Here is a 69,671-nt window from a genome sequence, read left to right on the forward strand (position 1 = left end):
TTATGAGTTATTACAATGTGGATTGAATAAGACATAAATTTATATTCTATCGAAAAGTTGAGACAAAACTTAGGTAAGTTTTGTCCCTATATTATCAACTTTCACCCCATCCTAAACAAAGCCACGAGCAGAATTCTTCAGACTCATTTGAATTCTTTCATCTCGACTGGCGTGTCAGAAAAAGATGAATTAGGTTAAACAATGAAGGTTAAGTCGTTTGAGCAAAGATAATAAATGTTTAGGGGGTAGGAGTTTTAAATTCCATTAGTTTTAAGAGAAAGAAAAAGGAAAAAGCTTTATGGATAAAGACCGAAGAGTAGACTCGATAGGACCATGCTTTTGCAAAACTGACAAAACATAATTGCAATCCAACCACTCACAACCATTACGCATTTGTATTTGGCCGACCACATTTGTCACCTTTTTACTCGACAATGATTTTATTTCCAACAATCCTTTACCAATTGGTCCGTTTACTTTAGACATTTACGTAAATAAATTTCTAAAACAATCGTCCGAAGATATTATCTCTAATAATAATTCTTTTGATCAATCAAGATACAGGTAATTCTTATGTCGACCAAGAAGGAGAATCTCTACTACATATTTCGTGCTCCAACGTTGTTATTTTGGGATCCGTTTGATAACCATTTTTATTTTTTGTTTTTCTGTTTTTAGTTTTTTGATTTTCTGTTTTTAAAAAACAAAAATGTTTGATAAACATTTTTTGTTTTCTATTTTTTTTTAAACATAAAACCAAACATTTTTTTTAACCATTTTTAGTTTTATGTTTTTAAAAAGTTAGAAAATTGAAAATAGATATTAGAGAGAGAAAATTCTATGTAGAGTAGAGGTGACAATCGTGTGGGTGCGAGTGAGAATCTTCTCCTCCATTCTCATGCTCGTGAAACTTTTTAATCCCTGTCTCCACCTCGTGCTTCAGTCCGAGAGATGTTCTCAAGAAAAATTATAAATTTTATAATTGTTTATAATTATTTTTAGAATTTAAAAATTAAAAAAGTGTAGTAAATATATATTAATTATTTAAAAAATGGAATCGGGGACGGGGTCGGGACATGAATTTCCTTATTTTGGGACTCGACCCTGTGGAAAAATTTTTCATACCTAATATAGAGACATAAAAATACAAGTTTTGAGAGATGTAAATAAACTTTTGGAAAATAAATTTTAGATAGATAAATAAAAAGATTTAGAAAAAAAATTAATGAAAGAAAAGTTAAAGACAAAAAGAGAAAAAAGTAAAGTCGAGAGGAAAATATATGTTAAAGAAAAAAAATTAGAAAGAAAGAGAAAAATTATAATGAAAAAAAATTTAGAGATAAACACAAGATTCAAAATATAATTTTTATAGAAAATAAATAAATACAGAGATAAATAAAAGTTATAGTGAAAGAAATTTGAACAAGAAAAAAAGATATAATTTTCAGAGAAAAAAATAGATTAGGAAGAGAAAGAAAAGTTATAAAAGACGAAATTTTAGAGAGAAAAAAATTCGAAAAAATATTAAATTGTTGGGGAGAAATGAAACTGATCTCTTAGGAATAATATATATATATATATATATATATATATATATTTTAAGATGATTTTTCGATTTTAGAATATAAAGGAAAAAAGAAAAAATTATAAAAACGAAATATTGAAAACATAAAATTTATACCCCACAACCCCGATTCTTAAATGAAATTTGTTTTAGAGGAACGAAACATGAAATAAGAAAAAACTTAAATTTATTTTAAAAAGTTTTTAAGGAAAATAATTATAATTATTGAAATAAAAAAAATGAGTAGGGACTAATCGTTTTACACGTGACTTTTTTTTCTTTTTTTGAGTACCGTTTTACACGAGATTTGCATTTCATATGAGGAACTTGGATTTGTAATGATTTGGAAATTAGAAATGATTTTAAAATCATTTTCTGTGTTTATTTGGAGGATAAAAAACTGAAATTTGAAACTACAATAGATTTGAAATCACTTTTTAAATTCCGAAATTTTTCATTGTAAATAGTTTGAATTTGTCCGGATTTGAAATTAAAAAGTATCTAATTTCAAATTTACCCTCGTGTAATGTTCAAACATGGTTTCATAAGCAAATAGTCATTAAAGTAAACTACTTTTTTTTAATTCATTTTTGTATTTCTATTCCTTCTTGTGTTTTTCTCCCTGAGGTTTTTTTTTTTTTTTGTGTTAAGTTAAGCAAATAAGAGGTTGCATTAGAAGAAAAAAAATAAACACAAAAGATTTCAAATAATTCAATTTTAAGTTTTTTTTTCTTTAAAAAAATCTTTGTTTACAAGTTTTTTGATTATTATTGACCAGATTTAAATTAGTATCTTGATTTGATTAAATGATTTCATTTTTAGATGCGGTTGACATGCACTACTATTTCGTTGTTAAAATATTATATTTATTATTAATATAATATCTTGCTAATTATAAGGGCATATTAGTAAAATGTTATACTTTCTTTTTATTTTTCGTGAACATCCAAACAAGAAATTTTATGATTTGAATTCCATTTGGTTCCAAATATAATTAGGAATTTGAAATCATTTCCATTATTTAAAATCCTCAAATTTGAAATCATTTCTCACCAATTCCAGATGGCAAACAGAGCATAAAGGTGAAAATCTTAAAATCGTTTCACACATCTTTACAAAGCTTTTTGATTTTCTTTTCAAAAAAAGGGAAACATTTTGATCTTATATGAATCTTTTTTGGTTTTGTTTTTTTTCAAAATTTGGCATCTAATCCCGCCATTGATGCCAAAATCTGCCTAAGTCCCAAGATGCGACCTGTTAGGTCAGTGCAAGCTGTTCGGAACGAGCTTCTTTGGTGGTACGTACCTACAAGGACAGGTAGGACACTCTGCCGCCTAAGTTAGTTTGGATCCAAACTTAAACAGATCAGCTTCAGACAGATTTTTCATACCTGGACTTGTTAGCTAGTGGTGTATTTATAGCTATGAGAGAGGGTAGCTATCTGTCCTGTCGAGGTATTTTTCTGCTCGGACGAGTGATACTCTAAAAGGACCATCGATCTATGCAAGTGCCTCTGGATCCTTCCCTGCTCCTCTGGTCTATGCATTTGGGTGTTTTCGCTAGCGTCTAAACACTAGATCCTGATCTGCTAGGTCGACACTTAGCCTTCTCCCAATAGGTCGGCCTCGAGGAGTTTGTCCTCCAACGCCCACAATATCCCCCTCAACCCAACCTCCTTTATTAGCGAAAAAAAGAAAAAAGAAAAAAGAAAAGAGAGCTCAGGTTCTTGAGAGGAAAAAAACCAAAAGAGAGTAACTAATTACATAGTTGTATGAGTTTATTTTATTATTATTTGAAAAATGTTGAAAAAAATTTTTAATTCCCAAACGTTTAAAATTTTATCAAGCTATCTAAACCTACAATCTAAACACAGTTTTTCTAAATTCAAGGTACCTAAATTGTTCCATTAAACCATTAATTAGGCTACTTTAAACTCACCCTTGGGAATTTTAATCTGTGCTTCAATCACTCTCTCAATATTGTTCTACACCATGTTTGAAATATTGATGTCGATGAAAATGACAATATCTCGATTTTATGAAAATACCGATTTTGATGAGATATTTCTTAAGAAATCATAAAACTATTTAAATTAATATATAAACATTTCAACATTCCTAAATAAATTAAAAATTCTTATTATTAAAATTATATCAACATTAGTAATATTTTATTGATATATATATATATATATTTTGAAAATTTATCGTTTTTTAGTTTATAATGAAAATTTCGATTTTTGATATTAAACAGAAAGGTTTGTTGGTAAAAATTTAAAACCCCGTTCTACTTACAACAATCCTAAAAAATTTATGAAAGTTGGAAAATTATGATTAGATTCTCAGAAAAAGTAAGAAAGAAAAGGCGCAAAAAACTAAAGTAATATGCGAAAAGACAGAAATGGGGTTGTGTTTTGTCCATCCTCAATTGTCCTTTTCTTTTTAGTAAAAAAAAATGAAGATTTGATTCTTTTGTCTTTTTTTTTCCTTTTTTTTAAAAAAAAAAATACTTTACTCCTTGCCTCTTGCCTCCAAGGAACAATCTTGCAGAGATGCAGAAATATGAACCTTTTTTTAAAAAAAAAAAATCACCTTGAAAAACAATATTGATAGTATGTTTATGATGACTTTTGAAAAAGGTGACTTTTTAAATAAATTTATTTTTTCTATCAATAAATACTATTTTAGAGCGTGTTTAGTGTTTAGTATAATTTCTAAAGTGATATTAAATCGGTAAAAGTGCTTTAAAAAATCTATACAACTTTAGGCAATAAATAAAAGCATTAAGAAATATCAGATTAGTTTCAAAACACCATATTTAAAGAAACACTTTGAGAGATAAATGGTTATCAAAAATTATTTAAAATAAATTGATACCCTTGTAGTCAAGCATGCAGTAGATGCTTACCACAAAAAAAAAATGATTATATTAAAAACAAGATTTTAGATGTCGATGTCTATAGAAATTTGATAAATTTCTCATGTCAATATATATTTTTGTAGAAATTAAAAAGTCGTAAAAAATATTTAAATTAACAAATGAATATTTTTATATTTCTAAATAAATTAAAAATGATTAATATTAATATTAGTTATATATTAGTGATATTTTATTGATATTTTTTATATTTTGTCTATTTTTTTTACAATACAACGAAAATGTCAATTTATTCATCATGTCAATGTTGAAGTCATAAATACATACAAATGTTGAATATTTGATATCATAATTGAAAGATATACGAAACTCACCTTGGTAAATACACTCTAAATTAGCACTTCTTTCAAGAGTACTCGTTGTAGGATCTACGAAACTCACCTTGGTAAATACACTCTAAATTAGCACTTCTTTCAAGAGTACTCGTTGTAGGATCTACTCCCAATCCCAATAGTAATTACATTTTAACAACCTTGAACATATATAAATTATGGGAGTCAGCTGAGAAGTTTTGTCCATTTGATCATTGTTCGAAAACTTAGAAGATTAAGAACATCAGTTTCCATGGATGGCAATGGCATTCGATGTTTGAAGATTATTGAAGTGTGTAAGATATCTCCTTCACCGGAGGAGGACTTAGCTGCACCAAACTCTCTTCCTCTCACTTTCTTCGACCTCCTTCGTTTGAAACACCAACCAATTCAACAGCTTTTCTTCTACCAATTACCATCTTCTGATACTCACGTCTCATTTCTTGACGCCATTCTCCCAAACCTCAAAACCTCCCTCTCTCTCGCTCTCCGCCGCTATCTCCCCCTCGTCGGAAACCTCCTTTGGCCCCAGCACTCCGCCGTCCCCACCGTCGAGTTCGTCGAAGGCGACGGTGTTCTCCTGACGGTGGCCGAGTCCGACGCCGACTTTCACCATCTCTCTGGCAGTGGGTTTCGCGAAGTTACAGAATATCATCCTCTCGTTTCCGAGTTGTCTATGTCTCATGATCGTGTCGCAGTGATGGCTCTCCAAGCCACCGCGTTTCGAAATAGAGGATTTTGCATTGGAATAACCATCCACCATGCTGTTACGGATGGAAGAACTTCAGCTTCGTTTGTCAAGTCATGGACTCGTATTTGCAATGATATTCTTCATGCCGTTAGAGAATCCTCTATTCCAACGGCCACAGAGCTCATCCCATTCTATGACAGGTACTTAAAATTATCATTAAACTCAAAAGACTATATCAATATTAATCGGAAAGGAAACGATTGTGCCCAGTTTGAACGTAACCTCTTACAAAGTCTCTATTTTTACATTTATCTCAGTTGTCAAATATTTCAGTTCAGTTATCAAGGATCCGACGGGTCTTACAGAAATTTACGCAAACGAATGGCTGAACAACGAAGGACCCAACAATCGGAGCCTGAGCATTAAGTTACCCAAAACATCACCTACCTTGATCCGATGCACCCTCGAGCTCACTCCCCAAAACATTCACAAGCTAAAGCAATGGCTTCTGAAGCAGCAGCGAGAGATGAATCAGCACATCTCTTCGTTTGTGGCGGCAACTGCATACCTCTGCGTATGCACAGCCAAGACCGAAGGCTTGAAAGATGGAAAGTTGATACTCGTGTTCCCGGCCGACGTTAGAACTCGTCTGAAGCCACCAATTCCTTCAAATTACTTTGGTAATTGTTTGGTTCCTCGCTACCCTTTAATGGAAAGAAGTGAGGTTTTGAGTGAAAATGGAGTGGCTGTCGCTGGTGAGGCAATCTCTGAGGCCATTAAAAGTTTGGAAGGAGGAGGTTTAGAAGAGGCACAGTACTGGGCCTCAGCCTTAGCTTCTTCAAGCAATGGTGATTCTGCTTGGCCAAAAGGCCTAATTGTAATTGGTGGGTCGCCCAAACATGGAGTTTACAGTGCAGATTTTGGGTGGGGAAAGCCGACAAAGGTGGAGATGGTGTCGGCTGATCAATTGGCAGCAATGATTTCTCTAACTGAGAGTGGAAATGGCGATGGTGGGATAGAGATTGGATTGGTTAAGGAGAAAGACGAGATGGAAAGTTTCATTGCTTTGTTTGCTCAAGGTCTTGAATCTCTTTGAAATGATCAGAAGATTGGCAAAGGTATGTGATCAAATTTTGGCCCTGAATTTAGATTCTTAATTGGATAGAATGGAATGATTAGTTTATGTTACGATTTAGTTAGGATTTTGCCTCGCTTTTGTCATCTTTTGCAGCGTTCTATAGGTTGGGGGAGGGTCCGGTGTATTATCTTTCCAGAGCTATAGTCGAAGATCTTGATAAACTACAATCACAATTTTCTTTCTAACCCTTTTTAGAGGGGAAAAATTATTTTTATCCTCATTTTTTAAACTCTTGCTTATGTTATTTTGTGTTATTTCTCTTTCTTCCTCATTTTCCTTCCATTATTTTTTCATCTTTCCCCTCTCTATCTCGTCCTCTCCCAGCTCTTTTTTCCGGAAAATATGTTTTTCTTTTATCTCTATTTTTCCATTAACCCATTCTTTCTTTATTTTTTATTTTTTGTTCCTTCTTTTTTCTCTTTTTCATTCTTCTCTCTTTTCTTTTCTCTTCCGCAGCCATGGTTCTTCCTCTCCTATTCTCTCCCAAAATTTTTTCTTCTTTAATGATGTAGGTGTCTCCTTCTTCGGGGGGCCTACATCGCGTAATTTTTTACAATAAACCCCTCCGACCGAAAATCAGTGGTAGGTGGTCCTGTAAAGCTTCAGAGATGGGTTACTTTTTCTTAACATTGGAGCACATCACATTATAACAAATGTGCAGATCGTCTTACTGCTGCCAAATTTCGCAATAGGCTGGGCTTAGAGAGAGAAAAAGAAGCAAGAAAGAGAGGGAGAGAGAAGGGAGAGAGAGAATGAGAGAGCAGTATATTTTTAAAAATATTTTTATTTAAAAAAATTATTAATTGAGAAAGAAACAAATATGTAGATTAGAGAGCGAAACAAAAAGTGTGTTACCTCAATAGGTGATAGCTACTTGATGCAATGTCTATGTGAACTGTAGGTGTAGTGGCGCCTTGTCTCCTCTCAAAATTGGGAGAAATTGGTTTACTAGTGCCCTCCCAGATTTTTGTGTTTTGAATCAAGTTTTCACATAAAAACCCAACTGCAGTATATTGTGTTTTAATTTAGCTACCCTACATTTGCAAATAGTTTCAAACCTACCTTATTTTTGTTTTTTATTTACGTTACTAAGAAGAAGTTCTAAAAAACAAAACTTACTTTCTCTCTCTTCTTCATTCACAATAAAAAAAAAAACTCAAAAAACTCACTTTTTCTCTCTTCTTTATTCACGAAAAAACACCTAAATTTGCTATCCCTTTCTAGGGTATTCAAAAAACCCGACGAACCCAATCCAAACCATAAAAAAAATTGGATCAACCCAACCCAACCCAAATTTATGCATATATATGTATTTTTTTAATTATATATATATGCATATATATATCCCTCTATCTTCAATGCGTCAACCGTACATTTATTTTTAATCATAGTCCTTCGTTTAAGGTCTTCATATTATCTTCTTCTATTTTGTATAATAATCTCATTCATCCATTTAATTTTAATCCTAACTCCCCGTCGCCACGGTAGATTAAAAAAAGAACACACACACAATCCGACTATCCAAACCGACCCACCCGAAAATATTGGGTTGGGTCAACCATTCAATTCTAAGCTGACGGTTCCTAGATTGGTCCCAAAACTCCTCCTAACCCGGACCCAACCCAACCCTTGAACACCTATCCCTTTCTCTCCTCATCTTCTTCCGTCAGTGTCCCTTCTTGTTCTTTTCTTTTCTTTTTTTTTCTTTTTAAACTGCCATTCACGATCTTCCTCCGATGGGAGCGAGCACCCAAGAGCGATTTTGAACGAGGGTTTAAAACTATTTTCACTCCAATTTTACTTAAATTTCTACTTTTTTTCTTTGTGCAGAACAATTTTCTTGGGAAGAATTTGAAAATCTCTTATTGGAAGGGAGGAGATCTCAAATCGTTCAAGTTTTTGAAGTAGTAATATATTTGAGATGGAGAGAGAAGAGATATAAGATTAGAAGGAAAAGAACACTAGTAGTGAAGAGAGAAAAAATTGGAGGAGAGAGAGGGGTCTTAGAGGGAAGAGAGAGAAGAAGAGAAAGAAGAAAAGAAAAGTTTTGGGAGAGAGGGAAGTCTGAGAAGAACAAGAAAAGAGGGAGAAATTCATTAAAACAAAAGTAGTAATCAAGGCGAATACATAATTTTGCACCAATTTAATGTAACCAAAGATTACAAAACTTAGATTTTCAAAAAAAATGTCGAAATAGGTCTCGTATGCCAAAAAAAAAATTTAATATTTTTCAAGGTTACCGTTCACCTTCAAAAATTAATATTTTTCAAAGCTTAAATTAACTTTCAAAAATTAATATTTTTCAAGGGTTACAGGTCTTCGATAATTGTCAAATTAGTTGTGAATAATTAATTATTGTCAAATATTTTTTTTTAAGGTTTTTATATTTTCCAAATATCATAATGCTATTCTCAACAATACAATTAGTTGTGAATAATTAATTATTGTCAAATATTTTTTTAAGGTTTTTATATTTTCCAAATATCATAATGCTATTCTCAACAATTTTTATACCAATCGATATTTGTAAATCCTTGAAAAAAAATCGAGTAGAAATTAATATTAAACTAATATTATTTTTTTATTAGAAAAATTAAATTACGTTTTGTAACTTCTGGACCATATCCAATCCAAGTAAAATATTATTTACTACAAATCAATAGTACCGCAAAAGCATATTCAACAATCAACAAGTAGAGAGTCATGATCTTTCTAAAATTAATTCAACTAATATAAATACCTCAAACCCCTGAAAAAAAAATCATAATTTTAAGAGTAGTTTGAATCAACTCAATCTAACTTTGAAGCTTTTGTTTTTACAAGCGTCGTGACCTTCAAAATTCAACGACTGATCATAAGCAAAATGATGTATCTTCAATTAGAGAACAAAATAATGTTGTTGATCCAATCCAACGAATTCAAATATTTACCTCTTTTTTCAAAAATATCGTTATAATAGTATGATATTGTCCGCTCTAAGTTTCATCTAAAATGTAACGTACTAATAGAGATAATTGTCCTCATTTATATACTATGGATGTTTGCACACCTTACAACTCCAACATTATTGGTACATGTTTTTCCAACTTTAAACGTTTGTCTCATTAATATTTTCCAAACATATGAAAATTGAGAGTTATATCGAAATTTTCATTTTCATTTTTGCTTCATATGTTAAGAATTCATAACAAGTGTAAATTAGATGGTTCTTTTGTCTTTTAACAATGAAATATAATGGATTTTAACAAGCTACTAAATTTTTGACATGTTTGAAAAAAATTTTGGTATCTCGTTCTCTTTCTTCCCCTCATGTTTAATTTCTTTTTATTGGTCAGACATTACATAAAAGATAAGATAGGGTAGAAATTTTTGGTGCCAATTTTACCCTTCAATTTTAAATATTCAATTCAATAAAATGAAGCGTATTAAATTTAATGTCAACATGAACTATGTTTATTGGTTAAAGCATCTTACTCCTTCGAGAGGTCAGATGATGTTCAATTTCTCAACTCCACATTTTTGTTGCAAGATAAAAAATAATTAAAAAAAAATCAATTCCACGCCTTGATAGAGAACCGTCGCTTTAGCTCAAGTTTTGGAAGGGATAGATTTAAAGCTTAAAAATGGTAGGGGTGATATATCTCAATATTGACTTTTTATTTCCACTAAATTAATTAGAAAAATTATAATCAAATAATATAGTTTAGTCACATAAGAAAATATCATATATAGTTCAACATTTATATTTGTGTGTTAATTTCCACCATTCATTTTAAATATTAAATTATATAAAATGAGTTGTGTTCATTTCAATTTCACCAGTTGCATTTATACTACTTTAGCCCATAAGTTTCGAGAAAAATGTTTATAAAGTTCTTAGCATCACTATTTCTGTTAGTTATGTCATTGCATTGCTTGTGTTACGGAATGGTCAATTTTCTTTTTGAGAGGAGGAAAATAGAGCTACCAATACTGTCTCATCCAACCTAGGCTTCAATATATGTCTACATCAGTATGTTTATACACATATTAAAACTACGTTATTTATGAGGTTGAGATCCAAAATGATTCTTTTTTTATAAAAATTCATGGAATAAAATAGACATTCGAACTCAAATATAGCAAACTTAAAAATTAACTTTAAATTTCAGAAATTAAAATACAACCATGCTAAAAAAAATATTTATTTAAATCATAAATATATTAAGTACTAAATTTTTAGAACTTAATTAGAATTTTAAAAAAAAAATAGATATTTAAGTTAGTGTATAGATAAATTAAAATACAACCATGATAAAAAAATAATTTATTTAAATCATAAATTTATTAAGTACTAAATTTTTAGAACTTAATTAGAATTTTAAAAAAATAGATATTTAAGTTAGTGTATAGATATATGTATTACCCACAAAGTTTAATTTTGATCTCTAATTTTTGTAAATATTAATTTTAGGTATTCGACTTTAACAGAACTCTCGTTTATTTTGAACTCAAAAAATAATAATAATAATAATAATAAAATCATGAAATGAGTTTATTTATTTCTTTTGTTTTTGCTTATTATATCCGAGAGTCCTTAATTTTTTAGATAATTTACAATATTTGATCGTTTATCTATAAAAATTCTCAATTTTAACCTTAATGTTTAAAAGTTTTCAATCAAGTCTATGGATAAAAAATTTGTTCACAAAAAATTTTTTAGGGTTAAATTATTATTTTATAAACATATGAACATGTGCCGGTATAATATTACTTAACACATCAATCTAAATTTGTCCACTAACATAATTAAATTTTATCCACCGTCATAAAAATCTATCTATTTTTTTCTAAATGGTAATCCTACGTACCTAAATATGTTAACAAAATAATAATTTAATGACACATTAATTTTTTTTTCAAAATGTTTTAATTGAAAATTTTTAATATATTAAAAATAAAATTTAAGGATTTTTAAAGATTGAGAACAAAATTGAGAATTACCCACCTATCACTTTAATTTTTAAAATTAGGCTTGCTTAACTTTAATTTCTTTCTTATTATGTTTACTTTAAAACTAATTTTTTTATTTAGTAATCAAAAAAATTATTTTTTAGTTTTAAGGCAAATTTTAGGAGTAAAGATAGTAAAATTAACTTATCCACGACAATTTCCTTTAATAAACTAAGTTTATTTTTAAAAAAAAAAAGGAAATTGAAAACTAAAGGATGAATTAATCTGGGTTCTGCTTTTAGGAAATTATCTTGCCTTATAATAAACATTAGAAAACCAAAAATAGTTTTACTTTTTTTAAAAATGTTACAAATTTGGACCTTTTTTCCTTTTCATGTGATAGTTTTTCCTTTTTTTTTATTCCAGTTAAATTATTCTATTCATGTAAAATTTTAAACTATATTTAGAAATACATATTTTATTTTATTTTACTATTTACGTGACTGCCCTGCCCCTGAAAATTTTGGAGTTAAACGGCAATTTAGACAGAATATTCGTAATTTCGCATTGATAAAGAAAGTAGTGGGACCCATAATTTATGTGCATATTGACTTTTACATCCAAGGAGAGACGCGTGGTTGGAATATAGTGGATCCATATCAATTAAAGAATTTGAATAAGTTGGGTTACTATGTGGAAGTGGGCGGAGCAACACATGACAGTGAGACCCACGACCAGTGGAGGGAGCAACGCCATGAATTGGCGGTGACGTATAGAAGCTACGCAACACACCCTATTGTGCAGCACAAGCAGTGGGTAGGGATAGCAAGTAATGAAGGTAATACCATACATCAAAAATGTCTTCTAACGATTCATATACAAGTGGAGCTCATTAGGAGTATTTAAAAGACTCGATAATCCAATGAATCCAACCTAAATCGTAAGGGTTGGGTTGGGTCTTGGGTTCAACATTTAAAAAATTCATCTATACCATAAATGAATTAATTCATCTCAAACTATTTAGGATTTTTATGTATTAATAGAAATTTCATTTAATGAAAATTATTCCGAATTAATCAATTGTCATTCTCAACCAGCTGTCCAACAACCAATATCCTAGTCAAGTCTACTATTCCGTACTCTCAATTCCCTATTTATGAAGTTACAATAACATTGATAACTTTTTTATTTTTTATTTTTTATTTTAAAAAATTAAGTTTATAACACTATTTATACTTTTAAGATATTTTTATAATCTAATCAAATTTTTGAAAATTAAGAAAAGTAGTTTTAAAAAAATTGTTTTTCTTTTTTGAAAAAAACTAACGAAAGATATGTGTGTGGAATTAGTGTTTATAAGCTTAATTTTCAAAAATAATATAATTATTAAACGAGACCTTACTAATTTTAGGTTAATAAAAATGGCAAACAACCATTTATATCCCTAAATTTAAATATGGGTGAGTCAATTTTAATCTTAAACTTTCAATTTCATCCATTAAATTCTAATTTTTTATAAAAAAAATATATAGTATGATTAATGCCTCCAACCAATAAATCATACAAAACTCAATTAACAAAATACTTAAAATCAAAGAAATGCCCGAAGCCAAAATCCTTCCAAAAAGAATAAAAAATATTCAAAGTTCAACCACTTTTTTGGAGTTCAATGGAATAAAATTCAAACTTCTACTAATATGACAAAATAGACGGATGGAATTGAAAGAGCCAATAATCGTCTTAATATTCCATATTTTCTTGATAACAATCTCATCATTCCATATCAAAAAGACACATAAAAAGTTTTTTTTCTCCGACAAGTATATGTCAATTACCATTGAGTTATGCTCGTGTCGGCAAAGACAAAGAAAATTTATTTCACAGTAGTTTTGGATTTTGTAATAGATACCAACTTAATTTCCATAAGAAATTAAATTAAGGGCATGGGGAGTCCTAGCAGCTGGGGAAGGCAACACCACAGGCAGAAGCAACCTTTTTGGCGTTGGGAGATTGCACGTAAGGCTTCAAGTTTGGATTCCTTAGGTACCCACAAAGGCATGGCTTTTGCTCCCTCAACTTACTGCAGCAAGCGGACGAGGGTGGCATCCCCGATAGGATTGCAGTGACACACGGGCTCAGCTCCGTAGGGCTGCAAGTCACCGCCTCCGTCACACGAGCTCCGATGAGAAGCGCCGCGATCGCCACCACCAAAAGCCAAAGCCGAAGGCCTGTGATAGAAAGTTTCTTCATTCTTGCTGGGTTTGCTAGCTAGGAGAGTAAATATTGTGGGTGTGTATTTGCAAGCCTCCCTAGCTCTACTTATAGCCTCATAAAGTGGAACAGCAGTGCAGAATTTGGCCACACCTTTCATTAATTTCTCACTTCCCAACCCCACCTACTTTTTATAAGGCAGTTTTATTTCAAAATTAATTATAGATAGTCTATGTCTATTGTAAATCTTTGTAGTATTATTTTATCGCTATTCCCTTTCAATTTTAGGTTTTAATTCCGATGACAATATATATAGTTTGCAATTGCAATAATTAAATTCAATTTTTCGGTGCTTCCTCCCTAGGCGGATCCACAACTTTGTGTTAGAAAAGTATAAGTTCTTTAAAAAGAAAAATTGAAACTTCAAATATATTTATGTGAAATATATTTAATTTTTAGGATAAAAACCATTTTTGGCCCTTATCATTAAATAATCATTTAGTGATTTCTAGACTTTAGTCTGTGACGATTTTGTTCATGTACTTCTCAAATTGGTAACAATTTAGTCCTTGACTTTAGTAGATTAATAATTTAAATTTGTACTATGAAAAATAGTATTTGTAATTTTTATAAACACATTTAGTCCTTGTCAGTTCTATATGTATAAGAAATTCTATCACATCTTAACACTATTTTATAAACCATTTTGATTTTAGCTAAATCTTCTTTTATTTTTCTTTTCTTATTCAGATAGACAATCACTTAATTGCCCATCTTATTCAACAATGAACAATCATCCCCCAACCAAATCTCCTTGGGATAAAATAAAGCTTGAAAAAAGAAAAGAGCCCGAGTTATTAATTTCAATATCCATTATGCATCCGTATCTAAATACAAAATTGATAATAATATAGAGTTTACTTTTTAAAATTAATATTATATTATATAGTAACATTTGAAATAATCATATGGTGTTTATTTTGTTCGTCGAGATACAAGTTTAGTTCATGAAATTGCATAGTTGTTTCAAATATGTAGTCTAAACTTTCAAAAATGTCTACAATACGTCATTGAATTTTCAATTTTATATCTAATAGATTTATGAACTTTACAGAAGTGTCTTGATTTTTAAACTTTCAATTTTGTAGGTAAGACATCCGTGATTTAGATATTTTTAAAAATTCATGGATCTAGACATAAAACTGGAAGATGAGAGTTCTATATTAGACACAAAACTCAAACCCATGAAATTTTTAAAATGTCAAATAAGTCGGAGAATTATTAGCCACAAAATTGAAAATTAAATAATCACTATTGGACATGTTAAAGTTCAAAGATATATTAGACACAAGATTAAAAGTTTGGGATCTATTAAACACTTTTAAACTCCAAGGACCTATGAAACACAATCCTTAAAGTCTATGGACGAAACTTGTAATTTAACCTATTTTATTTAAACACGTGATATCTCTATTTTATTTTATCATATATTAATTTTATTAAAAATGAGTATTTATTAAATTTAATTATAAACATTTATATTTACAAGAAAATAAATTATCAATAAAGTAATAAGTGATTTTTTTGTTACAATTTGATAGTTATTATTCTTAAATGTTAGTATGAATAATTAAATTAAATAGCTTACCATTTTAATTTATATAATTTGATTTATCGTTTTTTATTTGAAGAGAATAAATACTTATACTTAATTTGTAAAAATATAAGTTAAGAAATTATTTGTACTTGAATAACACAATTCATTTTAATAATATATATTATTATATATTACAATAATATTTAATGTTTATATCTTAAATATATTAGAAAAAATAAATCACTTTAGATTTAACATTTTTAAAAATAAAAAATTATTTATATCAAGATAAATATATATTTACATGGGTGTCCCAGTGTGATTATTAATAGTTTACATGGGTGTGTAAATATGAAGAAGTTTATATTTATGTAGGATGTGTGTAAAGGTGTCTTCATTACTCATTACAATATTGTACTGAAAAAAAAATTACAATATAAATTATTTATTTTCATTACAATATAAATTATTTAATTACTCATGGGTAGAATGTGAAAAAGGCTCGCCAACACGAGTCAGCTCAGCGATAATTGGTAATTACCTTTAATTAAGAGGTCAAGAGTTTGAATTCTCCACATCCATTTGTTGTACTCTAATTCAGTAGTAATGAGTTCAAATCTCTCGACCCACTTGTTGTACTATAAATAAATAAAAAATAAAAAACAATGCCATGGGATATGAAAAAAAATTATATACGTCCATATCTTCTTGATTAAATGGTTCAATTTCCATGTTAGAGTTTATAAAATAATAATAATAATAATAATAATATCCAGGATGGCAATTGATGTTTTCAATATATTGTGAAAATATTAATGAAATGTATATATTTATCAAATAGATATGTTACATTTACAAATTTGATTAACAAACTTTACTATTTAACATTTAAAAGTTTTCGAAAAGAAATATTTTTGAGTATATGAGTTAGCTTATATGGTTCCGAGTTTCTATATCTTACAATATTTTTTAAAATCATTTTCTAAGAAAAGGAAAATAAGTGGAAATTTAGTGGATTAATCCCTAATATTTAAATATTTTTTAAAATTTAGTCCCGCCATGTTGATTAATGTTAAAATTGACTTTACCATAAACTTACCTAATTGAATGGATAGAAATTTAGAGGAGGAAAAAATTAGTGACAAATTGGTAAAAGTTTCAAGTATTATGCTCTTGAATGACAATGTTTTCTCTTCTAAATTTTTGCCATTTTTGGTAATGAATGACTCAGCTTTTAATTTCTGAAAATATTTCCCTATTTCTAGATTTTCTAAGAATTACGTATTATCATCGGCCAATTTTGATATTCATCTATAATGAGAGATCGTTTTTATTTCTTAAAAACATAAGCGTCTAATAACTATTTTTTTTCTCATTTTTCATTTTTAGAAGCGTCCAAAATTATAGAAACAAAATTAAGTTTCTTATTTTCATTTCCAATTTCTAGTGTTTTCTAAAATATAATTAAAAAATATTATTTTATCATTATTGACCTGTAAAATGTATAATAAATATTAAAAATAAATATATCATACATAATTTGAATATTTAATTTAAAAAAAAAAAGTAATTTTCATCCATAAAATTTTAGAAGCGGTGAAACAAAGCATTATTATTAAAATATGTTTTTTCCTTTTTTAATCAAAGAAAAAAGAACAGGAGTAAGAAAAGCTTACCCAACTCAATTCTATTTTTATTTAGGAAAATACTTACTAAGTATTAAGAGTAGTACTTAGAAAGTATTAAAAGTTGGCAACTCATTAAAAAAAACAAAAAAACAAAAAAAAAAACAACTTTTGTATTTCTCTTTCTTAACTATCAAAAATTAAGTCCAGACTTAATATTTTCCTTTTATTTATTAAAAATTAAAAAACGAGAAACAAAAATATTACTAAGTAAATTAGAGAGTTCGAAAAATTGCATTACAAAACATCCCCAAGTACAATGGAAGCTATCTAAACACAAAGTTACGACCTTTTTAATATTTTATTGAATGTAATATCTTGAAATTGTGATAAAAAAAAATAAAAGAATCAATTTATTACTTTGTAAGAACGTATTTAAGAAGCTTTGAGATTTAAGTGGAAGGTTTAAGTCTGAGTTTAGCAAACTTGTGCATTGGTAAAATCTTGCTCAACAATTCCTCACTTCATATACAAAGAATATTACATTAAAAGAATCCTCATCCAAAAATCATCAATTAGAAGCTTTAATATACACCACAAAACTACTCCCAGTTAAAGGTTCCAAATACCTCAAAAGAGCAAAGAACCCATGAAAAATATCTTGATGAATCCAACTCCAGATCTTCGGCCTTCATTTCACGAATGGCACTCCAGAGGGTACTCGATTCGCATACTCCTTGTACTCGTCCCCAAAAAACTGTCTCAAGAAGTACTCTTCATACGGAATTCGTTTGGCAAAGAAGTGCCAAACCACAACTGCAAATGCAATGGTGGAGATGGGATTACAGAGCATGATTTGGGTGCCAATCGCCCACACGAGGAAACCGCTGTATCCAGGATGACGAACAAATCTATAGACTCCATGAGTAACTAGCTTGTGATGATCCTCATGATAGATCTTGATCAGATGTGTAAATGATCGACCCGCAGTTATAATTGCCAGTTTACGTACAGTTTCTCCGATTACGACCATTGCAAGGCCTGCCTGACTAATCCACCAGTATTCCTTAAGACTGGGACACAACAAAGTTTCAAGAAAGTACTCTAAGAAAGACAAGACCATTGCCAAGAGATAGTTTTTGCTTATCAGAAGGGAATTTAGAGTAACATTTGACCTCCCATGAATTCCAACTGCCAAGATATATTCAGAGATGTGAAACAAGATGATTGCAAATATCATCTGAGACAATTGTCTGCATGCTGTGTAACTGAATATTTCTATCATTTTTTGTCAGCTCAAAGGATCAGCTCAGTCTCTCACTCACCAAAAAATAATTCGAAATGTATTCGGCTACTGCACTAAAGTTTGCAGGTAATCTGAGATTTTAGTTCAGACCTGGAAATGATGCAGAGCTATATAACACCAATACGAGAAATTATTATGAACAAAATCCTGGAGATCCTTCAAGCGCAACATCTGCAAAGAAAAAATAATAATAGAAGAGAGTTTCTATCACAAACCATGTTTGTTAAATAAAATTATCAGCGATGAATGTGATAAATGAATAGAAATCTAGATTATCCTCAAAGGATTTAGTATACCCTGTGCAATCAATTGTACTAATGGAAGGTTTGCGGGAAAAAAAGAAGTTTTTGTAAGCTTCAATGTGATCTACGCAGGTACATAATTCCATTAACAAGTTCTCCTGTAAACGTTTCTGGGTGCACATACCGGGATTGGGAAGACGTTTAAATGTTATTAGGGATAATAAGACTAAGAAAATATGGGTTTCACAGCTTCAGGAAGATCGCAGTTTCAAAATTAACACAGCAATTACACTAAAAAGTAGATGCCAAATAATCGAATGAGCACAATTGAAGTAATATCTTTCAGCTACAAGGTATCTATAATTACATTATAGGAATCTAAAGAGTCAACAACAATTCCAAAGAATGGCATATCTGTGAAACGAACAAAAAGTTCATGAATTTTATAAAGCTGCTGATGGAATAAACATTATGAGACGGTTAAGTAGAGAAAATCTGGCAAAAGCAAATTCTCAAGTATGATTTAGTGACAACAAAACCTTTAGCCTTCCTGAAACCTATACTCCATGTGTAAGATCAAAATCCTAAAACATTCTATGAAGCTTAAAAAAAACTGCTCAATTTAGATTAATAGAAAAAGATGTGAAATTATAGATTTCTTTTTCTACAGAGCACCAATTTGCCACATTGAATCTTGCTCTCTACCACCTCCTCAAAATTCTCAACTTTTCACAAGAGAGAAAGGAAACAAAAAAAGAAAAAGAAAAAAAGGTTTCACTTTCTTTCCAGCTATAACTCCGTCTCCGACAAAACCTCTCCTGTCAAACTAAACCATAAAATCTACAATTTTCTGTGAAACCATGTCTCCAAAAGATAATAACTGTTATGTCCAAACGATTCTTAGTGTAACTTTTTGAACTTCGAAGGAAGGATTTCTTCAACGTTTTATTTTTAGTCTCTTGTAATAATTGCATATTTGTTGTTTATTCGAAAGTTTTTTTTTCTTTTCACACCCTCGGTAGTTTGTACCTTTGAACATTTTTCTATCTTTTGTTCAAAAAAATCAATCCAGTATCTTCTGCTAAATTGGTAAGAACAGCAGATGTTGTTTATTGTCCCATTTTCTTTGCAAAGCACGCCAATTTGGAAATAACATCCAATTTGGACACCTCTATTGCGATCCTGTCAGGATTACTTATAATCTCCTAAGGAATCTTACTTCTCCATATCACTTTTATCAAATCCTTCTCAAAAGTTGATTCACCTCAAGTAATTTCCTTAACATTGATTAAGGACACAATAACCATACCCCCCGATCTTCTCCATCACTTAGTTTTTCTTAGAACAAATAACCTCTTAGAAATTTAATCTTCTTGCAAACTGCTTCTCAAGATAATCTTGACTGTCCAAAGACATGCATCTCACTCCCGACCATCCAAAATTCAAAGGCATCTCATTACTAAGCTTCCTATTCTAGTTCAAATTTTACTAAGGGTGTAAATAGGACAGTTCAGATCAATTTTCCAAACAAACTGAACCAAGAAAAAAAGTTAATATAACAAACTGAACTGACCATTGGTGATGGGCAAAGTCGAACATGACCAAGCTTCGACCGAACCTCAGCTCAATCAGGTTGGTCGTCGATTTGGCAGTGCTATACGGTCATAGGTCGGTTCGCAGTTTTGCAGACCATAGTGAAGCAGAGAATTGTCCTTAATTTTCACAGAGCTAAATCATTGTCATTTATGCAGCCCACAGACAAAGAACTTGTATTCAAACAAAATATTAAGAAGGCAAGAAAATTTATCAATTTTTCTCATCAATGAATAATACTCAATAAGGAAGGAGGAAAAACCTCAATTTCTCGAAGCAAAATTCCGATAGCCGTACGAAATTCCTTGGACAGATTTCATTCTCCATCTCCTAAGTAGTTCAACTTACAATCTAAAGTCATACACTAACGAATCCCGAATGCAAATAAAATTAACAAAAACATTATATTATCCATGGAATCACTGCAAAATCAAAATATATACATATCAGTGGAGTACCTTATGCGAAAGCTTCGTTCTGATCGCTTAAGCAGAGAGGGAAGATTAAGTTGAATCAAATCAATGTCCACACACTGCGATCGGGAGAGCGGCGAAAGAGAGTGATTTTGATTTTTTGGTTGCTCGTAAACTTAGTTTCAAAAACTCGCCAAACAACCCGACCGGGTTTAGTCGGTTTTATATTATGTTGAAAACCGATTCGGATCATTTTTCAAAAAAAAAAAAAATTATTTTTGTTTCATGAGTGGTAACCTTGGAGTAATTGCAAGAGAGTTCTGCCAAAAAATAAAAATAAAAATAAAAATAAAGAGATGATGCTTCGATGTTCAACTCAATCCAGAGCGAACTATTTTATCTATAGTCGAGTAATTAGATTCGTGTATCTGTAGCCAAAGCGAACATAGCTCAGCGGTAATTGGCTACCTTACCTTTTGGTCTCTCAACTTTTAAAAAATAAGTCTAATATGATTTTTCAACTTTAAAAAGTATCTAATATGGTATAAATTTTTTAAATTATGTTTAATAAATCTATAAATTTTAAAAAGAGTGTCCCAACAAACTTTATCTGTAAACCAGTTAAAATAAATAACTTTGGAATGGAGTAAAGTTGGATAATATTGTTATGTGCAAAGGTTAGTAGGAGATCTTTTAGAATTTTTAGAATTTTTTGATGTGTTATATTTTTGGTGGTCTAAATATGAAGGTTGTTTTGTTATACTTGCATGTATAGCAAAATAAAATAAATTAATTGCAAATTTAGCAATAATATTTTGGATTTACAGAGGCAGTGGAAAAAACAACCCAAATTCACTGAAGAAAAAATTAAAATAGTTTTAAAACATATATCATTGATAGACTATATCTCTATTTAGTGATAGATATCTTAATATTATATATACATATGGTAGATATCTTTAGATATCAGTGATAGGTTATATTATTGATAATATCAAAATTTATGAAATATATTAATGATAGATGTCTGAGTGATATAAAATGATAAAGGTAGAATTATGTAAAAATTTCTAACTTAAATTTCATAGATCAAAAGGTACAATTTTACCTCAAGATAACACTTAATTTGTTTAAAACTGAAATAATTACTTAATTTATATAAGATAAAATATATGGAAAATGATAAAAGAATATTATGTGAAGTTGCAAGTTTAATCATAAACTTTTATAACTGTGTTTGATAACTTTAAAAAATGATGTGTCTAATACATTTGTATACAACATTCATGTCTAAATCATGTCTAAATCATACTGACCGATAAAAGTTGTATAAATTTTTGTTACAAGAAAAAATATTAGTAGTAGAAATGAAAAAGAAATAAATTAAAAAGTTGTGGGTCTCATTGATAAAGAGAGAGAAAGGGTAAAAGTGGTAAAGTAACTCTAATAGATACGTGGGATCCACGGAATAAAAAATGTGATTTGGATGAATTAGAGTGCAAGAGAGGAATGGGATTGTCCCGAGATTCTCAAATTTGAGGTGGGTCCACAATTTGATTTCTTTCCTATAACCCGATAAATTTGATTCTCATCCCCTGTAAGTAAACATGACTGAATCGAATATTTGGATGGATCACGACCGTCCATCCAGTTGGAATATTGTGGATGGATATGTAGAAGCTTTTGCAAAGGATAATTCCTCTTTTACAAGTTGAGAGGAATGTGACAATATGATATAACTTTTTATTAACTTTTTCCCACTTAAAGATATTTTTGGATTTTTATAGAACGTGATTTGTTAATTTTTATTTTATTTTTTATGCTTTTCCATGAAAAATAAATAAATTTCTGACTAAGTTTCACAACCATACACTCCTTTTAGAAGTGGATTCTGATGAGATAAAACTTAACAAGTCTGATTAAAATGTGCATCACTATCATTTACGAGAAAGTCTAAGAATAATGTAATTTAAAAAATCAATTAAATGTAGATTTAAAAGTAATAAAAAATTACTTAATTATATTTAAATTATTGACAAAAATAGGTTAGGTACTAGTCAAAGTCAAAAATCAGTGTCAACATGAGATGGACCTTGAAGGATGAGAAAGCAAGGAAATCGTGTACGTTGTACGCGACTTTCCATTTATACAAGTCGTGTTACGCAATTTTTATTTATGGAAAGTCGCATACAATGTACGCGATTTTCATTTAAAATATTTATATATTTACTTATGTAATTTTTTTATTTATTTTACGTATAAAATATTATTTATTTTATTAGTATTTATTTTATTTTTTACTTTCTATATAGTTTTTATTTATTTTTACCTATAAAATATAATTTATTTTATTATAAGTAAAAGTATACATTCGTCTGGAACATATTTTTTTAATAAAGCTTAGATCATGTTAAACATTACAACAATTTATATAAAAGAATCACATATACCTAACGTACAAATAAAAAGAAGTTAAAAGAAAAAATTAAATTAAATTAAAAGCAAAAATTAAAAAATTAAAAGAGAAAATTAAATTAAAAAAAGGTTAAAAGAGAAATGGAAGAAAAAAAAAGTTAAAAAAGGTCGGGGGAGTAAAAATTGAAAATAAAAAGAAGTTAAATAGCGAAAATGAAATTAAAAAAAGGTTAAAAAGAGAAATTGGTTATTTTAGACTTTTGTTCTTTTAATATACTTTCAAATTATTTATTTTGATTCTTCTGCTATCTATTTTTATTCATTTCAGTGTACTTTCAAAACTCCCGCTTTGATTTATGTAAATGGATCCTTTTAGTTTTTTATACACAATAAAAACACTTTAATACAAATTTATTTATGGACACGTAAATAAATTTAGTGAGTAAATTGTCATATTAAATTATTTATGGAAAGAAATAAGATATAAAAATGAAAATAAATGGATCAAAATAGTCTCACTTTAAAAGTATACGAAACAAAACAACATATTTCAAAAGTACACGAACTAAAATAAACAAAAAAAAATGAAAGTATACGACCAAAATGAACGTTCTACAGAAACAAAAATGAACTTTGAAGGTACGGAACCAAAATATTATTTAAACCATAAATATTTTAGGTAAATTCCTTTTAGTACAACAAATGTGGAGTATGGAAATTTAAACTTTGATCTCAAGGTTAAATTATAGGTTTGGTCCATGCACTTTACTTTTAAATTTTATGTGTAATAGTTTTATAACCTTCACAATATGAGATCTATTTAAACACAAAATTGAAATTTTAGGGAGTCGTTATAACCTTAATTTTTAAAGTACGTGTCGAAATAAACACAACTTGAAAGTTTTAGGATTTATTAAAATAATTTTAAAATATAATGACTAATTAAGTAGAGCCATAAAAATTCAAGGATCAAACTTATACGATCATTGGTCGGTCGGTGTGTCGAGACCAACCATTTTTTTCTTGGTTACGCTGACCGATCAGGGTCGTTTGGTCGGTGGAATTTCCGTTTAAATGAAGGATGAACAATAGAATATATTAAGGCAGATGGAGTCAGAGATGTGGTGCAAATGCGAGAAGAACCGAAGAAGATGAAGGCGAACTCGAGGTGGGGGACGCGCAGGAGGAATCCAAAAGGGATGAAAGAAGAAGCGAAGAAATGAAAGTCCTAGTTATGATATATATATCTTGACTAATTGAATTATATAGTTTTCCAAAAAAAATTAATTGTATTATATATGTTCAGATTGGCGGTATCAACCACTTTACTATACTATTAAAATTTAAAGACCTACCATCAACTTAATTATATCTAAATAGAGCAGTTGCAGTAGGAGATTGAACTCTCACAGAAGAGTTCAAGATAGATTTGATCAAGTAGATCTACTCAAACATGCCAAACAAACTAGAAAAAGATGTACCTTGAGACATCCTTCAAATTCCTAGCGTTACTCGGATCAATGATTGTTAAATTACAAATGAATGATGAGTTACGGTAAATTTAATTTTGGCTAAATAACAAAATATACTCATGTACTAAAAATATCTCTATTCTTTCAAAAGTTCCAATACTATCCTTAACCTTTCATAAAAGTTTCAAAAATATTTTTTGAGCAAACATATATCTTCATATTTTAAACGAAAAGTTGATGTGACATAATCTGGAATGATGTTGCAATTAATATAGAAGTTGACATATCATATAGAACTCAATTTTGTCCAAAAAGACTTCTTCGACATTGTCAATTGAGTTTTGCGCGCTTCTCTATTGTTTACTTAATTTTACTCTAATCTCCTCTTGAAAGCAATATAGTTTCTTCCACGTTTCCTCTTTTTTCAGACTTAATCTAGACAAGTTTCCACATTAATTGTCATTCATTCCATATTCTTCAACGATAACTCTTTTTGTTAAAAATACGAACGGATGTTTTATGAAAGGTCAAGAATAGTATTGAAACTTTTCAAATGATGTGGGTATTTTTAAAACAAACGAAAAAATAAATTTAGAAATAGTTTTTGTAGTTTAGCCTTTAACTTTAGATACTCTTAACACGCACCTTAATTTTGTCCAAAGTCCAATGAATGATAATTAATATCAAATCGATAAGGAATGCGGTAGATTGTTAAATCAATTAACCAAAAATTAAGATTTTTTTTCCCTCCAAAATTTGTACACAATATAATCAGTAACATTATTTAAAATGAAAAATAAATAATAGTAGTAGACGCATATTTCTAAAAAAAATTGAAAGCAAGAAGTGTAAACATCGCCAAACCCACCATCAAACAGAATTAGCTTTATTACTTATTCCACAATCCTTTTTATTTGCGTCAAAACTTCATTCAGATAATTTTAGAAAATAATTTTTGGTTCAGAAATCAGATATCAAATATATATGATCAATTTAAGAATGATATGGTTACATATTTTAGTATTTTGACTTTGGTTAAATTACAATTTGGTACTTAAACTTTCAAAATTAGGTTTAATGGAACCCTAACTTTTGAAAAGAAGTATCTTATACGTCCCTAAACTTTCAGTGTTGTGTATGATAGGTCCATAAACTTTAAAAAATATATAATAGGTCCCTCGACTTTCAATTTTGTTTTCAATAGGTCCTGACTTATTAGACATTTTTTTAAATTTTGAGACATATAAGATACAAAATTATATTATACTTTGTGTTCAATTGGTCCCGACCTTCTAATTTTACCTCCAATAGAGTCAGTCTTATAAGTCAGAAATCTATTAGACACAAAATTGATAGTTTAAGAATCTATCGGATTCATCGTAAAGTTTAAAAACCTATTAAACACAATATTAAAAGCTTAAGAAATCACAATATTGAAAGCTTCATTCATATCAATATTGAAAGCTATTATGAAAGATCAATCACTATTTTGTCTCTCTTTTATCAACCTGAGTCTAGCTAAACTAGTTAAGGCATGTATTTCTAACCAATCGGAAGTTCGAATCTCACCTCCACATATTGTTGTATTAAAAAAATACTATTATATCTCTTCTAAAAGAAAAAGACCACACCAAAAAAAAATATGGAACAAATAAGATACAGCGAGTGAATTTAACATGGAGAATGAATAACACTCTAACAACAGATGAGAGAGTATAAAAAATTGTAAAATAATTCCCATAAAAACGTAGGGTCCACATAATTATAAAAAATTAAAATGAAATTGATAAGATGGCAGGAGATAAATAAAAATTTAAATGGGACTAATGAAATCGTAGGAAATTAACGTGAATTTTATAGATTTAATGAAATAAATGGGCTACATGGAATAAAGTAATATATATGAAGAAAAAAATCACAACATTTTTTTTTATTAAAAGAAAAACATTTGGACCAGAAAAGTTGTGTGCTTTGGGCCTCTATAAAACAAGTGTTGAGTGCCTCTTGGGTTGCTCCAAATATCAAAATCTAAACTTTTCTTCTTCTGCCATTTTTCCTTCTTCAAGAAGGTCTCTGTTTTTGCAGGTTTTGAGAGAATTACTTGAAGATGGTGATGATGATGGGGCTGGAGAGATTGGTGGTGAGTTTGAAAGCAAAACTCATAAAGTCATTGAAGATGAAGAAGCCAAATTATGATAAGATGGAGAAAAGTGAGAGCATGAGAGTAGAAATCAGAAGCAGAAAGGCCCAAAAGCTCATCCAAGACACCATGAAAATTGCTGATTCTCCCACCACCAAAACTTATGCTTTTTGATTCCTCTCTCTCTAATTTATTCTCAGCTACCAAATTTGGAGCCTAATCTGTAATGGGTTTTCTTTGTTTCAATGAATTTCAGGCTTTTGGCTCATACCCACCTTGTGTTTATGTAGTACATGGGAAAGGGAAAAAAAATGAAGATTTTCTCTCTCATTTTCTTGCTCATTTTCTGGGCTGCCAAACAGGGTTTAAGCAGATATGGTATGGGTGTGGCGTATGATGATTTGTGATTTTTGTCCATGATTTTTCTGAAGCCTCTACAAAGGATGGAAAATGGCATGAAACAGAGGAAATAATATTGTGGAAGAAAAGTTATCTCAGAGAATTAAATGTGATGAAAATGACTACTTTATTATTTTTCCCCATCTTTTGCATGCAGCCAAATGAAATCCCTTCTGGATTTTCCTTTTGTAATTTTGTTTTACAATAAAATACGTAACTAAAAAGAGAGAGCATTCAATACGTAACTATTTATGAAAAGTAATCGGTAATTTTTTATTTATCTAATAATGTATGATTATCTTTCATAAAGTTAATATTTAATTTTCGTTGTTTTTATCTAGCCAAGAATTAAAGTAAGCTAAAAAAAATTAATAGAGTCATGTAATTTATTTGAGAATTAGTCCATCCATAATGTTTTTTTTTTTTTTTACAACAAAGGTAGGGTTGAAAGATTTAAATTCCAAGATTATTCTAATTTGGCACCTAATGTTCGTTTTGATCGCTAAACTTTAATGATTTTTTCTAAAAAAATAACTATTTTGGTCCAAATTGTTGGCATAGAGCTTGAAGTATGTGCACCAGCATATTAATTAGAGCATAATTTCAAAGCATCGAGCAAGTAAATGTTGTATGAGAAAATAATATAGTAAAGACCAAAATAGTTATTTTTAAACGTCGAGAGATAGACAATTTCAAAGTTGAGGAATCAAAAAAGATATTTTAAAAATTTAATAAATCAATAAATGTTCTAATGACTCTTTTTATTTAGGGTCACCAACTCCATATCCTCGAGAAAGATGAAGCTGTACCCGTCTTATTCTCGAACTCAAAATTTAAAATTAAAATAAGGAAAAACAACACTTTATTTTAATACGAATTAATTATAGAGACAAATATATTTAATAATTTTGTTAGGTTTGTTTGATCATCTTTAAGCAGTTAGGCTATAAAATAATGATATAATAAAATGAGAGAAATTAAGGCAATAAAGATGCTGATGTGGAAATTGTGTGGACATGAGAGTGAGATTGTGATTATGGACGTCATCTTCAAAACTTTAGAGCCTTTCATTAATATTTCCCCTAAAAGCAAACCCACCTTTTTTTGCTTTCAATATAATATTTCTCCACCCCTATAATTTTCTTTATTTATGTGCAATTTCATCCTAGGTCGTCGTAGATTTTTATTGCATTTTTTTACTTTTAATAGTAATTTATTTTAGTCAATATATACTTATACTTTTTAGTGGTCGTTTTAATCTCTTTATTTTTATTTTTATCTCATTTCTTTTAATTAAAATTTTAACATGATATTTAGCTCATTAAATTTCTTCAAATATAGTCATAAATTTATATTAAAGAATTTCTGTAGTATATAAAATTTACGTTAAAATTTTGTAAATATGAACCAAAATGATCACTTTTAACCAGTAAAAACCATAATCAATATTTTAAATGTAGTTGAAAATATTAAGATAAAGATAGAAATTTTAAATATAAAGAAACAAGATCGAATAAAGTCCAAAGGAAGAAATCAAAATAGTTGTTTGAACTCTCCTTTTTATTGCTTTGTATTAGATATTGTATTTTTATGAATGGCAGGACCATTTGTACTCGACCTTTGTTTGGACCTGAAAGTAGTGATAAAGACTATTTAGACCCTTTTTTTTCCGAATTTTTAAGTGTATCCATTTGATAAGATTGTAGGCTTCTTCTCACTTCCTAAAAACATTCTTAAAATTATAAATCAATTTTTGTTTATTTTTTGTTAATTTGTTGTTTCCTTTTAAATAAAAAAAAAAAAAAAAAAAAAAAACTTAGAAGATTGTTGTTCAACTTATGAGTTATATCTAAGAAGTCAATAAACTTTAAATAGCATAGAATAAGTTCTTAAACTTTCAATACAATATCTTACAAGTTTAAACTATTAAATACAAATTTAAAATTCAAAAACCTATTAAATACTTTATAAACACGACCTTCAAAATTTAATGACCAAACTTAAATTTTAAACTTGATCTTTTAATGTAAGGAAGTATTATCCATCATTTTTTTTGCTGATAACATATATAAAAAAGGTCCACATGTTTCAAATGCCATAATAAAATATTCAAAATTACTTGCTCAAAACAATTACAAGAGTCATAATGGAATATATCCATCAATTTTTTTGGGGAAAAAAATCCCATATGAATAGTTGAAAGGGAGAAGTTTCAATGAGTTTTCAATATAACAATAATACTTGTGCACAATAAGAATTTTAAGATGTAGGGGTAGATTTTTCCCTATTCTCCTCTTTCCGTAAAAGTCATTGATGTAAAACATTACATTCAAAACCACATCATAATCATTTGCCAAACAAATTGAAACTTTTCAAAGTAATATCAATAATAAGTGTTGGGCACAACCTTAGCAGTGGAGATTTGTGGGAGGCAGCCTGGCTTTTCTTTGCTTCAAAATCTTGAGCTAACCCTCAATTGTCTCCCCATTTGATGTTCTTGACACCTAAACAAAATCAGTTCCAAATCTTTCTAATGGAGTATTATAAGCAGATATTTTAGAGCAAATCCGAGCATAACTAAGTAGATAAAGCATTTGTTATTATCCTAAAGATTGACGGTTCCATTCCCATCCCGAACAATGTTGAACTCGAGGGATAAAAATAAAAAAAAAATAGTAATGCTTTTGGTAAATGCCATGTGCTTGGCTTCTCATACAGAATGGTAGTAGTATTTGTGCACATGCAACTGAGGTCAATAATCCTGTGAATGAAGTTCTAATAACATTAATAGATCTAACCATGATTCTGTCTTCTAAACTTCTATATGCTTTTTAAAATCTCAATTTTATCCCTTCATTCTGATAGTCTATTTTCTATTTTATTCTTTCAACTTTTAAAACTTCAATTTAATTGTTTCAATTTCACATGTGATCCCAGTATAAAAGTGATAATCTTGGTATACTCGCTTATAAAAAATCAACTTTCAAAAGTTAATAATCAAAATTTTAATAAAAAATATGTATCAAATTCCAAGATCAAAACTAAACACTTACCCAAATAATATAAACGAAGTGCCCTACCTCCCAAAGCTCCCAACTACTGATAAACAAAAATAAAAAGGCAAACAGTGGGGCATTAAACTCCAGCGACAACTTTTAATAATCAGATGCACAAATTGGATCTTCTGACATAAGCAATCTATCCTAAGGCAAGTTACTCGCTATTTGTTAGTGCTCACGACAACCCGTACGCTTCCCCTTTAATCCACTTTGCCAACGGCAAAATCCACCAATACCGGATACCTAACTTAGATGATTGACTAAAAGTAAACAGAATAATACAAACAGAAGCAGAAAGTGGAGGAAAGTTACCTGATTTCAGGATAACAAATTAATGGCTGCGATGGTAGAGTGTCTGCAGATCCTTGCAGTGAATGCAAGTCCATGGTAACAAGGGAGGGTCCAGACAGTACGAATGAATATGTCGAATCTGGCAAAGATGGCAACTCATGAGGAGGTCTTCTGGTTCCCGGCATCGGCATGCACTACAAACACCTCCTACAGAGGCCTGCTTTTAACCATCAAGAATCAGCAGTTGGTCCAGATGGGCCGTTTAACCATAATAGATGATTATGCCATCATAAAGATGCAATGAGTATTGTGAAGATGCGATCATGAAAATAGAAGTGAAACTCAAAGGTCAAGTATACAGTTCGGTGTGCTTGGGAGTTTCCAAAATCACCATCTAAGTAATACCTTAAAAATCAATCAATTTAGAGTGATTTTATGCATTCCTAAAATCAATTTTTTAATTTGTCAAACATGATCAACGGAAAGAAAAGTTATTTTGACAATGGCAAAAGTGATTTCGGCCATGCCAAAATCACTCCCAAACACACCCTTAACATGGCCGGGTCCTATTGATGCAACATAGTTAAAATCCTTAAAGCAATCAACAAAAAGAATTCTTCAAAAATGAAATGCTTATGTTTCATTGGCTTGCTTTACTTCTTGACCAATAAAGCATTTCACAACTAATCCATATTACAGTACACAATTTTCTTCAATATGCACAGAGAGAGAGAGAGAGATGATCAAGAAAATCTGGAACCCCATAAAAGACGAGATCTTAAATATCCTTGACAGCAGAAAAGAGATGTAACCTGAACACCGCTGTTAAGAGTTCTTTCATCGGGAAGAATGAAAATATCCAATAGTGACGGGCCACATGGAATTGTTTGAGAATATATCTTCTGATCTGAAGTGGCAGCTTCCTCAACCTTTGTGATGCTCAGAAAACTGGCTTTGCACAAAGGGCAAGTTGAGATCTTTCTGCTCGAAGCCTACAGGATCAAGAACAGTAGATTAGGACCTTGACACTGATTCCGAAATTCAAAGTACATGATAAAACGTTAACAGCATCTGGAAAACAGTTAAATCAATTGACAGAACGCATTCTACAAGATCAAAGGTATAAAAAATAAGAATGATAATTAATTAATAACTAGTAATAACCTCTGCATTTCAAACCATGTAGAAGTTGGCACCAGAGGAAAATAAATAAACTTGAAGCTTGCATAGTTCAACTTAGTTATAACGTCAGGTTTAAAGAATTTTCCATCCAGTTGAGAGTCGTTCACTATTGTACAACTATGAAGCCACAATTTTCAGGTTAATTCTTCACTATCAAATCAGTGATGTTGCTTAATAGTTCGAGAATCTCAATTCCCAATACAACTATACAAGACAAGTAGTGAAAGTATCCTGTGTTTAAAACCGACTGATAAGCTCAGTTTAATAAACTAGGATTTCAGATTTAAATTATGGAGGCACCAGCGTCCTTTAGATTATTTGTCTGGAAGTGCTTACTTTTGCATATATCAAAGAAAGGACTACCACGCATAACCCTAATTTACATGTTCGAAACATAATCATGAGTCCTACTGCAAAATATATGGCATTAATCATTATCATTCAGAAGATTATGACTACGATAACAAATTGAATTGAGTTGTTCTCTAGTCCCAATCATGGAGGCCGAGAATGCAACCTAGTTAGTGAAGTCAAAATAGCTGACTCTCATATGTTGAATAAATTAAAATTTTCGTTGTCCAAGGTCCTAGCTTTTATATTTGTGTCAACTTTAAGGCAAAAATAATGTCACAAGATTCACAACATAATTTAATTGGATCCTTCAAACATGTATAGAAATTGAATAAATCTTTTACCATGTGATCTGCCCAATTCTGAATGCATGAATAGCAAAACCGGTGCCCACAAGGCAAAACTCCCCTCATCGAACTAAAATCTGTCCAACAGATAACACATGATAACTCTGCTGAAGTGGGTAGGCTCGCATTGTGTTCTACAGCTGGGTCCTCAATTTCCTTTTGTAAAGTATCAATATTAGACAATTCATCTTCTGAAGATATCATGAGGACTCCTGGTGCATTCTCAACTGGTAAGTTCGCATCTTTGGAAGTAAATTGATTCTCGCGAGCTTCAACACCTTCAAAACTGTCACTTACAATTCCCCCTTCGTCACACAACAGACCATGATCAGATGATCCTCCAATGCCTACCACTTCAATATCTCTTTCATTATTCAAATGGCAAGACAAAACTGTAAAATTATTGCCATGGTTACGAGTTCCCAAATGATAGCACTCTGGGTCAAAATCCCAAACGTCAGGCTTACAATGATCTTCGCTAGTATTTCTGTTCAGAAGCCGCCGCCTCCGTGAAGATTTAACAGTAGGGGACAGATTACTATTTTCACCTTTTCTTTCATCTCTGGCCAAGCTTGAAGAGCTACCACGCTATTCAAATGAAATAAAGGCAAAATTTCTAAGAGAAATGGAAAATGGTTCAAAAGTACAGAAATTGAGGTTCACAGTACAATGCTTTTTTTTTCTCAAGTAGTGATGATTTACCAAAAAAGACAAAGAAATAGGATTTCATCAGGACAATAAAGGATTGGATACTTGAAAAAATTGAAAGACAAGGTGTTGCATACAAACCAAAAAAATGAACTCAAAAGAAAGTAAAAGTTACATATTAAAAGGAACAGACAATTTGAAAACTATCTCCTGGTCCAATTAAAAACTGCAAAGGTGTAATTGTTAAAAATGGTATTGTCTACATTTAAGTTGTGGCATTTGACATTCTGTGGTCATCAAAGTAAAACAAGCAGAAGTTCAGAAATTCAAAAGACACGGTTGATGAGCTTCCAAATCTTCCTAGATGAGGCAAAACGTCTGAAAGCTAATAACCACAGGCAGTTGAATAGATTGACAAGTTTATGGAGTATAGAACTTGAAATTATTGGATGATTAATCAGAACATATCAAGTCATCAACCCACAGTGAGAATGTAGAAGTAAAACACACTAATAAATTGAAGAAAACTACTAACAAGTCACATGTGTTGATAACTAGAACAGACTCTTTTCTAGATTTAATTTAGTTAGAATTTAGAAACAATACAAATGTTATACTTTAAATTTGACTCCATAGAGAAAGACTCAAAGCATGATTATGTTAGCATACGTCTGTGGCAAATTTGATTAATACAAAACATTATAAATGCTATACCACTCACATGTACACAGTCATTTTATCATCAGGCTTCACAGTTTATTTCCCGCATATCAACCCCTCTTAATCATCTTGCATTGTTTATTCATGGCCTAGACGAATCTTGCCAAACTCCTTTTCCTATTGAAAGTTCTACAACTATCTCTCCTGAGCCGTGTAGTTATAAGGATGCTAAATGCACAGAAGTACGGGAAGTGCATTCCAATACTCAACTCACGTACAAATATTACTGTTGCAGTCAATAATCATAGTCAATACATGCATTCTCCTACTCTTACTCATAGGGCTTCCGTGGAGAGATTCTTCATTATCTGGGAGGTTCTTAATCCTATGGTTGCATTTTCATGCAGGTAACATTTAATCTTCATGCCTATTTGGACTCTAGTTAGGCTAGAAACAATACTGATAGGCTCTCAACCACTGGGTGTGTGACACTTTTGTACCATGATCTTATATCACTGTCTGGAAAGAAGCTTCCACAACTTCCAAAAGCTCTGACAGAAGCTAAACCAAGCGGCTAAACCAGCTTGGATCAAACAATTATTTGAAGATCTCTGTGTTCCTTAATTCTCCCGTTGTTTGATGTCATGTTGTTTCCTCTACTTCCTAGATCCAGTCTTTTATGGCCACAGTAAGCATGTAGAAATTGATTTTCACTTTAGGTAAAAGTAGTGCTCAAGGATAGTTTATTGAAGATTGTTACTGCTGCTCATCAACCGATAATTTTACTAAACCAATGACTTTAAAACATTTGTCATATCTTAGAAGCAAGCCCATGCCCTTTCTTACTCATTGCCATTTGTTTGAGGGGGTATATCTAGGTATACCGCTAAATAAGTTGAATTAGTTTAGTTTTTTTTAGTTCAGCTGTTTAGTTGTGGGTTGGTTAGCTTAACACATTAGTGTATATGTCCTGTACTATTTAATAACTTTATTTGTTGTGTCGAATAAAATAACAATAACAGTGAAAGTTTTCAAAGTTTTTTCAAGCAGAAAATTCAGTAGGTCCCTACTTCGGAATAAAACCAGGACATATCAATTTATTGGAAGTTTGTGAGAATAGAATTTTAAATCATTGGAAGTTTAATCAGAACATACCATGTCATGAACCAGCAATTAAAACATTGGAACCAGATCATATTTAAAGAAAACTACTACACATTAGTAATTAGAATAGAAATTTCTTAGATTTAAACCTCACGCTAGTACAAGAGTACCACACATTCTAGACATGAAGCACAAAAGAAGCGGACCTAACCATATGAAGTATAGCCACATGGACAAAAATGCTTGGGAAAAGGTAAGATGGAAAGAATAGTGATATATCTTACCTCAATTTCGAGAAACTCGGAGGGAGTTGGTTCCTGAAAATTATTTCTGCTACTTGAGTTTGATGGGTCTTCTTGCTTAGAAATCTTCTTCCGCAATTTGTGCTTTGATTTATGAGAGGTGTCGTCACTTTTTCCAAAATCAGAGAACAGATCCTAGATGGGATTAACATTAAAAAGGTTAATAATGAGCATTACCTTTAAGTAAATACCGAACTCCTACCATTATCTCTTAAGATAATAGCATGCACAAAGACAAGATCTTACTTATGGGCACCAAGACTCTAAGAATCAATGTATTCATGAACGTGAAGAAAATAATGAATTCCTCAACTGAAATTACTAACTAAACACCATGAAAGGAAATCTAAATCAATTTTAAAAATCCATATTCTTTCATTCCTTCCCTAAAAAGTTTAAATCTTCTTGAGATATGAGTTACAACAAAATAATTAATCAATTAATTTCTCCCCACTTAAAGCTGAAAAATATTTAGGATAGTTTGTGCAAATATCTTTAGAGGTAAAAATGTCTTAAATCACCTTATCCAGCAAACAAGAACGTGGCCAGATTGCACCAAAAGAGTATATGCTTTTAATGCTCTGCTCTTCAACATTTCCACAATTCTGTGACTTTTCAGAAAGCACGTTATACTTTGTGGTTGAGACAGAATCCTTGGCAGCAAGAGGGAGTTCAATTGACAAGGGACCTGCTGATTGGCCACTGCAGGAATAAAATCCACAATGCAAATCGTTAAAAATAAACACGAGTGCAGGATAGATGCTGAAAAGCAATGGTGGGAAATCATCTGATATGTAGTCGAACCTTAAAGAAAGCTCAAGACCCTAACAAAGAAAAGGCAAAGGAGAACAAAAGGAAGAACAGATAATCAGAAACAATAAGTCATTCAATTGATAAATTAAGTTCTCGTTTACTATTATATGTTTCCGCAGGAATATTTCAAAACAAGAAATCAAGAAATGCACATTGCACTTTCTTTTAAAAAGAAAAACAGTTCCTGATTTTTGGACAAAACCCATATGACAGAAATATAATGTTATTGCCTGCTATACTATTTGCAAAAAAAAATATAATGTGATGCAGAATGAATAACATTCCGGATAGAATTGATTATACCTTTGAAGAATGTAAGGACCTTCTGGGACACGCTTTCCTTGCCTGATGCAATCTTCAAGCCAACGATGGTTGACTATTATTGTTTTGAACTTCTTAGCAAGACTAAATTTCCTCCCTTCCAATTTCCAACAAATCTAATCACCAAAGAATATAACAATAAGTAACATCATTTTTTAGCCAAAGATTGCAGATGGATGAGTGATAGATACTGCATAATTATACTCCAAAAAGCTTTTCGTTAAATCCTCATTCAATACTTTACACTCATTCTTTCTTCATAAACATCTTTAAAAAACTTATCTTATTGAAAACCTTTTGGTGCTTTTCAAACTGAAATATAGACTACAATTAAAACCCACCAAATGAGTAATAGACCTTGACATTGCACCCACATAGCTGGCACCAGTATAAGATATCATCTTGATAAGGTTGAATCTTTCTGTGCCATGGTAGCCACTGACAGTCGCAACAACAGATTCCATACCTTCAATTGGACAACCTACAGGCATGGCAAAATCAAAGCACTAAATCCCAGATCGAAAGGAATCTAGAGTACATATTGCCGCGAAACAACAGCGAATTGAACCTGATAACTAGCAATAGAGAATGCTAATACTTCTAGGGTAAAAGTAAACAAAAAGCCGCAGCTGAACCAAGAAGCACAAACAGTTCCATATTGCAACTAGAAACTCAAGCGTGCATTATAAAGAAAATGATGATGAGTACAACTTTGATCAATGACGATTGAGAGCTTGCAGTCGAAACTTCATTTCCATAATCCACAAAAAAAAAATTAAAAAAAATACGACGGAGGAAACAATACACTGACGAAATCAGAATTCTTCAAACAACTATAATTGACTGAAACAGGATACTATCAAGATCGAGCGGAGAAAATCTGCCACAACCCCAAGAACATCATTAGCAATTTGTTGCAGAAGCAAGGGTTTGGAAACAGGTACGAAGAGAGAGAGAGAGTCACCATAATGTCGATTAGGGCAGGAGAGAGCTCCATAAGCGAGATTCTGGTGTTGCTCCTCCATAGCATTCTCAAGGAATTGCCGGGAAATTTTGGAAAATAATTTTGAATTTGGTCAGGGAGAAGAAAGCGAGCTACTTCTTGAGGGGTTTTTTTTTTCCTATAAATATATATCTCTCATTTGTTTCGTAATTTTCAATGCTACACAACACAGGTAGAATTTGCAAAAATAATAATTAGGGTGCGTTTGGTTCTACAACATAAATCTGAAAATAAAATGTTTCTGGCAGATTTGAAAATTAAATCTATCCCAATTAAAAAGTTGTTCAATATGCATTTAATAATATATTTGTAAGTAAGTAATAGTTATAAATTAAATATTTTCATTATCGAAATAGTAGAAAAATCCTGGAGAAAAACCTTTTCCAATCTCATCCCAAGTAACCCATAAGAAGTATAAAATAATGAAGGAAAGACAAACACGTTGTAGAAAATTAATATACGAAATTAATATGTATAACGTTAAAATAAATTAAGAACCTTATCAATAATAACATGTTTTATAACGTTAAACAAAAATTAATTTTTTAAATACTTCCCCCCTCTAAATCTATGGTTACATTGCTTTACTTGAAATGGTTTGTAAAATACATTTTCCTTTTGATATTTCTAATAAATTTTACTGTCCAACTATTCATATATATATATATATATATATATATATATATAAATGAAATGGTTCCTAAGAAATCTAACATTTCATTTAATTATATTATAATTTAACGTAGATGATATGTGTTTTATATTTCTTTTACTATATAAAAATATATATTTTCTAAAAAAATGAACTCAACTAACAAATATGAAGTGGTAAAAATTTTCATTATAAACAAAAATCAGTCAAAATTACTCCAGCTCTTGGATTCGAACCCCACTTTTCATTATCTTTTTATTTTTATAAATTAATATGATTATTGTACTTTTTTTATGAGCTCGATTATTGTATTTATTTAAACATTAGTAAAGATGCACGAGCTTAACAAACATTTACTTAGTTTTAAAAATTATGAATTAGTATTGACGTACGCATAACTTATTTAAACACCTATTTCTAATAAGTTTGTGAGTTTGAATCCCCATTTCATATATTATATTAAAAAATTTATGAATTAGTCGAAATAAAAAAAATTTGACCCACGCACGATTACGATTTGTAGTTTGTATCATTTTGATTAATCCATAAGAATCGAATACCCATATTCCTGAACCAAAACATCTTGTTATATAAAATGCACCACGACCCTTCTTTTAATCTAAAAATACAATTATAACGACAAATGAATATACGATAGTGTCTCTTTCAAATTGGATATCGTGAAAAAAGTTTGGACACCAATGTATCTACTCAAACAAATAGATACATAAGACATGCAATTGGATAGTGAAAATTATAAAACAGTAAAAAATCATTATTTCATTTTGCTTTATTATTTTTGTTACGTGCTTTTTATTTCAAGCATAGTTCTAAGTTGATGACATTCATCCAATGGGAAGCTGTGTGAAATTAATGAAAAATGTGAGGGTCACCAACCACATGACAAAACTTTTGTTTACTTATTAATTAGTAATAAAGGAACAACAAAATAGATAAATTTGGTAGGTGGGGGGTGGGGACTGAATTATTTAATTTAAGATAATATATTTTCAATATTATTTAATAGATGGGGTACGACTAACATATGTGATTTTGAAAATGAAATATATATACCTATATTATATACTTGCTTATGTATTTAAAATGAAATATACCGTGGTTGATTTTATATTAGGTGGAGATTTGAACTCATATAATTTTTATTGGGTGGAGATTTGAACTCATATATTTTTTTATTACCTTAACTGTCAATATAAATTAAGTTTAAGATAGGAGTGATTGGTACCTATTTCTAATTAAGAGATTACGAGTTCGAATTCCTATTAAATATTAATATTGAAAGTGATTTTTTTTTTTTAAATCTGATAATATTTATATGGAATCGAAGAGAAAAGTTCGAAATTGAATTGGGTAAAGAAAAGGAACGTGTTGTTCAAATATGACCACCGCTACCATAAGAATGAGGTCCGTTCAAGAATCGAGAGGCTCGGAAGAAAGCAGGTCGTGTTTGGATTAGAAATAATGGAGTTCTTGACCGGAATACGACGACAAACACGGACACTGTGGACCCCCAACCAATCACTCCTCAATCATCTTCACGTTTTCAACTTTATTTCTTCTGCTTTCTATTTAAGTCAACACCAAAACGCTGACGTTTTGACTCTCTCTTTCATTTTTCCAAATTTCTTTCCCAAAACCTTATATTGTTATAAAATGTATGATTTGTAGTTAAATTTTAATAGTCATACAAGGAAGAGTTTTTTTAAAAAATTTCACTTCTCGAGATTATTCTACTTTGACATCCAAAGTTTAAAATCTTTATTTTAATTCATAAACTTTAACTAGTGATTTTTGTTAGTCCAATATATAAGGATAAGGATTCGAACGCACGATATATTGGCCGCAGATAAGTATCTTACCCCATGAATTATGCTCATATTGGCACCAAAGTGATTTTTTTATTTGTTAAAGTTCAATAATTAAAATATACACTTATATATTTTGTTAGTAACAAGATGATATTTTTTTTTCTCAATAATTTTACCATTCATATGATGAATAAGAGTTAAATATTCAAAATAATAACCGGTAGAAAATGTAACTAATATTTTGACTAGTCGAGCTATACTCGACTCAATAATAAGTTAAAATTTACTATTAAAACAAAAATTAATAAAAATTAATCAATCAAATAACAAAGTCACATTGAAAACGACCTGGAAAATGGCTCAACAAGTCATGGATGGTAAAATATGAATATTTCATATATATCCAAAGGTAAATCCGGTAGAAATGTGGTAAAGTTAATAATCAAATATTTGACCAATATAAACTTAATAGAACTATACAAATTCCAAAATTAAGATTTTTAAAATAGTTAAAACATGAGAAAAGGTATAATAAAAAATATTAGTTAAATTAACTTTAAAAGTTGCATTAAATATGTTTTTGAACTTTTAATTATAAAATTGAAAGACATATCAGACAAGTGGATATAGACTCGAGAGGAGTAGATGGTTAATTTACGATGAAGTCCCTACTATTTAGTAAGATATGGGGAATGAGAATTAGGGTTAAATTCGTCGTTGAAAAAGAATAATAAAAATAAAATTAACGGCTGAAAATTGCCAGTTGTCAGTGTTTGGAAGGTGCTGATTGGTTGGTTCGTGGACGAGACGGCGATGACAGAGGAAAAGCGGCCCACCAGACTTGCCTCCGACCTGTCTCCACATCAGGCAATTCTGACTGCACACGTGGATCACATGAATTAATATTCTTCATTTAATACAATCAAAATTAAAAACAGAGCTTTTAAATTTATTTTGATTTATAAAGATTAAAATACATTTTTCATCCGCTTATTTTTGTCTCTCTATTTCAAAGCGTTATTTTTATTCAGTACTACTGGTTTTGGTTTATTTTAGTCTCATGCTCTTGGATATATTATTTTAGTCCTGTACTTTTTAAATAGAGTCTATTTATTTTATTTTTTTATCTCGTTTTATTATATCACAATTTAATATGATACTATACATAATAAATATTTGAGATGTGGTCATAGTTTCGTATTAAAGGATTTCATCGAGTATAGAAATTGTGTTAAAATTTTATAAATATGGACTAAAATGATCCCTTCTAAAATAATATAGACGTTTTGAAAATATATGGACTAATTGGAAAGAAAAAAATTTAACACCTTATAACTTTTTACTCTTGATTGTCATTTTGGAAAATATTTGTTTAAAATAGAAATTTGCAAAATTGTTTGTTTCCAGAAAAACTTGTTTTCTAAAATAAAACAATCACATGAGACCTTATTCTTAACAATATTTCTCCCAATATTGTAAATAAGAGCAATGCAAAAGGTTTAAAACAATTTATTACTAATTTTCTGGAGAATGTGTTTAAATAAGAGGTCATCGATCTGTCAACCCCTCAACAATAATTGATGTGTATCTGATTCGAATCCTCACTTGATGTATTGAAAAAAAAAGTCATTTATCTGCATTATAATTATCATATACTTGGGAAAAACATATGATTTATGAGAAAGAATTATTCGTTCATGTACCTTAATTCTTAGGTTTCAATAATACCACTTAATTATTAATGTTAAATATAGGTTAAATTACATATAATGTTTTTGCATTTTAAGTACCACCCGATTCCAACGACATTTTATATTTTGAATAAAGGTACCGTTGGATAACAATTTTGTTTTTAGTTTTCATAATGATTTCTTTTTGTACAACTTTATTAGTAAGTTTTTCACTTCTCTCGAAGACATATTTGAATTTTTAGTCAAATCTCAACAATAAAAATAAGTTTTTTAAAACTATTTTTTTTTTTCAAAATATGGCGTAGATTTTGAGAATGTTTATAAAGACTATATAGTATGGTGAAAATACTATTTGTAAGCTTAATTTTTAAAAACACAAAACAATAAATGAAATTGTAATCAAACGGGACCTTAATTTTTTGAAGTTTTTTTTCGTGAGAGGTGATATCAAACCTTTTAACTTTGGAGAAAATAAAGGTGCTAATTTTAACCAATAAATTAATTTGAATTGACAAATATTTTTAGTTTTGTTACAATTAATATTGTTCGAAAATGCATAGTAGGACGGATTTTTTCGAAAATTAGATGTCATTTGGGTGATTTTTGAAAGCTAGTTTGTCGACTTATTCGAAGGCTAAAACCTAATAATTCATTAACTAGAAATGTAATTTACCTTTGAGACGTGATATGTATATGATCTCACCGTGTAAGATCAAGACACAAAATGAAAATAAAAATAAACTTGTAAAATGCTACGTGAATTTGAACAAGGACAACAACAAAAGAAACACAGACATAAACATCATGACTAAAAAAAAACACGCAATTTATTTAGAAAAACAAATCCAACGTAAATCTTATTAGAGTTCAGCATCTATAATGAACACTATTATGCTAAATAATAACACGAGCACAAACATCACTCTGAACAAGTTCTTATAATCGAAGTAGCACATATTAAATAAACAAAATAAAGTATGGACAAAATATATAGTTTCTTTATAAAGAGAAAAGATACAATAGGAAATAGATAAACTTAATTTGATGGGTGAATGAATGTTCTTTATTTTGACATAAAGTAAAGTTAATAAATCCGGAATTAAAAATATTTAAAAGTCTAAAAAAGGAATAAAGGGAGAAAAGGGCAAGAAGGAAAAAATAGATGAATAAAGAAATAAATGCATGGGTAGTCCCGTCCCGTTACTTCGTCTCCAATCCATTTCAATGTGTAATGTCCAAAATGACCCCAATTAGATAACTCTTCGCTATGGCACGTGTTTGACTCCCACTTTATAATAAAAACGAACGCAAGAGACTTGGAATCACGAGATAATAATTCATTCCAAAAGATGAGTCGGCTTTGACATAGAGCCAGTCACCTACATTTTCCCAATCCCAACAAATAAAATTTTAAACCATTCAACTATATATATTTTTATTTAAATACTATTTTAATCGATATATTTTTTCCTTTATTTCGTCATAGTTATCGTGATTCCAAATCTGATTCATTTTCAATTTTGTACTACAAAATTTTTTTAAATATAAATTTAGTTTTATGTTTCAAAAAATACATTAAGTAGAATATTATGGTAAAATAATAGTTGAAATAAATAAGATAAAAATGAAAATAAATGAATTAAAATAGTCACTTTCTTTCAATATTGGAATTAAAATTAACAAAAATAAAAAAGACAAGGACTAAAATTAGTATTTTGGAGTTAAAATAACTAAAATCGAAAATATAGGAACAAAAAAACTAAATCAATCAACACTTAATTATTTTATTAGAAAAAAATTCATTATCCTTTTTTAACATATAGGAGTATCGAACCTATAATTACTTAATAGATGAAATATGTTTTAACCACTTTGAATTATATTTATTAAAAAAAAAGAAAAAAAACAAAGACAAAAGACACCTTATTGGTTCAGTCGATTTCATGGAGATAGTGTTTTCAACCTACCGTTTGTTGTTTTGTTTTTTGTTTTTTTGTTTTTTTGGGAAACCAACTTACCATAAAGTTTATTACGTTGCATTTTTTTAATTTTGTATATATCTACAAAATCCAGGCTGTATTCCCTCTCCCGTCTTCCAGAATAATCCCCCTATATGATTGTATTATATTTTTCAGATTAATTGGATAAAATAAGTCCGGTGAAAATTTATTTGGTTAATTTATTTTTCTAAGTTATTTTCGAAATTTATAATTCAAATAGTACAAATTCGGAAAACAACATTTTGAAATTACATCTTCTATATTTTTTCATTCAATCCCTTGTTTTCAAAATTCTATTTATTGATCGGCTGTCTAAGGGGATAATTTATTGGTTCGTGGTATAGATGTGTCAAACATTTGTGCCTTTTGCGGAGTGAAAGGCGAGTCTGCTCTTCATATTTTATGGCATTGCAAGAAAGTCCGCCCTCTCTTGAATTATTTTCGTGGCTCCGCGGTGGAGTCGTTGGGGTAGTGACGAGTGTGTTTCTTCTTCTTCGTGATTGGTTAGAATTGGTCAATTGGCCTGGTATTGAAGAAATTTCAGTTTTCCTCTGGGAATTGTGGAATACTCGGAATCAACAATTGTTCTCTTCTGACAGTAGTGCTCCGCTTGATGATCTTCCTGATGAGGCTAGAGCCTACTTACAATCGTATAAGGAGGTGTAGGGGGTTTCCCTTTCCCTCTCGGCTCTGTCGTAAGAGGCGCACCGCATCAAATTGTGGTCTCCGTCGGTTGAGGGGTTTGTTAAACTTAATGTGGATGCTGCGTATAGGGCGACTTTTTCGTTGGCTGGACTGGGGTTTATAGTTCGAGATTCTCTTGGACGGGTCCTGTTGTTGGGAGTGCGACCTTGGCAGTGTGTTTTTTAGGTGGATATAGCTGAGGCGCTTGCGGTTCGGGAAGGAGTCCTCGTGGCTAGAGAGGTTGGGTTTTTTCGGTTGCAGATTGAAATGGATTATTTCTGGGTGTATCAGCTCCTCACGTCTGATAGGGAGGATGAATCAGATGTGGGTGTTCTTTTTTCTTCTTTCAAGGCGATGCTGTCCGATTGGGGTGCTCAAATTTTCTTCAGTTTTGTGAATCGTGAAGGTGTTACGGCTGCTCATCGGCTGGCGCGTCTGGCTTTGGATTCGTCTGATCTGCATGTCTTATCTCTTTACGTGGAGGAAGATTATTTTCATGTTTCATCTTCTAGTGTAATGGTTTTTTGCATTTTCATTTGCTTAAAAAAAATCTATTTTCAAAATCATTGCTATATCTCCTGTTTCCACTAAATTGATTTCAATAAATTAAAGTTTATTTTCTAAAATATGAATGATTTAATTTCTTTTAAAACCATATTAAAAAGTAAATTATAGTTTTTAGGCATAAGTCACTTTTCTTTAATTTATTAACAATAGCATTTCATTAAATATATTTAACACTATATATCTATATATTATTTTGACAACCTAGACATAACCTAACAAGTTAATACGTCAAAGTGAGCATCGTAATTGACATATATCTTCAATCAATAAGTTGTGAGTTCGATCTTTACTCATCACATATTATATTAAAAAAAAACTCAACTAGTTAATACGAGTTTCGAATGTTCAAGTATCTCATTTCACATGTTTTTCTAATACAACATGAACCATCTTCAAGTTGGCTCTTTCATATGTTCTTGAACTTAAAAAAAAATTATAATATTGAAAACAATAGTACCAAAGTTGTAGTCTAAACCACCAACTAAATTAAAAAATGATAAGAAAATTGTTTTAACATGTTTCAGTCATTCATATTGACCATACAATTTAACAGTGAAAATACAAGTGTGAGACGTTTTAAATACTTGTTTAAATTTGTTTTTAAAAAAATACTCGTTTAAATTATAAGACATCAGTTGTAACGATTTTATCATTAATTTTGAAAAATGATTTTGAAATCTTAGTCAAAGAAACAAGTACAACTTCTCAATTTAACACGATTTATTTCAATCATAGAACATTAAATTTTGTTTTCAAAATAATTAAAAAAAATTAAAGCATAAACCATGCTCATTAGAGCCACATGTTTAAAATTTTTAAATTAGTTAGAGAATAAATGAATTAAAGTAATGTTTCTTAACTATTCAAATAATGTAGTAAATATAAAAATAGAAAAAATAGATAGATAGCTTAACCAATTATCTACGCTATTTATTAATATTACATAAGGAGAAAATAACATTTATACGAGTTTGAACATAGATCTCCTATTCTAATAGAATACCTTGCTAAATCATCAAATCATCAATTTTAAATTAATGGATTGTTGGATTTTTAAATTGTGAAAAAAAGTGAAATTTGAAATATTGATAAACAATTGAATATTACAAATTTAATATATGGAAATTAAATTTGTAACTTTTAATTCACATGTACGTTGAATTTTGTTTCATTGTGTTTATTAATTGTTATTTATCTCTTTAGTTGTTATGTTTCTTCATTTGATTAAAATTGAAGTTATATGTTTAAATAAATAGTTAGTTTCTTAATTGAAGTTATATGTTTCATTTTGAGATATACCACAATTGGGTATTATCCTCCTCCCACAAGAGTTATTATCTTCTTTTAAGTTGTTCTTCTTGTTTATGTTGAGAGCAAATATTTAAGAGTTATGCTAGATCTGAGTAGTTCGAGGTTGTAGTTCTACCAGAGTTAATTGTTGTGTCCTATTGAGACGATCGCGGTAGACTGCTAGCAACTTGTGCAGAGCAAATAATTGTCTTTAGGTTAGTGCTTTATTTATCAAGTTTAGTATTCATCAAATTGTCAGAACTATATTTTGTAGTCAGTAATCTGTTTGTCAGTATTACACAGTTTATACATACAACGTATATTTACGAACATGAATCACAATAAATTTAATATTTATAGATACCTTTAGACAATATTTTTTTGAAAGTAAGTATAAATAAAAAATGATCCATGTGGTTGTTTTCTTAATTATTTAAATACTTTTTAAATAATAATTTTATTTTTTATTTTACATTTTTAGAATCATTTTTTTTTGAAAATTTTTTAAATAAAGCTTATAAACATAAGTTTGACCCATATATTTATTTGTTTTGTTATATACTTGTTTTTAGAGTGTTTTTAAAATATAGATTTAAAAACTGAGGTCTCACTCTCTAACCATTTTTTTGTTTTATATTTTTGGTGATTAATTTCATAAATACTACTTTTATAAGCCTAATTTTAATAAAATACTAGTTTGTTTTGTTTCTTTTTTTTTTTTAATTTTAAACATATTAAGAAAAAGATGAAAAACATATCAATAGGATTTGAAAAAGCAAGAATAATTAAGGGAAAAAAAAAGAAAAACGAAATCGTTAACGATGTCAAAACAACATGGAAATTTCTCTACTCAGAAGAATCGATATGATTTAAAATTAATTAGTTTCCTTGGTTGAAAATGATGCTCTATTTTAGAAAACCAAATATGAATACCAAACGGAATCGGAATATTTCTTAAAGCAGAGATTATTATTTAAAATTTTAAACCGAGTAAAAACCAAAAAGGTAACTATTAAAAAATATTTTAATATCTTAGCACCCCGCGTTAGAAAACGAACAAGGGCAGAGGCGTCATTTCACAGATCTAGAATATGGTAGCGTGAAGACGAGAGAGAAAGTAGGGCAGAGGCGTAATTAAATCGAAAACTTGTGGTTTTTCCGCTGAAGTTTCGCTATATAAGTTCCCCCTTCTCCATTAGAAACCTCACAAAAACGCAAACGATCTGCTGCCTCTTGAATTCTCTGATTTCTCTCAACAATTTGTTTGATCTGTTCTCTTCCGCTTTGTCGTTATCCTCAGCCCTTCTCGCAAGTTTTAGGGGTTTTCCGGGTTTCTTTCGCCGCCGCTCATCTCTCTGGTCTGTAAGTTTTTGTGTTTTATGATCTCTTTACGTTGTGGATTTCTTATTTTCTTTGTTCTTCGTTCGATTCTGATTCTGGGTTGCGTTTCTGATCTTGATTTGGTTTTAATATTAGGTTTTTATTGGAGGAGGTTCGAAGGAAAGGGTCTCTCGGTGTTTGACTGTTGCACCGATTTTATACATTTTGTATTTATTGGTACGTCTTCTTTTCTTTTGTGGATGTTGAGGAAGATTGATTCACTGATTGGAGTCTTTTATTTGTGCGAATACGATTGATTTTTCGTTGCGTTTTGTATTTAGGGTTTTATTGATTCATATGTGTCGATATGATGATCTTGATCCGAATGGACAATCGATTTCTGAAAATCTCAATAGATTGAAGTTTACGTTTTATCTGCACAATTTATTTGGGTTATAGGGCTATGTTTTCTCTCTCTTTTTGTTCTACGTTTTTTCTGTCGGTCTTTGATGGTGCTTGCATGACGACAATTTCGAGGACTACCGTAAAAAAGAAGGGGTTTCTCTTTCGGAATGCAAAAAGAGGGTTGTAGTTAACTTTTATATAATATATCAATAGATTAATAGGAGGAATATCATTTGGTTTTTCTTTCACGGATTATGTCTTGCAAATGTTGCTTTGATTTGTGCGCTTTTTCATAAAGTACTGTTTCATGATTGCAGCTGTATGCTTATACAGCTTTTATTTGTTGGGATTATGTTTTCTATGAAAACAATGTTTGCCTTTTACTCATGACTTCTTGATTTTCTCTTTCATTCTATTTTTGTATTTTTATATTGTTCTTCATTTGAATCATCTATTGATTGAGGTCGAGCGAGTTACTTTTTTTCCATCGATAAATTTCCTTGCGCTCTGATGTAAATGAATCGGTTTTCCCGTCTATGAATTTTGGTCGTGTGTTCTATTACGTGTATTTTTTTCTCTTCAAGGTGAGGCTTTTCTGATCTCATTTTTGGTTTCATCATTTTTGCAGGAGCGAATGATTTAATGGAGTCTAAAGGTGGCAAGAAGAAGTCTAGTAGTAGTAGTAGTAAATCCCTTTTCTACGAAGCTCCCCTCGGTTACAGCATTGAAGACGTCCGACCACACGGTGGAATCAAGAAGTTCAGATCTGCTGCTTACTCCAACGTATGTTCCTACTTTTTACACAATCCTGTTTGTTATTGTAGCTTACTATCTGTGGGTTGGCTGATGACTAATCTCTTTTCTTCTTCTTCTGCAGTGCGTGCGAAAGCCATCCTGAGTTCTGCTGAATTCCGTTCACCTAGCCCCGAGATCCTTAGTTTTGCAATAATTTTTAGTTTGTCCTTTTTATTTTCTACTCTCTACTTCCCAAGTTCTCTCGTTCAATCTCAACATCATTTACTTCCCTTTAAGAAAAGATGACGTTTCCAACCTCTGCGATCGGATTTGAAGGCTATGAAAAGAGGCTCGAAGTTTCATTCTTTGAGCCGGGTGTTTTTTCTGACCCAAGAGGCATGGGTCTTCGTGCTTTGTCAAAGGCACAATTGGATGAAATTCTGACTTTAGCCGAGTGCACCATTGTCGATTCTCTGTCGAACGACTATCTTGATTCATATGTCCTTTCAGAATCGAGCCTCTTTGTGTACCCCTACAAATTCATCATCAAAACTTGCGGCACTACTAAGCTGCTCCTGTCCATTCCAGCTCTGCTGAAGTTAGCTGATTCTCTATCTCTTACTGTGAGATCTGTGAGGTACACTCGTGGCAGCTTCATATTTCCTGGTGCCCAGTCCTTCCCCCATCGTAGCTTCTCTGAGGAAGTTGCTGTCCTTGATGGCTATTTGGGCAAGCTCGGCCTTGACAGCACTGCATATGTGATGGGAAGTCCTGATGAAACGAAGAAGTGGCACGTTTACTCTGCTTGTGCCAACATGGGGAGCAAAAGCAACAACCCTGTATACACTTTGGAAATGTGCATGACCGGCTTGGACAAGGAGAAGACATCTGTCTTCTTCAAAACAGACGCGAGTTCTGCTGCTGCCATGACCAAAAATTCCGGTATCAGGAAGATCCTCCCAAAATCTGAAATATGCGACTTTGAGTTTGACCCTTGTGGCTATTCCATGAATGCCATTGAAGGAGATGCAGAGTCTACCATCCATATCACTCCTGAAGATGGGTTTAGCTATGCAAGCTTTGAAGCATCTGGCTACGACTTCAACGAAGTAAATCTGTCCCAGCTGATTGGGAGGGTGCTGGCATGCTTCCAGCCATCTGATTTCTCTGTTGCCCTCCACTCCGATGACTGTGGTGAGAATCTGGAAGACTTGCTTTGCGTTGAACTGAAGGGGTACGAAGGTGGAGAGAAGAGCTGTGAAATGCTGGGGGAAAATGGAACCGTCATCTACCAGAGCTTTATGAAGACTGGAGATTATGCCTCATCTCCGAGATCAATCCTGCTGAAATGCTGTTGGAGCGACGATGAGAAGGACTAGGGAGTTGGGAAGTAGTAGTATGAACTTTCTTCAACTTTTTGCTCGCGATTTATCTACTATAGTAATGAATAATGAAAAAAAAAAGTATCTTGGGGTTATGTTTCTGAAAAAAAAAAACTAAGCTAGCTGCCTTTGGTGTGGTTTGTGCAGCATATTAGAAAGTCCTGTCTGTCTGTTTGTCATTAGTGTCTTGTTCTTTGTTCTTTTTGAATAATTCCCGGTTTGGGAAGGCTGATCGTGAGAGTCTGCCTTAATTGTGTACGTTTTCATTCTATCATGTTATAATGGAAACTTATTGTATTTTCTTGTTTTTAAATCGTGGGTTATACTTTTGATTGCTTTTTAATGGAAGTGATGTTCCAAGTATTAGCAAAAAGGGAACAATAATGAGGGGACAAAAGAGTTGAAAAAGGGCGATTTTGGGTGTCATGATGAAGAAAATCACAGGTGAGGTTGATGATTTCCAACACTCATCTTGAAAAGTGCAGTGGGTTGGATTAGTGTGGACCTGATCTGATCTTGAGTGCATAGAAATTTGCCATGGGAACTTGCCAACCTTGAAAAAGGGAGAAAGAAGTGGGTTGCTTTGGTACAAAAAATGGTACATAAAGTGCGGCGTTGCTTGATGGTGTTATTGGGTGACCATTACAGCAATAGAGTTTCATATTGGGGGGGGGGGGGGGGGGGGGGGGTGCCAAAAACACTTTAGTCATCAGGATGAAAGTGCTTTTTGCAAAAAGTACATAAAAGTGCTCTATGAAAATCTCAAAATCTCACTTGTAATACAATGTTGTGGAAATAGGTTGTTTTACCACATTGATGGTGTTATTGAGTGACCACTACAGCAAAATACATTTACATATTGCGGTGTTCATCGAATTATGTGACATGAATATGGAAATCAAGATTGTTATCAAATAGTCTTCGTGCAATGTAATTAAAAAGATGAACACCAAGATCTTGATGTTATATGAGAAAAGATCTTGATGTAACTTGATCTAATTGAAAAATGTAGCAAAAATTGCTAACAGACAAGTGTATGAGTATAGTTTTAATATATATGGTAAGTGAATATTGATATTGTATTGGGTTTATAGCTCACTTGAGTACCACAAGTAAAATATGCAATAATAAAGAGAAAAATAAGGGAGTAATTGATTTACCTATTAAAACTACGAACAAATTACTTAATTATTCAATATTAAATGAACCATACATTAATTAGGTAGGTCGAGAACTCAAATGACTCTCTCAAGCACAAGTTAATTCTCTCTACTAATTAAGAATCTAATATCCATATCTAGTTCCAACAACAATTAAGAGCTTTAATAAATAAGTCTTTATTTATGAATCTCCGGTTTTAAAATCCCTTTAGTTATGCACATAGTTCTAACTCTAAACCACATCATAATCCTAACTCTAAACCATCTCAAGAACGTGAAGAGTGAATTAAAAGCATTAAGCATAGATAAACATAAATAGAACCTTCGTAATCATTCAATCCATAAAAATCAATGGCTCTACATCAATCTCCAAGACAAAATATTTAGCTAATCATATTCATAATGTAAAACAACAAACATTCAAATGAAGTTCCATAACAAAACTAGAAAAATCAAGGAAAAATAGGAAGCTAAATCCGTTGTGTTGATTGATCGTCTCCGAGCCAATCTCCATGATCTTGAACCTTGAAAATCCCTTCGCTAAACTCCTTAAGCTCTTTTTCTTTCTATTTTTAAGTTATCTCATGTTCCGTTCTCTAGATAGGTAAGAAGACTCCAAAACAGTGGATAGAAAATCTAAAAATTATATATATATATAAAAAAACACCGCGACAGCGCCATGGTGCCTCAAGGTGGGCGAAAATAGTTCGAAGCACCATGGCACCTAAGCACTATCCTCTTAGGTCTTGGCTGCCCTTTTTTCCTTCGTTCGGCAGGTTGCTGTTCTCTCAATTCTTGGCTTTTTTTATGTATTGTGTTGGGTTCTTTATTTGTTCAGGCGATGATTTTCCTCTCAATTTGATTCATTTATGTCTCGTTTCTTCTTGATCATTCATTATTACAAAATATGTCTAATGTTAGATTTACAATATTTTGATTGAAATAGGTACTTTAATAAGTTATGTGTAGGTGGGCTGGAGAGTTATTAATTAACAAGGAATAAAAAAATAAGGAATGTGGATATGGAGAAATTAGTTGGGACAAATTTGCTTAAGAAGGGACATCGTTTTACCTTCTAACTCTTTTATAAACATTTTTGTTAAATTAAAAAATTTCGGAGGTAAATTAGGGAGGAAATTACAAACTTTTTACTTTTTAATATAATTTCTGACCTAAAATGAGTGTAAAGAGGAAGTATGTCTAAAAGGAAATTTTACAAAAAAAAAAGTGTCAGGAGAAGAATTATTATTATTTTATCTAATCTTCTTGATTAGAGAGACATACACTCAATTATTGTTGAGCTATGCTAGGGTGGGCGGTTGGAGAGAAATTATTAAAAAAAAGGTTTGTGTATTAAAAAAGTTAGTGAGAGAAAGCAGAGTTTAAATTTGGGCTCTGCTACGCCTTAGGCAAGGTCTTGGGCCTGGGCCGGGCCGTAAAATCTCTCTTAAATGGGTTTGGACTCATACCCGACCCGACCCGACCCGACTTATCTTCCAGCTCCTCCGATTAAGAAGAAATACAGATAGCAGCTTCTTCTTGCTCTTCTTCTTCTTGAATTTCTCCTTTTATCTCAGAAACAGAGTCACCATGATGTTATCCATGGCAGTTCAGCTTCAGCCCAACATCAATTTCTGTCTCAATACCTCCAATTTCCCTGCTCAGAACGCCACTTCAAAACCCTTTCAAGTTCTTTTTCCTGTGAAGCAAAGAACCACCGCCTCCTACTCCTTGTCTCCCTCTTCTTCGACCTCTTCCTGCATTGCCCACTCGCATTATTTTTCTGGATTTAAATTCAGGCGCCAAAACTTTAGAAATCTCGAAGTCTCTGCTCCAGCTGCGGCCACCGAAGCTGTAGAAGCTGCTTCAGAATCGCCCGTCGTTGATGATTCCGACTCCGTGTCTTCTCCTGTTAAGGAGGTATCTCTCTTCTCACCCATATGCTTGTTCTGTTTAGTGAGCTGAAATTAATTCTTGTTTTGTTTACTTGATTGGGGTTGTTCAAAACTTGGGGGAGAGCAAGGGGAAGTTTAGTAAAGAAACAGCATCATTGTTGTTAAGTTAATGGAGAGAGGGACGGATTAAATTGGTGAACTTGGTTTGTCTTCCTCCATCTCTGGTATAGAACTCGGTTAGTTGAAACCTTGTCGTATTTATTGAAACTGTACCACGAAAACACTTGAATTCTTTGAAACCCAATTGCCCACTATAATTTGGTTCGTGGAGTAGACTTATTATTTCTATACAATGATGAAAGGTGTGATGTAAACGAATGCTCTGTGAGTTACATTTGAGGAAAATACTAATGAGAATGCTGGTGTTGATTTTGATGAAAACCTAAATGATAACTAAATTTCGAATGAACATATGGAAGAAGATCAATTCTAACCCTCTAGTTAGATGATTGAGGCAACTTTAACCTTAAAATGTTAAATCTCATTAACTGAGCCTTATGTTTGAATAAACAATGAATTAATACCATCGTTGGTTGAGTTGCTATTTCCTTTAGGTTTGTGGTTAGATGTGTGCGTTGTTGTGATGGGAATTGGGATGTGTTATTTTTGTGAATGGTCATTTTTATTGTTGGCTTCAGCAATTCTTTTGGTTGGATTTGGATGCTTTGGTGTTGGGTTGCAGGTATGTCTTTGGTTGTTTGACTTTGTGACTGGATTTGGGTGTCTCATCGCTGAGTTTGGTATTTTGTAGTTGAAAAATTTGAGTGCTTTACTTTCTGAATTTTGAGTGATTTCTTGGTTGCCTTCTTAGCAATTTTTTAGTTTGATTTTGAGGAGGATGTTAACTTCACCAATTATTCAAGTTTGGGACTTAATTTCATGAATCAAGAACTTTAAGATTAAAATTAACTCACCTAGCTAAGTTCACGTGGAATTTTTTTTTTTAAGGGGATGTTTTTAGTTGTTGTTAAGCTTAGGTCTATGAAGTGTAAGATTGGGAAGCTTAGATTTGTTTAATTTGTATTTAGATTTTGCTAAAGAACAAGTTATAAATTTTGCATAGAGTACCTTTGGTTCAATTTCAAAAGGTGGTTTTATAGTTTGGATTTATGTAACTCATGGAATTAGCAAATTCATAACCTAGAATAAGACTTATAACTTGGATATACGAGTAAGCTCACATACTAAATATAGGCTTACCTCTTGACGTTGAGCTGCACAAATCTAACTTGTGTGTCAAACACGTCTTTTATGTAACACAATACAATATTTAGAACAACTCTAATGATAAATATTTTTTAAAACAAACCCATGCAGTAATCATATTATTTCTCCTGATCTTTACTTTACCGATATTAGAGTCTTAGAGAAAATCTCCCTCTCTTTGCATCAATGTCAAATACTGATTTTATAACAGAGAATTTCTTTGTTATTCTCATTATTTTTATGTAGCAAAATGCAAAGATAATTTGGATTTTGATTTTATAGTTCCCTTTTGCTTATACAAATGAAATGTTGAGCAAAATAGATTTATTATGGAGGTCTCATGCAAAATAAATGTTCACTTTTTGATGTTGTAGAAGCTTGGAGTCGTTGTGAAACCGATGGAAAAGTCGAGGCTTGTGCTAAAGTTCATATGGATGGAGAAGAACATTGGCATTGCACTTGATCAGATGATTCCTGGTCATGGTACTATTCCTCTTAGTCCATACTACTTCTGGCCTCGGAAAGATGCATGGGAAGAGCTCAAAGTTTTACTTGAGAGCAAACCCTGGATTTCTCAAAAGCAGATGATTATCCTTCTTAATCAGGCAACTGATATCATCAATTTGTGGCAGCAGGGTGGTGGCAATCTGGGTTGAGCTCAAATGTAAAAAGTTTCAGGAATTTTTTATAGTTGTCTTAGATTGTGACTATTCTTGAATCCTACGGCTGTTCTGCTGTTCTTTTTCGACTGTTATGAAGTAATATTATAAATCATTTATCTTTTGTTGTATATTTTATTAATTATGTAAGCCATCTAAAGTTAGTATTTCCAGTCGAAAAATTAGTTCGTAGTGAATATGAAAATCTGTTATTTTCTGCATCTACCTGGAAATTTTTTTAGAGAAGTTTAAGGATTTTGTTACATTACATTTAAGCATTTTTGCTCTGACTACTTAGAACTGTAAGTTGATGCTTCCCTCGTAGCTTTAATAAGTTTGGATTTATGAAGCTTGAGATAATTTATATTTGGGTAGTCCAAAAGAATATGTTACAGAAAGTGAGAAAAAGGTGGGTTTATAAGACTAGATATATGTAATATAGTTTATATAACTTGCGGGGTTGACAAACCCGTGTATAAACATAGGCTTGGCTTCCTAACCTTGGATGACATAAGCCTAATCTGTGAGCCAAACAGTTCCTGAATGCATTGATTTCAATACTTTACTTAATCAACTAAGTTTTCTTGTGATTTTGTTGATCTGTATTCAAGATTTTAATAGGTTAGTAGATTGGGGAAAAGTTTGCAAGACCCACGTATTCTTCTTGATTCTAGCATTAATTTTATTGTATTCAGATAAAAAGAAATTGAAACAATAATAAAGTTTACATGTCTAGCCTAGCAAAATTTTTTGTACCCTTTTCTTTAGAATTTAGAAGCTATTAACTGTATACTCGGTCCCTAGTTTCTTCATGTTTGCTTCCAATCGAGATGTTATCAGCCTGAGATTTCAGCAAAATCCACTTGAAATTTGGCAAGAAATTTACTTCGATTCACGAACTCTGATATCCTCATCTGAAATTTCAGTTTTACTGGCAAATGCATTTTCTTTACTGACCAACTTGTCATTCTCTAGCTCATTCTGGGAGATTGAATCTGGATTTGATGAATCCAAATTTGGATCAGATGGCTTGCTTTCTTTGACAGGTTTTTCTGGCGATTCGCCTGCATGTTCGAGATGAGTTTCTTGATTTCTTTCTGCTATGTCTTCATCTTCACATTCTGAGCTCGAACTTTCATCAGGATGAATTTTTTCAAAGCTAAATATGTCATCGGAATGGTCAATCTTACTGGGAGGCGTGCTAGCTTCTTCTATATTAAGTTTAGGTTCATGGGAACTATCCATATCTGGGGTCATGCTTCTTTGAAGATGAGAGTCATCTTCTACATCCTGAGATTCAGACCTTGAAAGCTCGATTGCAGCTCTAGCTGCTACTGCTGCATAAGCTGCTGATTGGAAGGCCTCTTGAGCCGCACTAGCTACATCGTTGAACTTCTTTGCTCTCACTAATTCTGACTCGTTCTTGAACATTTCTTCATGTAGGTTATTGGTGGCGTTTATGACTTCAGGATTATCCAAGTCTGCTGATGTCTTGGCTTCCAGTTTCTGATTTAGCTGTTCCTGCAGTTAACAACTAAATTTTTACTAAAAGGATGACTTAGAAAGTTTCATTTGTTATTACATTGCTGCTTGAAATTTCCTTACCTTGATGGTTATTTCAGGTTCTTCCTCTAAATGCAGAGTAATGCCATTCTCAGAAGCAATTTCCTCGAGCACTTTCAGTTTAGTTTCAATGCTGGGCTGTTTTGTTGAGAACTTTTGAATCATCTAAAACATGGAATTTGTGGTTATTAAGTAAGAAGATGATATATACAGGCAACTAGTTATTGTCTTGCAGTTGATATCAAACTCACCTTGAGACGAACTCCGCAGTTGTTGCGTAAATCCACAGCACTGCTGGCGAACTCTCTCCCAAATTTCAACTCGAAAATCCGGCGAATCTCCTGAAGTTCTGGAAACTCTCCGCACCTAGAAGCTGCAAAGATCAGAGTCGATATGGCCTCCTTAACTTCACCCGGGCATTCCCTGAAATTTAAGCAGAAAGATAGTCAGGCTAGGTTGGGAAGGCCCCGATTCAACGATGTTGACAAAGGACGAAGACTGGAATTCAACTGAAGCAAAGGAAGGCCTACTTGCTCATCCGAAGAAGATCCACTCTTTCCATGAGGAGGTAGCAGTAATCCTCTATCATCCCAAGTGCATCCAACATGTTACTCTCCTTGATCACAATCTCAACCTGATCATCCACGTCCACATATAAGAGAGATTAGAGGCTAAACAAAAGCATAGAGTTCAGAGAGAGCAAGAGAGAGAGGGATGCAAATTACTCTAAGCTTAGCGCGATGTTGGTGACCGAGGTTCAAGAGCTGGAGAACGTCGGCCCGGGCGAGGGAGCTGCGGGCTTGGTGCTGGTTCTTGAGGATGGCAGTTCTGGAAATGGCCATATTAGCGAGAGCCTTGAACTTGGAAGGCTTCAAATGCCTGTTCTTTCCCAGTAGAGCATCCAGTTTCCTTCCCATGATTGAAAAAACTTTAACTGCTGATTCTTTTTGCTGCTGTCTGGTTTGTCTGTGAGGAAGCTCTTGAAGGAGGTACTCTTTTGTTGTGATACATATATATATTTGCAGGGAAGATGATAACTGTTTTTTTTTTCTTTTTTTAGCTATCACATGCATGAAATATTATTTTTTGAAAAAGGGTCAATAGGACTATAGGACAGAGACTGGGCTCCCATTTTTTGACTTTTAAATAGGTTTTTGATTAATCAAATTTCCAGGTTTTTGAATGGGCCAAATAGAGACTTGACCATGGCTGTTGGCGGGCGGCTTTGGGAAGCTTCTGAGGTATTATGTTCTGTCCACCTCATATTATTATGATTTTCTTTTTCTTTCATCCCTTATTTAATGAGTGAAAAATGCTTTTAACTGATGAATAATATGTATATTTATTTGGAAAATACTTAGCTCCTTAAGAGTGATGACCAAAGCTTGTCCAAATATAAACCATCATGGTTGGCTCATTAATCCAAAGGAACTAGGGTTAATTGAGAGGAAATGAGTTTAAACTATATGATGACCACCTACCTTAGGAATTAGTAATTCCTATCTGTTTTCTGATACCAAATGTTGTAAGGTTAGACGGTTGTTTCGTGAGATTAGTGGAGGTGTGCGCAAGCTGTCCGAAAACTCACGGATATCAAAAAGAAAAAAAAGGTCCAAATATATATATATATATGTATTGTGGTGTTTTTGTTGTATATTTAAATATTTTTAAGTGGCTTTTAGTAGAAGCATTTAGGGGTGAGCTTGACATAATTGTTTTTTATAACGGAAAGTCCGAGCTCTGCTCCCTTGTACTTAAGGGCACCCATGCTTGCCCCAAAGATTTTTTGGTATTATGCTTGCCAAAAGATTCGAATATGAGACCAATAACCAAAGGACCTCAAAGCTCTTACCAATTGGACTATCCCTTCGTGGCGGGAGCTTGACATACCTTTAAATTTAAGTTATTCTTATTATTATTATTATTTTTTAATAATCATCTCTCAAATATTTCTTCAAAAGTGATTTTATGTTAATCTGATTTTTTAAAAATACTTTTATTTATTTATTGCCAAAATGCAAAGGTTTCTTAGAAAGAACTTTTAGTCTTTGAGGAGATTATATCAAACATATACTCTAAATGAGTAACTCATTCAAAAGTGTTGGAAAGAAAAATGTTATTTTTTAAAAAAAATTTAAAAAGTACTTTTTCAAAAATTATTCCAATCACACACTTAACCAGGGTTTTTAGAAAAAGAAAAAAAATACTTTGCTTAGAAGTACTATTAAAAGTTATATTAGACTCATTTTAATAAAAACTTGAATCCCTAAATGGTCGTGACTTGTAATTTACTTTTTTACTTTTTTAGAAGTTAGAACGCACTGTGAAAGTTCGTTCTTTTTTCTTTCAATTACTTTTAAAACGTTGGTATATTGTGTTCCTATTCTCATTAATTATGTGTGAAAGTCTAAGCATTGATTAAAAAAATTCCATTAGCGAGAACTAATTTAGTAAAGCTAAATTAGCTTAAAAAAACATTGATCTTAGAGAACAATAAAACAAAAAGGCAAAGCATTAATGAGGAAAGGAAAGTGTGGGCACAAAGAAAAGGTAGTCAAAATGTTCTCCCACACGGAAACATTTGTATTTTAATGAATGACATATTCTTCCATAAACAAAATTGTACCCAAAAAAAAAAAAAAGAATTGACAACTTTATTGTAAATTTATGTTCTAGATGTGTGGCTCTTTTGGGTAGGGCTTGAAAGTTCGTACTACGACTTTCAAGTAAAAAGTACAAAATATTTGAAGTCTGTGTTGATAGTGAAGGTATCAAATTAGAAGGGTTTACTTTTTTTTTTTTTTTTCTCTTTTATGGCCACATAAGTTAATCGTATATTTATACATTTCTTCTTTTGTTATAACGAATTATTCACTATTTGTTAACTTGAACATAGCTCATAGCTCAACTAGTCAAAGTAAAGTTTTTCGAAGTTTTTTGAGTTTGGTTTCTTTTGACAATATTGGATGCATCAAAAAGTTGAGGTAATGTATTGTTGAGTAGTTACCTGTATTTATTAAAGAAGAAAAAAAAATTAAAGATCATTCGTTCCATTTTCATTTCCATCCTTTCAAACTTTCCCATCAAGCATTGAATTAGCACAACGCGTTTGCTTTGAATCAATTTTGCCCATCTGATTTGCTGGTTAAATTAGTTCTTCTACTTGTGTATCTCATGCTCAGGTGTCGTTGATCGTTTCGATATGATACTAGAGATACACCGATTCAATCATCATGGGATGACCTAGTGGTAATAAGGGTCGTTGTAAATAGCAAAGGGCTTAGAGGGAACGTGTTCAAACTATGGTGGCCACCTACCAAAGATTTAATATCTTACGAGTTACCTTGTCAACTAAATGTAGTAGAGTCAGGTGGTTGGTCCGTGATTAGTCGAGATGCGCGCAATCTGGTCCGGACACACGGATATAAAAAAAAAATAGAGATACATCGATTCCTTTATTTCAAATTAAGGTAGTAGGTGCAACGATACTTGGAATGATAATGTTAAACATTACCTTTAATTGTTTTTTGATTGTTCACATAACATTGGTTATTATTGCCAAAGCGAACATAGCTCAGCGGTAATTGGCATATACCTCCACCCATGAGGTTGCGAGTTCGGATCCCCTCCCCAACATGTTGTACTAAAAAAAACATTAGCTATTATTATTATTTTTTTCTAAAATATTATTTTATCTTGAGTATTTTGTATCTTTTGTATTTAATAATATGTAGATTGGGTAGATGACAAGATATTAAGATTATTAAAACATAGTTGGGATGACCCAACTTATTCTTGCCACTGATGATTTAAAGATGATTGAAGTTTTTCTATTATATTTATAGGACATATTTGTCCGTCTTGAAAAATATATTATATAAGTCGATGCTATATTAATGGTTTCTATTCTCAATTTTGAAGAATAGAAGATATAATTGGGAAGAGCTCACGATGGTTTCTTGACATGATAAAATAATTCTACTTTGTGGTTACGGGGGATGAGGATTGAAAATTTAGAAGCATTTTGTCATGTGTCTAATGAACGAGACAAAATGCCAACCTGAGTATCTATATCCGACTAAAAGGTCGTAAGTTCGAATCTCCAAATGTACTTAAAAAAATCAAATAATTAAAAGTAATGATTATTTCCGTATTAAAAAAATTATTAATAACTTTACGGTTCCTACCTCTTGAACTTTAAAAAACAAAACTTTGTTCCTCAAGCTTTTGGAGAATCATCCATTTTACATGATTTCGCTCGTCTTCTTCAAGCTCTAGGCTTGAACAAGGTTTGCTTTGTTTTGTTTTTGTTCTTTCCAATTTTTTTTTTTTCGTTTTTTTGTGTCCTTTTTTAGTATTTAGATCGCAGAATTTTGAGAAATTTATGGAGGAAATCTCCACCATTTTTTTGGGTGCACAAGAGATTGCATGTTTCATGGCAGATATAGTTAGCTAGGGAGGAGTAAAACAGTTTTTATTGACGTTAAAAGATAAATAATTTGAGAATGGAATGTGATGACGGTTTTATGCTGTTGGATATATGAAAGAGAAACTAAAAAGTATAGTTTAAAGCCACATGTGGAATAATTTGTTGGTGCTATAGTCTAAAGCTTTCTCCTCTACGTACTCCTGGATTAGAAAATCTAGTAAGAAAACACGAACAAGGGGGGGCTTGAGCACCAAAAGCACGACATCACCATTGGGCCACAAATCAATTTTTTTTAACATTTTAAACACAATGTGCATATTAATTCTATATGTTGTTCAAAGTTGAGGGGAGCTCGAATCTCCTCTGGGCCCAACGTGCATCCGCCCTTGGCGGTGCTAATGGGGATGGTGGTGATCTTTCTTTCTTTTTGGCATAAGGAATAGACATATCTCACACACATATGACATTTCATATCGTCTTAAAAGGAAGATGACGAGAGTATTTTCGAATTCCTGGGTCGAAAACAGTGAGGTTAAATCGATCCAAATTTTTTTGTTTTCTTACCTAATATTTTAGAGTAGGAATTAAATTATTACAAATTTCAAGATACGAAACTAAATCGTTACTTTTGGGTAAAAAAGTCATAAATAGACGGCAAATTATCCCGAGAGGCGCGTGATGACGAAACGCCCAACCCAACTGTAGGACATAGCGGAGAAAAAAGAGAATGAAGAGGGGCAAAATCGTCCATCATGAGGTGGTGTGCTTTAACGTCATAAACTGAACCGCACTCCGTGGCACAGTGCCCTATTCTGTTCTGTATACTCACAAGCAAAACTCAGTTCAGTGGAACGGAAACGCGCGAAGTTTCCAGGATTGAAGGCAAGACTCAGATTTTTGTTCTTCAATTTCCTCTCTCCACGTACTGGTAAGACTCAGATTTTAATTTTGATTCGTTTATTTCATTTTCAATTTCTTAGATTTATGAACTCTTTGTAATTTCTATCGTCACCCCTCCCCCTCCCCATCCTAGATTTCTTTGATTGAATCATGCTGTTATAAGTTCAATGAGGTAAATTTCGTGGTTAATGAATAATTGGGACTCGGAGTTCTTGAATCTACGAGGCAATTATTTTGTTTCACTCTTCAATGGATCTTCAGTTCTTTTTGTAATGAAGTTTGTGTGTTTCTCTAAAGGAAAACAAAAATGGGAATTGAATTGATCTCTGATACTCTTAATTATTTGCTCTAAGCCGAAACCGAAACCGAAACCAAACTGACAACACCGATTCATTTTAACCACCTAAATATAATTGGAGGCCGTAACATAATTTCCTCTGTTGTCAAAACAGAAATGAGTTCATTGATAGGGCTTTGTTAGGGTTAAGTTGCAGTCAATATCGCGTTCGTGATAATTTTCGCCATTTGGGGTTCTAGAAATTACTAAATCTAAAATGTGATACGCTTCTTTCTTTAAGATTTTTTATGCAGATTCTCTAACAGGTCAGCCATGGAGAAAGGAGAGGAAGGCAAGATCATGAAAGACATGGTTAATGTTGACAACCGTGACGATGCTGCTTGGTGGTTGATTCACAAAGGAGTGAAAGCTACATTTTTGTCCATATCTTTGTTTGCTTTGCTGGTTCGAGCGGCAGTCTGCCTTCATCCTTACTCTGGTGCTGGCAACCCTCCCAAGTTTGGGGACTATGAGGCGCAGAGGCATTGGATGGAAATCACCATCAACCTTCCAGCTAAGGACTGGTATCGGAACAGTACCACCAACGACCTCAACTATTGGGGACTTGATTATCCACCCCTTACTGCCTATCAGAGTTTCATTCATGCTCTATTCCTCAAGTTATTTGATCCAGAGTCGGTTTCACTGTTTACTTCTCGAGGTTATGAGTCCTATTTTGGGTGGGTATGATGCTATTTTTCATCTTTTATTCAAATACTTTATGTTTTTCTTCAAACTTTATTACATTTTGAGTTTCCTACCCTGTTGGCTTCTTTGCAGAAAACTTCTTATGAGATGGACGGTTTTATCCTCTGATGTGCTGATTTTCTTTCCTGCAGTTTTCTATTTTGTTCTCGCATATTTTAGTAGTAACTCCAGCTATCGCAAAAGTGATATAGCATGGCAAATTGCAATCCTTCTGCTCAACCCGTGTCTCATCTTAATTGATCATGGCCATTTTCAGGTTTCTACCTCCGAGCATTGCCTGTTTTCCACGTGTTTTCATTTTTCATTTGAAACTTGGAAGCATGCAGGTTTGACAATAACATGTATGATTTACGTTTTCTCCTTTCTCACAGTATAACTGTATAAGCTTGGGCCTCACTGTGGGAGCTATTGCTGCTATATGTACGGAGAAAGATCTTGTGGGTAGTTTCCTATTTACTCTTGCTCTGAATCATAAGCAGGTGCGTTTCAACTTACTCATCCTTAGAAGTATTATACCTTAATATTCTGCTTTTCTTGTTTGTGCGCTGAATAGTGAACAGTGATCAGTTTTGAGACAATAACATGTATGATTCATTTTCTGTTGGCTTGGGCAAGATTTCTTATGTGTTGATCTGGCATATTAACTCAGAGGAATAAATAAATAATATAATATTAAGTAGATACATCCGTAAATGTCTAACATTTTCTCAGTAGGTTTAAATTCACTTTTCAATTTTGCCCTCAACTTTGTCTGACTCATTTCTAGGTTGTGAAGCTGAGGATAGTAATAAATTTAATGGTTGAAATTTCATTTTTTGAAATTTTTGTGTAGTCACCATAACTAGAGTGAATCTTTTACTACCTGATGTCTTGCAGATGAGTGCATATTTTGCTCCTGCATTTTTCAGCCATCTCTTGGGGAAATGTATGAGGCATAGAAACCCAATTGTTGAAGTGTTAAAATTGGGTTTGGTGGTCTTAGGAACTTTTGCTATTATTTGGTCGCCGTATCTTCATTCAGTGGATGACCTTTTGCAGGTATAAAGAAATGTCCAATAATGCATTCATTATTTTTCACTCTTTGCCAAAATAGTTTCTTTACTTACGTTTATGCTTTTTTTTGGGGGCGGGGGGCATCCACCAAAGTAGTTGAGAAGGAAAGAGGAAAAAAGGATCACACCTTTTTTGAATAGAAAAGAATTATAAATTGTTGACCACTTTTACTGGATGAAACTTCTCGCTTGGCAGGCATCCTCCAAGTGCGTACATACTGAGTTCTGACAAGCTGTCAAGCTGGGAAGTTAGAAAGTTTTAGGCCCCCTTTTGGTTCTTGAGTTGAAAGTCCTTTTATGTTTCAAGAAACATCGAGTACAAATATGATAGACAATTGATATGAGTTCTGACTTCTAGCTGTAATATGCTTGATATGGAAAGAGAGAAAGTTACAACTCCTTTTCAGACATTTGAGTAGTTTGAGCCTTGAGGCTCTCCTCAAAATGGTACTACTTACATGCATACCCTCTGCAAATAATTTCTCCCAGAATATTCTCTCCCTAATTGAACTACTATGAGGGTCCCAATACCTTCAGAAACAATATAGTAAATTTCCCTCTTTATTTTTCATGCATTTCCCCCTCATGCCTTTCTCATAGACAGACATTTTTGCTCCCATGGCTTGTAATGTTATAAGACACAATATTATTTATGAAGCAGTCCTCCAAACAAGGGAGATTTGAGAGCTCCCCAACTCTCCTACAAGCACTCAACAGAGCTTTTCAGAATTGACGTGAAAAAACCATACCCACCCCTCAGCCCACATTCTCTGAAAATCCTTATTCATCTAACGTCACCGCAATTAACTCCCTCATCTCATGGCACTCCCTCTAACTAACAATATTGGGCTCACAATAATTCTCTCCTTACTAATTACTTGGCCCCTCTTTGCCTCCCACGCTTACGTGTGTAGTATTTAATGATTTGAATTCTATCATCATACTTTCACTAATTAAAAGTTTGGCCTGTAGATGTTTTTGCTCCCATGGTCTGTCCCCTTCGATGTGCCGCCTCTGTCTCACGAATGCTGACAATATTGATCACATCTTCCTCCATTGGCCTTATGCCTCTAGGAGCTGGTACTTTTTGATGAGAGAATTGGGTATTTCTTCTTGCTTGCCCAAAATAGTAGGTGATTGGTTTCTTCAAGTGCTCCCAGGGTGGTGTTTTAAAGGAAAGGCAAAAGTCTTGGGGGGTTGTGCCGAGCTCTCTTTTAGTGCTTATGGAAGGAAATAAATCAACAAGTCTTTAACAATATAGCTTGCCTTCTTGACAGTTTTTTGTAATTTTGTGCGAACTATTTCTTCAATGTGGTGCCTCAACCATTGGAAATTCTAATTACAGTCTAGCATTGATTACACAAGATTGGAAAGTTGTAATACACTAGTTATTTTTGGAGGGGGCTTCCTCATCCCCTTCCCGTAGGATGTTTTTTCCTCTGTTCTTAATATTTTCAGTTTCTTATTGAGAAAAAAAGCTGCATTTTGCAATTTTCTACTTATTAGGCCACCTTCATCATCATGAGTAGGTCCAATGGTTGAACTCAAATGCCATCAATTCAACTCAAATCTGTCTTTGGCCCATTCACAAAATATCCCCAACATATTAGGAATATTTGGTAACAGAGCAACTAACATCTCAAAATGTTGGATAAAGTCTCTTACCTCTATTTTCTTGCCTGGGACATGAGAACTACTTGTGCAAGATTTTCTCATGTTAAATGGAATTGGTTGATTGAGGTGAACTTTAGTTCTTCCCACTTTCATAGAGGTTGCCGCCACCCAATCTGTTGGAACATACTAGAGCTTCCCCTTCCATACTTAGGACTATTGCTCTGAATCTCTTTGATTCATCCAGCTGGTTGGTCTCAAAGTATTGTGCGGCTTGTATATCCACCCATGTGGATTGGTTCGGTCAAATAACAACAATTCCAACTTCTGAAATGATGATTCATATGATTTCTCATTTTTCTTTCCTTCACTAGCTTCCTGATTTTTTCTTACTAACTCTTCCCATCTTTGAATTGATCGACTTTGTAATGGTTCACTAAATCTCTTCTTGCCGTTTCAAAAGTTTGACTTACTTCCGTCAAAAGTACAGTAATGCTAGAATCTTCTAGACTTCAGCTACAATTCCTAATCTTGTCTCGATCGTGCTATACATCTTCTTTCCTTTTGGCGTACTCGGACAGAGCTCTGATCCCAATGGATAGAATAGAAATTGATATGAGCGCTAGTTGTTACATGCTTGATGTTGAAAGAGAGAGATAAGAGTTATGAGGATCTCTCTAAAGTGCTACTTACTTGCAATACCCCTTGTAGCATACATAAAACACACGGGTCTAGAACCAAAAAAAAAAAGAACACACACGGAGCTAGGGTGTCTTATTTATCCCTATCAAATTAAAGTTAGAATACGTATTTGGTGGTACTAAATCAAAACATTGTTTCAACTATGGTTGATTTCAGTTCCAAAAACCTGGAGGATTTTAAAATGGCAGGAATGAGACATTGCTTAAGATCTGTAGCGTAATTATCTTAACAATACGATTTAACATATTGGCAGTACATTATTTTATATCCATATTTTTCTTCTCGAAACGTGCTCGTGGTCAATGTTACCATCCATTCTGTTTTTTGAAGTTTAATTCAAGTGTGGTTGCTTAGGTTCTATCACGTCTTGCTCCCTTTGAGAGAGGAATATATGAAGACTATGTGGCAAACTTTTGGTGTACCACATCTGTTCTTATCAAGTGGAAGAGATTGTTTTCAGTAAAATTACTGAAGTTTCTCAGCTTCACTGCTACACTGTCTGCTTGTCTACCTTCCATGGTTCAGCAGATTCGTACCCCAAGTAAACAGGGATTTCTTTATGGCCTTCTATGTAGTTCTTTCTCATTCTACCTGTTTTCATTTCAAGGTACATGCCCCTCTCTCTCCTGCCAAGTTGGATGACTTTTAATCTGAAGAGACGAGATGGTCTAATTTGCTGTTTATGAATAACATTTGCAGTGCATGAGAAGTCTATTCTTCTGCCTCTTCTTCCTGCAAGCATGTTGGCTCTGGATGAACCTTCATTATTTAGACATTTTCTGCACTATGCCTTGCTTTCAATGTTTCCTCTCGTAGTTCGAGACAAACTGGTTCAAGCATATCTTTCTATTTATGCACTTACGTTCCTTATTATCAATGCATCAAATCAAGGACGTCAAAAAATGGGAGCATTTCTTTCTGGAGGAGTTCTATTTGGATGTCTCCTTTTTTGCTCACTCGTTCTCCACATCGTTTACTTGGTGGTGCGCCCTCCTGAGAGGTACCCCTTCATCTTTGAGGCGGTAATTATGCTTCTTTGCTTTTCTCAATTCATGTTCATTGCTGTCTTTACCAATATAAAGCAATGGACGCTGTCGAAAGCTGTTCCACAGATGGACAAGCAAAAGTTTAATTAATTTGCAATGTTTCTGAATTAGTTACATACTTTGTGAGTTTACATCTTTTTTTTTTCCTTAATCAAGAATAGAGTATCTTTATGTGCTTGTTTTAAGCAGATACAACAGACCAGCGGCCGTACAAATTACCTTTTTTTTTAATAATTTAAGAGGTTTACAGGTTCTAGTGAAGCTTTTTTTTTTTCCACCATTAGGATGTTCTTTCTTTCTTGACTATATTTTTTGATCCTTCTGAGTTTATTATGAATGTTATATGAATATAGCTTGCAAAGAATTGCCTCTGAGTTGATCGTTGCCACTGTTTGATATGGAATCTAACATCTCTCTTCTAATTTCTGAAAGAGAAAAGAAAAGAAAATAGGGTATGTATGGGATTCGATGAAAATCAGTTTGGTTGGTGGTATCTCCTCCATCCTTTTGGCTGTGGGTGTTATCTCTTCCTCTTCAAAAGCAATGAGGAGTCGAGAAGTCTAGGTATTATTCTTGTGGATTAGATTTCTTTCTCGTTTTGTTGGATAAGTTCTAAAATTGGCTCATTTTTTGAGTTGCCATTTTTGTAGCCCTGTCTTTTGTTAGTCTGCTTCTGTGGGTTGGCTCTTTTATATTGTTTTTTTTCCCTCAATGATAGCTCGGTTTCTCGATTAAATAAAAGGGTGTCTCCTTTTCATTTCCTAGGCTTTCTATCTGCAGCTGTGGAGTAAGCTTCTTAATTTGTTTGGTTGGTCTTCATGTTGCTGAATCTTGTCAGTCTGTCTTGTTCTGGTTTATGTAGCCATTTGTTGAAGGAGAAAATAGACCTTATGAACTTAATATGAATGATGAAAGATCCCATTTAGCTTAAGAGAAGTAGAAGTTGGAAAGAGGGGCTTTCATGATGAGAGTTTTAACCTGAATGGGCCTTTTTTTTGTTTTGGAACTTTGGTCAGCCATAATGGAATTTTATTTTATTTTATTTTTTTTAAGTATTTAGTTGGAGTTTGGATGCATAAGCCAGGCATGTTAATTTTTATTAATATGGTTAGTTGAATGACAATTTGGAACTATATGTTAACATTTTGAGTTTCAAATAAACACTAGAGATGAACACGAGGGATCAAATAATAGAATAATTGTTAAAATAGTGTTGGAATAGAGTGATTTTTGAATAAAAATATTTTTTCTATAAGCACTTTTCGAAGAATTACTTAAAGTGTTCTTATGAAAATATATCATGTTTGGTAATAAATAAAAAATATTTTTACAAGATTGGATTAGTTAAAGAGTTATTTTTGAAGAAATCAAAAATTGAATTTAAAGCGATTGAAATTGTTATGGTTCAAGTTAGATGATTATTTACGAGAGGATTATTTAGAAAAAAATGGTTAAATTAGGTGGTACGCAAAATTCAAATATGTGACCATTGATTTATTTGATAAATGAATTATGATTAATTGAATAGTTAGTTTTAAGATATTGTAAAAATTCTTTGAACTATAGAAATTACTTACGATTACCCTCGCATATTTCATAGATGGTTACAATAAATCTCAAGTAGTAGAGTTTATTTTTTTATTTATTATTATTTTGAGAAATATTAGTCTTTAACTTGAGCAAAACAGTAATAATTGATATATATTTCCAACCAAAAGATTGTGAGTTCGATCACTCAACATGTACTAAAAAAACTTACTTCCGCATGTACTAAAAAAACTGAAACAATTTTATAAGTTCAGAATTAGTTAGAATTTGAAACAATTTTATAAGTTTGTGGAATTAGTTAGAATTTCATACACTAGTTATAATTGATTAAATAATATATAAAAATTTAACATAAAGTTGTAAAAGCATGACAGAAGAATGGCTCCTCACTACATTTTTTTTGGGTATAAAGCTAAGAATAACCAACAAAATGTGTAACATGAAAAATGAAATCTTCCATGAAGCTTCCCTTTTCCCGATCGGGTCATTTCCTCCTCAACTTTCTTCTTTCCTTTGTTGACAAAACCTCCCCATCCTTTTCACTAAAAAGGAACAAACTTATAAACAATTCTCTTTCCCATTTCTTTCCGCAAAACATGACCGTTGAATCACATAAAAAAAACTCATGAAAGTTGAAAGTTACGAATTGCAACGATATGCATCAGGGTTAATTGTTATTCATACAATCTCGTGTATCGGTTCATTCTTCGTCACTGTTTGATGCATCTTAGATATTCGATCGAGAATCGAAAGAGAGTTGGAGGTCTACATAGCTTCGATAATTGGAAAAAAAAAAGAAAAGGAAAAAAAAAAGAGAGCAAAAGTTATGAGGTTTTGCTTTATAGGTAGAGGTGGTATTTGGTGTGGAGGAGCACAAGTCAAAGGGCAAATCTTTGGTTGCTTTCGGTTAGGGTTACATGTATGATTGCATGCCTCTAGGGAATTCAACTTAATTTAATTTGTAATATATGAACAATTCGGTGAATCCTTTAGATTCCTCAATTATGCCTTTTTCCTATTTCACATGCTTTGCTTTTTTCTTTTTTTCTTTCAAAAAATTTTCATCTTTTTGGAGCCTCCAAGGTTTCAAATTTGGTGATTCTATTACTTCTCTACCAAATATGTAAACCTCCTTCTCCGTCTAAGTTAGAGTTTCGTTGAGTTAATATAAGT

The 69,671-nt window shown here is 31.9% G+C and overlaps 8 protein-coding genes and 2 long non-coding RNA genes across 37 annotated transcripts; 5 read left to right on the forward strand and 5 right to left on the reverse strand.

Annotated features, from left to right (window-relative positions):
• Positions 1-4,761: 4,761 nt before the first annotated feature.
• LOC148209479 (uncharacterized) lies at positions 4,762-5,009 on the reverse strand. The gene is made up of 2 exons (XR_015793239.1): positions 4,883-5,009; positions 4,762-4,815 (listed from the first exon to the last, which is right to left on the reverse strand). It is a non-coding gene; the product is annotated as an uncharacterized LOC148209479 (long non-coding RNA).
• On the forward strand, positions 4,902-8,783 carry LOC111016863 (phenolic glucoside malonyltransferase 2). Of its 3 annotated transcripts, none has more exons than XM_022292415.2 (3): positions 4,902-5,703; positions 5,837-6,621; positions 8,472-8,783. In XM_022292415.2, exons 1-2 carry the CDS (start codon positions 5,066-5,068, stop codon positions 6,597-6,599), a joined length of 1,401 nt encoding a protein of 466 aa, XP_022148107.1. In that variant the 5' UTR covers positions 4,902-5,065; the 3' UTR covers positions 6,600-6,621; positions 8,472-8,783. The 3 variants fall into 3 exon arrangements, with proteins under 3 accessions (XP_022148107.1, XP_022148106.1, XP_022148105.1); XM_022292414.2 differs by lacking the exon at positions 8,472-8,783 and adding an exon at positions 6,735-6,870; XM_022292413.2 differs by lacking the exon at positions 8,472-8,783 and having other exon boundaries at positions 5,837-6,870.
• Positions 8,784-13,292: 4,509 nt separating this feature from the next.
• Positions 13,293-13,877, reverse strand: LOC111016938 (non-specific lipid-transfer protein 2-like). Its single transcript, XM_022292534.2, has one exon. The coding sequence runs from the start codon at positions 13,821-13,823 to the stop codon at positions 13,527-13,529; it is 297 nt and encodes a 98-aa protein (XP_022148226.1). The 5' UTR covers positions 13,824-13,877; the 3' UTR covers positions 13,293-13,526.
• Positions 13,878-17,482: 3,605 nt separating this feature from the next.
• Positions 17,483-20,758, reverse strand: LOC111016968 (protein-S-isoprenylcysteine O-methyltransferase A). Of its 13 annotated transcripts, none has more exons than XM_022292574.2 (4): positions 20,606-20,758; positions 20,410-20,477; positions 20,128-20,266; positions 17,483-18,483 (listed from the first exon to the last, which is right to left on the reverse strand). In XM_022292574.2, the coding sequence occupies exon 4, from the start codon at positions 18,289-18,291 to the stop codon at positions 17,698-17,700; it is 594 nt and encodes a 197-aa protein (XP_022148266.1). In that variant the 5' UTR covers positions 18,292-18,483; positions 20,128-20,266; positions 20,410-20,477; positions 20,606-20,758; the 3' UTR covers positions 17,483-17,697. The 13 variants fall into 13 exon arrangements, with proteins under 13 accessions (XP_022148266.1, XP_022148269.1, XP_022148270.1 ...); XM_022292577.2 differs by having other exon boundaries at positions 20,128-20,282; XM_022292578.2 differs by having other exon boundaries at positions 20,410-20,511; positions 20,606-20,749.
• Positions 20,759-29,130: 8,372 nt separating this feature from the next.
• Positions 29,131-37,222, reverse strand: LOC111016967 (zinc finger (C3HC4-type RING finger) family protein / BRCT domain-containing protein). Of its 8 annotated transcripts, none has more exons than XR_015793278.1 (10): positions 37,029-37,222; positions 36,406-36,545; positions 36,047-36,180; positions 35,452-35,632; positions 34,913-35,065; positions 32,214-32,804; positions 31,149-31,328; positions 30,358-30,553; positions 30,040-30,082; positions 29,131-29,482 (listed from the first exon to the last, which is right to left on the reverse strand). XR_015793278.1 is itself a non-coding variant. In XM_022292571.2 (9 exons), the coding sequence occupies exons 1-8, from the start codon at positions 37,087-37,089 to the stop codon at positions 30,377-30,379; spliced, it is 1,617 nt and encodes a 538-aa protein (XP_022148263.1). In that variant the 5' UTR covers positions 37,090-37,222; the 3' UTR covers positions 29,131-29,482; positions 30,358-30,376. The 8 variants fall into 8 exon arrangements, 4 of the variants coding, with proteins under 4 accessions (XP_022148263.1, XP_087984432.1, XP_022148261.1 ...); XR_002602243.2 differs by having other exon boundaries at positions 29,131-29,490; XR_015793277.1 differs by having other exon boundaries at positions 30,040-30,085.
• An 11,177-nt stretch (positions 37,223-48,399) lies between these two features.
• Positions 48,400-49,935, forward strand: LOC111016897 (S-adenosylmethionine decarboxylase proenzyme). Its single transcript, XM_022292457.2, has one exon. The coding sequence runs from the start codon at positions 48,543-48,545 to the stop codon at positions 49,617-49,619; it is 1,077 nt and encodes a 358-aa protein (XP_022148149.1). The 5' UTR covers positions 48,400-48,542; the 3' UTR covers positions 49,620-49,935.
• A 2,383-nt stretch (positions 49,936-52,318) lies between these two features.
• Positions 52,319-54,733, forward strand: PSRP3/1 (Ribosomal protein PSRP-3/Ycf65). Its single transcript, XM_022292406.2, has 2 exons — positions 52,319-52,702; positions 54,318-54,733. The coding sequence occupies exons 1-2, from the start codon at positions 52,373-52,375 to the stop codon at positions 54,597-54,599; spliced, it is 612 nt and encodes a 203-aa protein (XP_022148098.1). The 5' UTR covers positions 52,319-52,372; the 3' UTR covers positions 54,600-54,733.
• Positions 54,734-55,192: 459 nt separating this feature from the next.
• LOC111016871 (uncharacterized) lies at positions 55,193-57,199 on the reverse strand. The gene is made up of 5 exons (XM_022292427.2): positions 56,891-57,199; positions 56,696-56,799; positions 56,417-56,588; positions 56,208-56,330; positions 55,193-56,123 (listed from the first exon to the last, which is right to left on the reverse strand). The coding sequence occupies exons 1-5, from the start codon at positions 57,080-57,082 to the stop codon at positions 55,485-55,487; spliced, it is 1,230 nt and encodes a 409-aa protein (XP_022148119.1). The 5' UTR covers positions 57,083-57,199; the 3' UTR covers positions 55,193-55,484.
• LOC111016872 (uncharacterized) lies at positions 57,018-59,818 on the forward strand. Its single transcript, XR_002602227.2, has 3 exons — positions 57,018-57,154; positions 57,340-57,406; positions 59,348-59,818. It is a non-coding gene; the product is annotated as an uncharacterized LOC111016872 (long non-coding RNA).
• Positions 59,819-61,377: 1,559 nt separating this feature from the next.
• Positions 61,378-68,093, forward strand: LOC111016925 (ALG6, ALG8 glycosyltransferase family). Of its 7 annotated transcripts, XR_015793075.1 has the most exons (9): positions 61,378-61,522; positions 62,073-62,511; positions 62,612-62,795; positions 62,911-63,018; positions 63,416-63,577; positions 66,259-66,511; positions 66,604-66,904; positions 67,383-67,514; positions 67,716-68,093. XR_015793075.1 is itself a non-coding variant. In XM_088128098.1 (8 exons), the coding sequence occupies exons 2-8, from the start codon at positions 62,105-62,107 to the stop codon at positions 67,399-67,401; spliced, it is 1,434 nt and encodes a 477-aa protein (XP_087984224.1). In that variant the 5' UTR covers positions 61,378-61,522; positions 62,073-62,104; the 3' UTR covers positions 67,402-67,714. The 7 variants fall into 7 exon arrangements, 6 of the variants coding, with proteins under 6 accessions (XP_087984224.1, XP_022148193.1, XP_087984225.1 ...); XM_088128098.1 differs by lacking the exon at positions 67,716-68,093 and having other exon boundaries at positions 67,383-67,714; XM_022292501.2 differs by lacking the exons at positions 67,383-67,514; positions 67,716-68,093 and having other exon boundaries at positions 66,604-67,211.
• The last annotated feature ends 1,578 nt before the right edge of the window (positions 68,094-69,671 follow it).

This window comes from Momordica charantia (assembly GCF_013281855.1).
Source record: "Momordica charantia cultivar OHB3-1 chromosome 8 unlocalized genomic scaffold, Mcharantia_2.0 BLBB01000008.1, whole genome shotgun sequence".
NCBI classification, from domain to species: domain Eukaryota; kingdom Viridiplantae; phylum Streptophyta; class Magnoliopsida; order Cucurbitales; family Cucurbitaceae; genus Momordica; species Momordica charantia.

What these genes read in the sequence shown, in the direction of transcription:
- PSRP3/1 (XM_022292406.2), top strand. Translation starts at nt 52,373, where the DNA reads ATGATGTTATCCATGGCAGTTCAGCTTCAGCCCAACATCAATTTCTGT. An exon ending in TGTCTTCTCCTGTTAAGGAG is followed by an intron (nt 52,703 to 54,317) that starts GTATCTCTCTTC and finishes TTGATGTTGTAG; the next exon opens with AAGCTTGGAGTCGTTGTGAA.
- LOC111016968 (XM_022292580.2), bottom strand. Translation starts at nt 18,291, where the DNA reads ATGATAGAAATATTCAGTTACACAGCATGCAGACAATTGTCTCAGATG.
- LOC111016925 (XM_022292501.2), top strand. Translation starts at nt 62,105, where the DNA reads ATGGAGAAAGGAGAGGAAGGCAAGATCATGAAAGACATGGTTAATGTT. An exon ending in TTGATCATGGCCATTTTCAG is followed by an intron (nt 62,796 to 62,910) that starts GTTTCTACCTCC and finishes CCTTTCTCACAG; the next exon opens with TATAACTGTATAAGCTTGGG. An exon ending in CTACCTGTTTTCATTTCAAG is followed by an intron (nt 66,512 to 66,603) that starts GTACATGCCCCT and finishes TAACATTTGCAG; the next exon opens with TGCATGAGAAGTCTATTCTT.
- LOC111016897 (XM_022292457.2), top strand. Translation starts at nt 48,543, where the DNA reads ATGACGTTTCCAACCTCTGCGATCGGATTTGAAGGCTATGAAAAGAGG.
- LOC111016967 (XM_022292571.2), bottom strand. Translation starts at nt 37,089, where the DNA reads ATGGAGGAGCAACACCAGAATCTCGCTTATGGAGCTCTCTCCTGCCCT. An exon ending in GTTCTTGTTTGCTGGATAAG is followed by an intron (nt 35,066 to 35,451) that starts GTGATTTAAGAC and finishes AATCCCATCTAG; the next exon opens with GATCTGTTCTCTGATTTTGG. An exon ending in AGAATTGGGCAGATCACATG is followed by an intron (nt 31,329 to 32,213) that starts GTAAAAGATTTA and finishes TTGATCCTGTAG; the next exon opens with GCTTCGAGCAGAAAGATCTC.
- LOC111016938 (XM_022292534.2), bottom strand. Translation starts at nt 13,823, where the DNA reads ATGAAGAAACTTTCTATCACAGGCCTTCGGCTTTGGCTTTTGGTGGTG.
- LOC111016863 (XM_022292415.2), top strand. Translation starts at nt 5,066, where the DNA reads ATGGATGGCAATGGCATTCGATGTTTGAAGATTATTGAAGTGTGTAAG. An exon ending in CTCATCCCATTCTATGACAG is followed by an intron (nt 5,704 to 5,836) that starts GTACTTAAAATT and finishes CAAATATTTCAG; the next exon opens with TTCAGTTATCAAGGATCCGA.
- LOC111016871 (XM_022292427.2), bottom strand. Translation starts at nt 57,082, where the DNA reads ATGGGAAGGAAACTGGATGCTCTACTGGGAAAGAACAGGCATTTGAAG. An exon ending in GATCTTCTTCGGATGAGCAA is followed by an intron (nt 56,589 to 56,695) that starts GTAGGCCTTCCT and finishes CTTAAATTTCAG; the next exon opens with GGAATGCCCGGGTGAAGTTA. An exon ending in AACCTGAAATAACCATCAAG is followed by an intron (nt 56,124 to 56,207) that starts GTAAGGAAATTT and finishes TGTTAACTGCAG; the next exon opens with GAACAGCTAAATCAGAAACT.